Source organism: Pecten maximus, chromosome 1, assembly GCF_902652985.1.
Source record: "Pecten maximus chromosome 1, xPecMax1.1, whole genome shotgun sequence".
NCBI classification, from domain to species: Eukaryota; Metazoa; Mollusca; class Bivalvia; order Pectinida; family Pectinidae; genus Pecten; species Pecten maximus.
In genome coordinates this window covers 40,706,399-40,778,487 of record NC_047015.1, presented here as the reverse complement: position 1 = coordinate 40,778,487, position 72,089 = coordinate 40,706,399, and the positions used below count along the sequence as shown (strand labels likewise).

General features: G+C 36.0%; 1 protein-coding gene across 1 annotated transcript; it reads left to right on the top strand.

Annotated features, from left to right (window-relative positions):
- Positions 1–35,833: 35,833 nt before the first annotated feature.
- LOC117333810 (heparan sulfate glucosamine 3-O-sulfotransferase 3B1-like) lies at positions 35,834–67,601 on the top strand. Its single transcript, XM_033893224.1, has 2 exons — positions 35,834–37,351; positions 66,442–67,601. The coding sequence occupies exons 1-2, from the start codon at positions 36,690–36,692 to the stop codon at positions 67,055–67,057; spliced, it is 1,278 nt and encodes a 425-aa protein (XP_033749115.1). The 5' UTR covers positions 35,834–36,689; the 3' UTR covers positions 67,058–67,601.
- The last annotated feature ends 4,488 nt before the right edge of the window (positions 67,602–72,089 follow it).

The following is a 72,089-nucleotide window of genomic DNA, read 5'->3' as shown; positions in this document are numbered from 1 at the left end:
TGCCATATCCCAATTAATAGTGTCAGTTGGATGCGTACTCAATAGGTAATAAGACTAGTAACAGTTAAACAACAATTTGAAATCATAATAAAATCATTTCCGGTAAAACTAATTTGACAAAATTTCATGAAACTATTATTAACACTCGTCAATCTCTTCCTACCTACATATTTTAAGAAATACGAACATACAGGTTTTGAAGTAAAGGGGAAATGAAATTTTCACTAATCAAGTGATTAATCCAATCACTGTTTGAACAGCTGGGCCCAGGTTATGAAATCCAGAGTGATAACACTATAAAATTACCTTTGAGTGGTCAAGCATCTACGGATAGCATCTATCAAACCTCCAAACGAACAAAAAAGATATTTGTTTATTAGCGGTTATTGGGACAAGTGACGTGTCATAGGTCAATAACGAATTTATGGTAAAACTTATGGAATATCAATAAAAAGTGTGTCAGAATGAATGTGGTGAGAGTGAAAACGTGAAGAGCGACGAATGTCAGCCTTCCTGTGAGAGGACACAGATTGTAACTTAACATTGATTGAATAATTCCTTTTTTCCTAAAAAGCAAGAAGATATTTCCCATATTTCTCATGAGACGTATCAAAATAAATATAACTGTAATATGGAAAAATGCTTGATTTTCCTCGGGCTTCCATAGTTTCAATTATGATGTAACAACTTCATGGTATCAGTGACTATTAATTTCATTGTAAGGTCATAACAAATGACTTGAAGGAAAACTATCGATTTTATAGGGGGTTTTTTTATTCCAAAAAACATTTTTGTGGTGTGATAAATTCTCTTTATTTAATCAGATTTGTTAAAATTGAAACTTTTCCCATTTACTCCCCGAGATGGTCACGAAAATTATATTCAAAGTGATGACTCACATGGGGGAAACTTTAAACTTACTATTGGTTTATATCTGATTGGATTCACATATATATACTATCTAATATACACAAAATACAATGTGTTTAAACATCGACTTTCTATAAGTATTTTAGGGAATTAGGGAATAACTTCAAAACCATTAACCTAAATCATTACTTTTTTAAATCAATTTTAATCCTCCTCCTCCTGACTGAAAGAGCTATTATAGCGTCTAGTTTAGTCTTTAGTATGCTGTAATACACAATCATCGCCTCTTAGTTATAATATAGTCAACTACAGAACCGATACCATACAAGAGTACAGAAGTTTTTAGCCACCTCCGACCTATCTGTCGACGGAAGATTTGCCATAGCTATAAATCCGGTATAATCTAGTTAATATGGGATATGATGTCTATGTCTTAGATTTGTTTGTTCCGACACTTTGTTGCATGTGTATACATGTAATCTAGACATGCCTTATACGGATATAAGATCGCTACTGAATTTTGAATCAATCTCCCGAATCTTGAACTTTTAACAGCTATCTGTTTTTATTTCCAATATTGTTTGCCGCTATTGCAATGAGCTACAGAAGTTGTCTGTTGAAGTATAAAAAATCAGAAAGAGTCATGAAAATCCGAAATAGTACCACAGGCCGACAGGGATACTGAAACAGGAAAGTAAGATTCCCGGGTTTGAAAGGAGGGGCGTCTCCTGGACCATACAGAGGAGGGGCGTCTCCTAGATCGTACAGAGGAGGGACATTTCCTGGATCTGGACCATACAGCGGAGGGACGTCTCCTGGATCATACAGAGAAAGGGGGTGTCTCCTGGATTATACAGAGAAGGGGTGTCTCCTGGACCATACAGAGGAGGGACGTCTCCTGGATCATACAGAGGAGGGACATCTCCTGGATCGTACAGAGGAGGGGTGTCGCCTGGATCATACAGAGGAGGGACGTCTACTGGATCATACAGAGGAGAGGCGTATCCTGGATGATACAGAGAAGGGGCGTCTCCTGGATCATACAGAGGAGAGGCGTATCCTGGATCATACAGAGAAGGGGCGTCTACTGGATCATACAGAGGAGAGGCGTATCCTGGATGATACAGAGGAGGGACATCTCCTGGATCTGGATCATACAGAGAAGGGACGTCTCCTGGATCATACAAAGAAGGGGTGTCGCCTGGATCATACAGAGAAGGGACGTCTCCTGGATCATACAGAGGAGGGACGTCTACTGGATCATACAGAGGAGAGGCGTATCCTGGATGATACAGAGAAGGGGCGTCTCCTGGATGATACAGAGGAGAGGCGTATCCTGGATGATACAGAGAAGGGGCGTCTCCTGGATCACACAGAGAAGGGGCGTCTGGATCATACAGAGGAGGGGCATCTGAACCATACAGAGAAGGGGTGTCTCCTGGATCATACAGAGAAGGGGCGTCTCCTGGATCATACAGAGAAGGGGCGTCTCCTGGATCAAACAGAAGAGGGACGTCTACTGGATCATACAGATGAGGGGCGTCTCCTGGATCAAACAGAAGAGGGACGTCTACTGGATCATACAGAGGAGGGACATCTCCTGGATCGTACAGAGGAGAGGCGTCTGGATCATACAGAGGAGGGGCACCTAACCATACAGAGAAGGGATATCTGAACCATACAGAGAAGGGGCGTCTCCTGGATCATACAGAGGAGGGCCGTCTCCTGGATCATACAGAGGAGGGGCGTCTCCTGGATCGTACAGAGGAGGGACGTCTCCTGGATCATACAGAGGAGGGGCGTCTCCTGGATCATACAGAGAAGGGGCGTCTCCTGGATCATACAAAGGAGGTCGTATCCTGGACCATATGTAGAGGAGGGGCATCTCCTGGATCATACAGAGTAGGGGCGTCTCCTGGACCATACAGAGAAGGGGCGTCTCCTGGATCATATAGAGGAGCGATGTCTCCTCGATCATACAGAGGAGGGGCGTCTCCTGGACCATATAGAGGAGCAATGTCTCCTGGATCATACAAAGGAGGTCGTATACTGGACCATATGTAGAGGAGGGGCATCTCCTGGATCATACAGAGTAGGGGCGTCTCCTGGATAATTAATTAATAATTAATTGATATTTTGGTACATCGAGTACATAGCGCACGTATGCACGTTGGTGAGTAACTTGGCTGTAAAATGATTATTGCATATTGTATTCGAATTTGGTGGTGGCGACCAACAACGAACAGTGGACGGCCTTACATAAGTATCCAATATGATTAAGCTTACTAACCCTGGTATTTATGTCACACGCTTAATGTGCCTTTTCACACAGGTAATATGAAAAATATAACAGATGCAGTCGTTGCGTAGTATATAATATACCATTATTGACTTTTGTTGAGGTGTACACGAGACTATACGAGCCTGGTCAAGAGTTTGTTCATCGAGGCCGCAGGTCTCGTATAGTCTCGTGTTCACAGAACACAAAACAAAATAACTGTTTTGTCATATGGCCAGCTAAAAAAACGAATAAAAATCCCAAAGGCTCCTGTCCAAATCATGTTGGCTAAAGTTTTCAAAGTCGACATGTTGACTGACCTTTGGCACTTAAATATTGCCGGAATAATCTTTGGTGTTCAACAAGTCTTTTTTCTTCAAAACATCTTGAAAATCTTCTTCGTTTATTGTAGCGAAACGTTGTTGGGGTATCTCGTCTTCTATATTGTAAACAAAGAGATGCGAACAATCATTTGTTTCCAGCATTCTGATTGGCTGTTGTCCAAAGTAACGCGTTGCGTGGTTGGCGCCTGGCGGCGAAACAATTATCTCGGTTCTAAAAATAGCACGAACATATCCGCATTACCTGGGGGAATTTCCCAGCTGAGTTATTTTTAGCACGAACAGGTCTACTCATTAATAGGTCCTTTTGAGGAAAACAGGAAACTGGCCAATGAAAATTAAGCAAACACTCCCACTGGCTCCAGCCATATTACAATAAACAATATTAGATAGGTAATGTTATCAAAAAGATCAGGTAAATTATACATAAACATGTTTTAATTTTGAAAATAAATTTCAAAAATTAATTTTTAAGCGATGCTGTCAATAATGTTTTAGTTTTATAGGGGTATGGAAAAAAATGTTTGCAAGCTTTTGTAACGCAGATTCATACACAATCTTTTATCATACCCTAATGAAACTACAAAAAATGACATGAATGCTTAAGCATAATTAAAGAAAACAACAACAAACAAGCTATTTTGAAAATACAAACAAACTATGCACTGACATGTCAAATACCACGCAAAAAAGAAGAAGTTAAAATGGGGAAAATACACTACTGGATTCGAACCCATAACAGTGTCACCAAAACTTTGGTAACGTACTAATTAGCCCACACGACTGATTTGTCTATGTGGACAGTCTTGTACATCATTTAAAACTGTTGCATATATACACATATGTAAAGCACGTATTTCCCTATATGATTATCGACTAGTCTTTAATCAATATGCTAATCAAAGTTCAAACGACAGGTCATGCTGATCGGACTCTACTTATTTCATTGGTATACAATGTATGTTTCATTTCTTGTTTCAATGAGTCTAAGCCAATCAGATTTACGGTTACGTCTGCGATTGCTGCATGTTAAGTTTTGCACTAAGAAATTGTTAATCATACCTGGTACGTTTAATCATATGCCATATTAAGTTGGTGTTATTTATGTATATGTTAAATATCAAATGAATAACTAGTGCTGATATAGGAATTAAGGATTGTGTATCTACACCAGAGTATGATAATGTTAAGTTTTCTGCTCTATCTAAATATATGTATATATCAAATTTCTACATAAAATGCTGCCATGTATTTACCATTGTATAATAGTTTATGAAAGAGGACGTTACTAAGTTGTATAACTTGTGTCCAATTTCATTTGAATTTTTCAATAAAATATGTTTAAACTAAGTACGTTTTCTTAATAATATACATGTATACAACAAACTGATTACATGAAGATCAAGGAATTTCAGTTTGGTTCAAATACAAGTAACTGTTATTATATCATTAACGTAGTGTTTCCACGCGATAACTTTATAAAGAATAGAAGGAAAAAGGGAACTATATTAACACAAAATGACAAAACAGTTTACAGCCACGGATTACGTCATACATGAACAGGGCCTCATTAACACATGTGAAATACTGCCAGGTGAGTCATTTAGGTTTCTGCCCTTTGAATGAGGTGCTCGCTTGTTTTCGCTTACTTAGATTCGTAAGCTAAAAAAATCCAGCCTTCTTGTAAAACTGACTTTAGGAATATAAAACGCTATAAACTCGCTCCCACTGACCAGGATAGATGGTTTATAGAAGACGCTACACTTTAACTAAGAAACCTATTGTTTTATGTTTGCTATTAGCTGTCTACAATAGTGATGCCTTGCATCTGGTACAGAGGCTGGGAGGTACAGGGTTCGTCCTCGGCCACATCTTACTGCTATATGTACAGTCGGATCCGACAATTGATGTTTTAGTATGTTTTTCCATGATTGATGTTGGTGTTTTATTTATGGTTTTATTTATATCAGAACTCTTCATATTGTGTTTATATAATATATATATACACAGTGTATATATCAAATTAAAATTTAATAGGAATATAACATGTTGAAAAAGACTCTCCACAAAGAATGAAATAGAAATTAGATATTATTTATCAACCCTGTAAAGATCAGCTGTATCATTACAACAAGGAACAGGTGTGGACGTTACCTGATAGTGTTTCCGTTTTAGTCGTTGTTTGTAGTTTGAATCATTGAAGTTGTGTCATACCATGAGATAATGGAATTCTATATGTTGTGACATATTTTCACTTGAAGTAACGACATTTAAGGCGCTTTTGTTACAAGTAAGATACAGGTCATGTTGTTAGTAATCACGCAATATAAAATTCCATTTTCATCCTTCCAATGAATGTAACATTAACAAATTTACTAGTAAACCGCTTACGTAATGGATTACCAATCTACTGCTTGTCATAGTAAACTTAATAACCACAAAGAATACCAATATAACAACGAAAGCATGATTCTTACTCAAAATCGATAAAATGGGAGTAAGATATCAACACTCATATGGATTTACATACAGTACAATGATAAGACCCCGTGTTCCGGGAGAGCAAGCGTCTTTACTTCATCGGCTGCAACAGTTATTAAAGAACGAATATATATATTTGATAAATATTTATCAGGAGAGGGTCAGTAATAATTCACAAGAACTTTTCCCTATGATACCGCGCAATGGCTTTGGCTTTTTGTCAATAGAATGAACTATTGACATACACATTATTATATAACAGAAGGAATAGAAAAATTGTTGTGGAATTCGGAATTACTCTCCGTCGACCGACTCCGTCCATAAGACAGCGCCACCCGACTTCCGCCTGTGTGAGTTTCAGGAAACCTTCGGCCAGAGCGGACGTCTTTGCAACGCCGGCGGACAACTGGAGCCTCCAAGGACTATCCTGTCCCCAGCAGGATAAGCCCACGTCACCTTACTACTAAGGTAAATACTGAACCCACAACAATATCAGTTTTTTCATCAATTTAACATTTTGGAGAAAAAACAGTTATTATTCATTCGGAACAAATCTTCATTGGAAGGGAATTGCAACAATACTATAAGATAAGAACAATGGCACATTTCAAGTGCTCTGTGTTTTAATTTTACAACATTTCTTTAAACCCCTAATGCCGCTGTATTCAGCATTTATATCTAAACGTTTGGTAGTTTAAAAACATTAAAAACAACAGCATTGCAATTTAAATGCACTCAATTTGTGTTCTCAAAAAGTTATCTCTCTAAGGGTACCATAGTTCTGCGAGAATTATTTCAGGGTCTCAGAAATAATTCGGCGTTCCAAGAGAAAGCTCATATAAAGTTCACGAAATTTAAGACCAATTATTCTACATTAAACGTATAATGTGTTTGTACATATTTTTCCTGTATTTCACCATTTCCCCTTCGGGAACTTAACTGTCTCTTTAAATAAGAATGATATCTTGATTGATTTCCGTTTGGTACACAGTACGTTCCATTTTATGCACATTACGTCTAATTTCTAATCAAAAGTTGCACAAAATCTTTCAAAATTTTCCAATATCCAAAACACTAAAATCGATTGAAGTATGGTGTTTGTACACCTCCCTATCTGTTTGTTTCCCATTGAATTACGACGAGGGCGGTTATATTGATGTCTGGATTTTCAAACTTAACGACCACAGAGTTACAGAAAAGTCTCGGCGAACAAGAATTGGTGAAGTATTCAGTTCTATATATATCCCCTATATCTGAAATTATAACCATGACCCAGGCGCCTTTTGTACTATCATGAGTTATTGCTGGTCGGTATGTTCGTACATGCGGACTTCTCTGTAAAAGGTTGTATATAAGACAATCGACTCAGTGAAACATTTAACGGCAAAAAATATTCCACGTAATTCAGTCATTCATATGATACTGATTTTTTTCATAAAATTGCACAATCGCACCTGCGTATGCTGTTATGGAAACTAACGACTCTGTTTGCCATACACTATTTGAATTGTAGAAGTTTTATACAGATCGAGCCAGATCGATTTACGAACGTTTGCGCTGTTCTGATTGCACTGTCCTGATCGCGCTGTCCTGATTGCGCCAAAGCAGGTTTGTATGCAGTATAAGCCAAATGATGAATATTGAACTTCACCATATAGCTGTTTCATCCATCCCCAAAGGTTGCTGTTTCTAAGTATACATTGTTTTTTTCTGTGTATAGAGGTACCGGTTCAGAATAGACACTTATATGATATTCTTTTTAAAATGCTCTATGCATTGTATGTAAAAGTACCAAAAATAATTAAACGTGCAAATGCATTTTTCTATTTGTGTATTTACTAAGGTCGCTTTCGCTTTCTTACCGATAGTTTTGACTCTAGTATCACAGAGGGACTGAATTCATATTCAAACGTGTTATCACTTTTTTTTTATGTTGTTGTTTTATACAAACCATATAACATATAATAAAAAGCATCGGGAAAACAAATCGAGGACTGCCACACTCAGAATGATGTGACGTTTACGGTAATAAAATTCATACTAGATATCCTCAACCTCGCCTTACTTACTGTCTGATAACAATGGAACTGCAACTTGTTTGACGTGTTTTATCGGTCTATCATGAAAACATTTTATTTTTGAACTCAAAATATTAGAATATCCAAAACTTAAATAAGGAATCTTAAAGATAAATTGTGATATTGCTCTGCATTTGTTGTGTCTGCAATTTTGTTTCATTTGTAATGACATTACAAAACATCGGTAATACTCTTTATTAGACAGCTGTGCAACGAGAAAGCAATGAACATAAAAAAACCCAACAGAAATTGACATGTAAAATACGTAATCCAAACATAACATTAAAAATCAATTATAGTACCATGATCGTGGAAATGTGATCTAAAACATAATACAGATACACTGATGTTGCAATAGCTCATTGCATTCTCACCTTATATACCGATATTTGAAAACAAATATATAAATATAAAACCAGACGTTCCGGAAGAGTAAACGTCTTCCGCTCCATCAGCGATATTTGTCGTGTTAATCTGCGTCCTTTCCAATATCACGTTATCAAAATCAGTTATCTACTATTCATTAGAAATCATTTTGACGATGATAAAAACTTTTTATGAAGTAAACGGGAGATTATTTGATGTCTATCACATACATCGTGATATTGTGAACGTCAATATAAAATCAGCCGCCATATGAACATGTCATAATTTAGGAAATATCGGTGTCACTATCAAGAAATGGAAAGTTCAGTATAGGAAAATTGTAATTTGTATATATTGTTCCTTTCGGTGAAGTTAGCACTGTGAATGATATCGTCTTTGTTTTCAATTTCAATCACCTTAAGTATACTATTTCAGTTTGATATTCAAGTGAAGAGAAACATCAAGGTAGTTAAGTGGAAAAACCGTAACATATACTCCGAGTGCTCAGTTTTATATAATCATGCAGAAATATATCAGAAAAAGAAATGATTTAAATAATACCAATTAATGTATTAAGCTGAATACAATGCTATGTACGGCCCTTAACATTGTCTAAAATGGTGATGTAAAGTTGTAGGAGGCTGGATATTGCGTTTAATGGCGATAGTATAGTCTACCAAGGAATTTCTATGTTTTAAAACAAATATCATCCAAGTATATTACTGTCAGTAAACACCAAAAAAATGATTTAATCGTTAATCGACTTATTAAGGAATCATGGCAAACTGAAATTAAGTTGCAATAAACATTATGTTTTTCTATTGATACATGTTTCGTGATTAGTTTGTGCAAAATTGCCAAAACATATCCTTTGGTTACTGTATACAGTTAATAACCAAATGTTTACCGGATCCTAAACTATCGTCAGATTTCAAGAGGATGTGAGTCGGCTACGTTTTTAAAACAGTAAAATAGTTTAAAGAATTAAAAGAAAAGCAAACTCATCAGAGTAAGTGTGTTACTCGTATTGAAATAAAAAATAAGGTCAAATTACAAAGTTGAATAGATAGAACAAGTATTTATGATCCAGACCAAGACAGTTGCCAAAAATAGATTTGCCATCCGATAAATTCGCAGGTTGATATGATGTTTAACCGCATACCGTGACCACCTGAAAAGGTTCTAGTTTGTGATACAGGTATGTCTTACTCCTCCTACATAAGGTAGGATGTTAAACCAACATCAGAGAAGGTATCAAAACTGTCTTACCTTCTGTTTGTAAAGGTCACGTTACACGGAGGAAGAGATAAAGCGAAGAGGTAAAGTGTCACCCAATCTGTAAGGAAAACATGTATATCTCAGGTAAAGATAAGCGTAATACGTACACGAGTAGAAAATAGTTGACATTGTCATAAAGAACTCGTTGCAACCAAACCGTTGACCTTAAAAGTAGCATGCGTTCACTTAAAGGTCAAGACAAGAACATTTATATCAATACTAATTCTATACTATTGATCATTTTTATTATAAATATTGTTATTTGAGCCCAGTAGATATGTCAAGTTTTCTCCAATTAAAATGACAGCTACAATTTATACTTCTACATAAACAACGTATGTGTGTCGAAATACTGTTTAGACATTATGGTCGCTTAAAACAGTAAGAGATCAGATACTCGACCAAAGACATTTTTGAAAGAAAATAGTTATCACAATATTTAGCTGAAACATTCAAATATTGACCCAGATTGCCGTGCTGAAGTATTCATAGCTGACGTAAATCCGATAAAACTTCTTTAAGAAAACAATTTGAAGAGTTCCCCAGAGATCGCCGCCCTTTCCGTCAATATTCGTGACACTATATAGCCGATAATCTACTTCACTCTACTCCAAGCTTCCGACCGAGGATACCCAACAAGTGCTGTCTGTGTAGAACGAGATGTTTGTCACCCCCTGGGGGTACTTCACAAGCAATATTTATTTAAAGGTCAACGACTTCCCCCACCAACGACAAAAACGCCATTGTTGCAATGGTGTAAAGTGGTACATCAAATAGCCTGAGGTGTACATTATGATGTAACTAAAACAAATTGTGTTATCACGAGTCTGGAGTTTAGGGTGTAGATGGCTATGTAACTAAAACACATTATCATTTAAGCATTAACTTACCATATTTTTATATAATGAAGATTTAGCACAAAAAAAGGAGTTCAATCTAAATAAACCACGCAACGGTTTATAATGATAATACACTCAGTTTATTTTGTGTTATACAGCCCCATTACATAAAAAACATATTCTATATAATCCTAATGATTTAATATACTACATGCATTTCCTGTGCTAAACCACTTTTAAAATATTACACCGCTGTATCAGCCAATCAGCGACATTACAAACGGCGACGTCATTTGTGACGGTATTGGCTGATAACAGACATTTTTATGCCAATTGAAATGCTTGTTACAAACAAGATTAAATCCATATTAGAATAACTAGAACGTTCTACTATGTAATACGGCCAGACATACATAACAGAGGACACATGTGTAATAACACTGCTGTGACATAATTAATGATTTATGACGTCACAATAAATATATGACGTCACACGATTCCTCTGTATAGAATAACAACAATGACGAAGACAACGACGACGATAGTGAATCGAAACATATCAAAGAAAACAAAAAAAGCTTCTTCTTCATTAGCTGATGTTCCGAAAAAAATGATCATTTAAAGAAGCAATATCTAATAGCAAAATATCTATATCATTGTTTCTTTATCTTAATTCTCTCAACACATGGTTTTCGCACCGTTTGCTCCCACTTTAAATTGAAATTGATGTTAGTACTAAGAACACATTTAAGTCCAATAACAGGGATCACAAAAGCCGCTGGTATGGTTGTAGATATATTTGTCGTGTCAAATTTAACGGGGTAATATTTAAACATATTGATATAGCTGTTTCTTACAAGGTTAATTCTATTTCAATTTATTTTGTTAAAAGAGCATGGAATGGACACTTTGTCATCGTTATGTCATCATTCATAGCCTTTTTTATCAGAAACGGTCGATATCTTACCCTCAATACTAGAGGGAAGCTAAACCTGTGGTCTCATAAAAAACGTCGCATTTCAAGTTCAATCATAACCGCATATTCGTAAACATTCCTGTAATGTCAGAAGTTTAAACTGGATTGAATATCCGAAATCATTCTCTCTCTTGTCAGTTGACTTAGCTATGGTTCCTTATGTTTTTTTAGACTCCCTATTTCAGAGGAGACAATTTTATGTTAAAAAACATCAGACATGTTTGCTGTAATCAGATTAAATCTGTTGTGCATATGTCGTTTTTGTAACGAGTAAGACTAGTTACAGGGATGATATACGCATACCAACTAACCATATTATATATACATCTCATATTTCTGTAACATATGTTGACAGCTGAAAGAACTTATACACACTGGTTTTAGACTGGTATAATGATGAGAAACACGGGGGAAATTTCGCCGACATCTTGTTCTCATTTTGAAATATTCTATTTTTGTGCAATATTGAAACCTACCATGGACTTGCCTCATTTTGAGAACGTGATGTCACCTGGAGTTGACGTAGATGTCTATGGCGGTGTCTTCAATTTGACCTTGATTTGCATGTCGGGTGTCTTTAATTTGACCTTGATTTGCATGGCGGGTGTCTTCAATTTGACCTTGATTTGCATGGCGGGTGTCTTCAATTTGACCTTGATTTGTATGGCAGGTGTCTTCAATTTGACCTTGATTTGCATGTCGGGTGTCTTCAATTTGACCTTGATTTGTATGGCAGGTGTTTTTGTTTTGACCTTTATTTGCATGTCGGGTCTTCGATTTGACCTTGATTTGCATGTCGGGTCTTCGATTTGACCCTGAATTGCATGGCGGGTGTCTTTAATTTGACACTGAATTGCATGGCGGGTGTGTTCGATAAAGCAAAAGATTATATTTATTGTATTGATATTGTTCGCTAGTTTTATCGATTTGAAGTTAGCATAAACAATAAATCTTATATATTCGTAGTTGTTCATTGAATGTTGATTTTAAATGAAAGTTAATCTATGTATCGGTATATCGTGTTTAAAAACAGGGTGTTAGAATATGCATTTTTTGAAGCTGGTATGAAAGAAAAAATGGTATTGCATTATAAATGAAAGCGAAACAGACAGCAGATTCTGTACACACAGCATTGCTTGGTATTGTAGTGTTACAAAGTGGTACAGGTTTTCATCGTATGTACTCTTTAACAGAAATATTCTGGATGACAACTGTCTAGAGGATCAACAAACACAGTTAGTCTGGATATTGTCACATGGTATGTGGGTTAAAAACCATTAAATTGGTTTCAATTGATATAGAGTGTGTTTAAAAGGTTAATATAATCCATCACTCATATATCCGTACTAGTCTCGACAAGCATTGTCCCGATACCAAAATATACCCTTCAAATTATTAAATGAACATAATTCAAATTCAAAAAGGTTTTGAAGTGTTCCGCATTGTCGATTTATGTCAAACAACATCAATAGAACGTCTGCATTTCTAACACAACGCCATATAAAATTAAAACATGTATTCATGCGAGGTTTGTAGGATGTGAAAGACTGTCAAATGACATTGATTTGAGTATTTTGTAGTGCTGGAGGTATTGCTGGATAAGTGACTCTTGTCAGATGTAAAAGTGTCAACAATTCTTGAATGTCTTGTCGTGAATACCGGTGGGTCTCCTGCAGTACTCGGCCATACACGTCACGGCCTTGTTACCGTCTCTGTAAGAACTCTACATGTCACATAGACTGACTGTCACACAGATAAAAGAACATGCTGAATAATACCTCCGAGACACTACAAGGGGTCGCACAGTTTTGGAATAAGACTGTCATTGTGCATCTTTCTGTATAGCTTCTTAAAAAATAAAGATAAAAAGATATACACATATAACGTATTAGAACAGGCTTTGGGTCAGTGACCGTGCATTTATTCTAAGGCTGTATACTATTCTCACTGCCATATTGATGAAGTACAGGTATACAGTTACCAGAAGTGTTAGAATTTACGTGAGAATCAAGGCTTCCAAGGGATCTGACATTTATCTAATTGGAGGTACAATTTCCCTAATCGTATCCATTTAGATAATGATTCTATCCCAAGTTATAGTATAAAATGTTGTTAAAACATGTCGATTATAAAATATATTGCACCACCTCAAAATGATAATGACTGGGTTCAGTGTCTGCTTCGGTATATTTTTTGCACAAAGTGATATGATTAGATAACAAAAATAACTATATGTCGAACCAAACAATGCTAAATAACAAGTTCATGCCTTTTGGTACCTGTACCTTCATATTAACATTAATAAATAGTTATGGCATTATATATTCTACAATTATATAATATAGACATTATTAATAATAACAGTTTTCGTTATACTAATTGATTAGCACATTCTATGACAAGTTATCACACACTGTTTTTATGTCCGGGCAAAAAATGTCGAGAATTACTGCCCTTCTGTGTGACAAAAGGGTTGTTTATCGAGAGTCACCAGCTGGGTTATCATTACATACATATGTGCCACACACGACACATCCACACTAGATATACAGATCTGGACTGTTTAATTGTTTTTTTTTTTACTTTTTACCATCAAACGCAGCCTGTCATTTGAAGGCATGGCCATAATGACATCATCCACTAATACTAATAACATCTGTTCAGGCGTGTTGTATTCCAGTTCTTTATTACAGCGTTATTTGTAGGATTACATTGGTCCACGTGCTTTCCATTAGTAGTTACGAAATTCGTAATGTTTGACACTTTCCTTGTCTGTTTATTCGATGTTCTCCAATACTTGAAATTCTATTTATTTTATCCAATTTCTTACAGTTTTTATTTAGAAAATTATAAACATCATAATGAAAAAAAGAATACTGTATTCGATTCCATAATGAACCAACCGTCCTGCTGTATGTGTAGAACACTACCTAATCCCGAATTCCTCAATATCCTGAATCGGAAAACTTTGCGATGACCTTTGATCAGAGACAATGACGTATGTGACATTTGACCTTTATTATGGATTTCCAGACAAAGCACGTCCAAAGTGCATCCGACGTTTAAAGAAAACGAGTTTCCGATAATTCAGATCTATAAGGTCATTGGTTATGTGTAGTAAGTAAATCCTCCGGATTTGGTTGTCAAGACGATAGAATTCCTTAAAACGTCAGACAGACCCGGAAAAAAACTTCTCCTGGTACGTATATATACTTATAATGGGATTATACAGAAGCCTAAGAGGTCCCCCTTAAAAGGCCCAGAGAGTAGTTTTAGTCTTGTTTTTTAATAGACGATTCTCGTTCCGGATTTCACACATCTGTCTTCAATTGTTAAAGATTAATCGTGCACTGTTCCTTCATGCACACAGTTAACGCGAGGTTCATCGCTGTTAAAAACTTGCACTGAGCAATTTCCTATACATTGTATGTTAAGATTCCATTCTAGAAAGATAACCATGGTAAACATGCTTCTGTAAACATTCATATTTTACCCAACTTCTATGTAAACTTAATTAATGTTTTTAACAATGGGGTAATAAGTGATGCCAACTTATATGTATCGTTCTTGTTGGCCCAGATGGAAGCGTGCAAGGGGTCTTACTGTGGGAGGAAGCTGGAGTCCCCGGGGGAAAAACTCGTGTGTTCGGGCTGGTGACCCCATACCTATCAACATCCAATGGACTGTACCACCCTACCACCCATACAGCTTCTGCAAACAAATTTAAGAATAAATGAATTATTTCTGTAAATGTTGTCATTAATTTTGTTAATAGTTTTCAACACAGTCATGCTATTCATAGTTTCTGTTAAAATTCTTATTGAACCTATTTGTTTTAATGGTAGCATTCCTGCCGTGTTCATAAACACTTCCCTAGTATTCTTTTATTTGTTGACAATTTTTGACATATTAAACAATTGACATATATGACGAAGGCAAAATCATACAGACACATACTCTCACACATCTTCATCATCATCGTCGTCGTCGTAGTCATGCATTAGTATTATACATGTATTGTTATAGCATCTATTGTTTGTCAACATTCATGTGTTAAATGGTTCGTGGGTCAATGCTATTTCTGGTTAGACATGAATTAGATATGGGGAGTAGTATAAATGTAATTTATTGGAATTAACATATTATTTTAAATGCATCCTTCCTCAAACAAGTGGAACCATATTGAATAAACATTTCCTCCTGTTATATCTGATGTCTACATTACATCTATGAATTATGTACAGGATATCTTGGCCATCAGCTGGCCTCAATATCGAACTAATTATGTGACTCATCATCTACACCAGTAGATCAAATTAACAGAACGGCACCGGCCCCTGTGAGGATCGCCAAAGTTCAAATATCGGCTACCACGAAACTCATGAAATATGCAGAAGGCTAATTTTGTTCCTCATGGAGGTTGTCCATCATCTTGGTCAGACGGCTAACCTCTGTGACCTGGAATACGTGTAAAACGTTAATAGAAACTGTACGAAACGTTGGGAAATGTGATTATGTTGTTGAGTAGATACGTTGCTGCAGTTGGTAGAGCGAAAATCGGAAGTTCGAACGGTCTTATGTTCGAACCACACACTCCGAGTCTCTCCGTTATTACAGCCTTCAACAGGATATGGTGCTACAGTATATAAGGCCGTTCAAATAACTACCAATAAAGTGGAAAGAAGCAATATGTTACAGTACGGTCGCCCATGCAGAAGGGCGGGGAGGGATAGACATCGGCTGACATTGTTGAAACATGAAAACACTATCAATATTAAAAGTAACTTTTTAGCTTCAAAATCGTATACTGATATAAACTATTCATGACAAGCTCTCGATTCAGAAGGTCGATAACCGTTACAGTGGAAAACATTGCAGATAGTAAAACATTACTGGAAAGGTAATGTGGTCATGATAAAAGGCCAAAATAGAGTAACGCGATAGGATTGAACCCTTCCATACTATTGGCGTTGATCACTGAAGATACTTCTATGCTTCATCTTTGAATACCACAACAAAGAAACAATGGACATATCCGCATTACTTTGTTACTTCTGCTTAGGGAGGACGGCATACCAGAATATGATAATGGTGAATCAAAAATGTGAAAGAAGTTTTCATATTAAAAAATTCAGGTGTCACAACCTACATTTGGAAGCGTTTAAGGTGTTAGAAGTATGATTAATTGGGGAGAGAGGGAACAAATAAACGGGAATTTAAAACTACACCGCAATCGAAACTCAAAATCGACAACATAGGTGCAAAAGACGACCAAATATAGATTTTTACGATAACCGCAAAAAGAACAAGACCAGATGATCCGGAAGGGTAAGAGTCTTTCATTATTCGATGATATCCACCAAGTCAGTTCAGTCTTAGAAAAATCTAGTAATTGTCAAGTTCTCAAAATGGGATCTAGATTGTAGTCAAGGGAATCACTAGGCATATCATTGAGAGTTTTCATCGCATAAAAAACATCATTTCTAAAGAAAAAAATTCTGAAAGTTTACAGTATACATATTTACCTCGGGAACAAGCTGATAGATATAATAGTGTATATGACAAAATACGTAAAGTTGGGAAAGCAAAAATGTAAGAAATATGAAACTGAAATTTGTTCAGCCCAGGTGGCCGAAGTATTTCAACAACGTATTAAGTCGATTCCATCCGGTGTTAATTTCATAAATCAACCATCATATACATATTGACAAGTTTTACATTGCTCTGGTTCTTCATGTATTACCCTTGGCAGTGTGATTGGTAGCAAATGTGTTTATGGGATAATTCATCTATTTTGCTTCAGGTGCCTGGTCAGGTAGTCTCTGAAGGTCAGGCGGTATTCCTCAGTAAATTGCACTACACTTAACACGTCAGCAGGACGTGACTGAGTTCATTATGGACACATATGAGCCCATCGATTCTCCATCGAACTGTCTGTTCCGTTTTTCCTGATCGGGGTGATCGTAACGTCGCTCTAAGGTAGTTTAAATACCAATATACGAAACTAACCATTTGCCAATAATGTATAATTCAGGAAGTCGGGGATGGGAGACATATGTCCAGGGCAATAAACCAGCCTTAATGGAACAGATATCCCACGTCGAGAACAAGACGTGGGTTTTTAAGAGTCTCTCAGTGCCAAATAAAGAAAATATGTTCGAAGTGATTAGTATACACAAATTAACTAACCGCCTCATGCTACAATGAAAACAAAATCTGCCTCCAAACGATACCGTGGTTGTTTACGTATGACTTATGTTTTATCACATAGAGATGCTATATATGTCTGAAGAAACATCAACAAAGTTTTGTTTTTCATCGCTAACGTAAGCTTCTAAAAATGTATCAATACATTTCGACTCGTTTTCAGTCTTTTAATACAGAGAACAGTTTGTATGGTATTGCGGTGTAGAATGGTGTAATACAGATCATAATTCATAACCTAAATGTATAATAAATGAATAAATATAAATAAATAAAATAAATATAATAGATAAGCAAATAAAATACTGACTTTACCAGCAATGACGAATCATCTGTTGTTATGGATGAAATAAGGATATAAGCTAAACTTATGGGTACCAGGACAATATATATGTTGTAGAAAAGATCCTTCACGACAATTCAAATACAAATCATCACTATTCTCAAACTTGAGAAGCGAGGGTACTAATAGTAACAATATAGGAGGCCTAGATAACGTAGAGGAAACTGATATATTGAACACCAAGATTCACACCCAGACTGTCGGGTACGAACTGCTGTAGAATATATTGGATTCATGGGTGTAATGAAGCAAGATCGCTTACAAACATTCATTCCATCGGTAGGAAAGCAGAAGGCCTTTTGTAAATATCTAAAACAATTAGTTTTGGATCTTGTAGCCTTTATCTTACACATAAAGAGCGTAGAAGAAAGTATGTTTTGTTATCCCACAGCATCGTGGTGCGTAGTTTACAATCAGTGAAAAACACTTGGGGAGAGTCCGCTTTCACCTCATCTTATAAGTCCCCTACTGATGAAACTTGGGGACTCTCCGTCCGTCTTGTACGTATGAACGTAACGCCATAGGTTGTCAGAGCTCTAGCGGCTTCATTCCTTGTGGGATTTTGATTTAACTTCACACAATGATAAAGAGCCATAATATCTTGGACAAGTTTTATAGCTTTTTCGGTCAGGGTCACTGTTACTATTTTTAGCTGAGCCGGTAGGGGACATGTATTCCTTTAGCAATACCCAGTACGCTTACATTAATGTATGTATCAATGGAGTATTTAGAACGTGTGCCCCATACACACGTTTCCTTAACGTGTAGTCCCAAACACTTGAAAGGATGTATCGACCACATCTTGGCATGTCTCTTGAATGGTGAGTTAAAAACATCATCTCGTGTATTCTGGGGTGATTCCAAAGTTACTTTCGTAACACTAACGTAATCCCAGCGAGTGTGAAAAAAAAATCCATCTTAATGTTCATTAGTACAGCTGAAAACAGCTAAATCTTCGAAAGTGTAAAATACAAATCTTAATGTTCAATTGTACATTTTGAAAACAGTTTAATTTTCGCTAGTGTAAAATACAAACGGCTTAATGGTCCCGAGAACAGATAAAAAGAGCTTAATCTCCGCCGGTGTAAAAGTACAAACATCTGAATGTTTACTTATACATCTTAACTTACAGCCACGTGGAATCTGCCATCCAGGGCGATACTCAACCGTTTTCCAAACATGGTCAATGCTGGTCCTCTCGTTACAATAGTAAAATTACCTTCATTTACAGCTTTAATACTCTCTGCCCTTACTAAAACAGTGACAGTTTTCACCTTGTTTGTATTCTTCAATGCTAGGCTAACCTTCTGCTGCACCATGCGGTTCTAAATATAGATTAATCTGTGTATCCAAAACGCTTCCTTCTCTATTTTGTAAACATGTTGTAAAGGGAGGTAACCAAACTTTATTTACTATGCGGTATCTGTAGATTCGTGCCGTGTTAGTTGCGTGCCATGTTTGTTTAGCTTCATTGATATTATCATTATTACAATTATTGATGCTATTATACTATTTATGTATGCAGTCCATTATACCACCGAAGAGAGAGGGCTTATATAGGCTTTTGCCTGTTGCCCAATACTCATTGAATTCAATTCAATAAAATCTTTGTGAAAAAAACTCATACATCTAAAAAGAGCTAATCTTCACTAGTGTAAAATACAAATGTCTTTATGTCCACTTGTACGGCTGATAACAGCGTAGTCCTTTTGAATATTTTATTATGTAGAGTTAAAATAGTATTGTTATTTTCCCCCGCCCCTATTGTTAGTTTGTCCAAACCTGTCGCTTTTATTTTTGTCTGAACACGTCAGCATTGTTTACATGGACGTTTTGCCATGGCAATTTATAGTTGTTTTAACACCATGTAATAAGACTTTTGCAGGTTGTTATCTAATTAATGTAACGCACGCAAGTTCAATTACAATAAAGTCAGATTTATAGCTTAATCTTACTTTTTACTCATGTACATTACGTCGACAAACAGAAGGGCGATGCAGTAAACTATATATACACTTTATTAATCACTTATGTTCGACGGTATTAAGCCGCGAAGAGATTAATTTGGTAACTGCTGAGTTTATTTCTGCTATGGATCCAAGCATGTATGGTCATGTAACTGCACTAGTATCTCCATTAATGTGTTGTGTTCTCTTCGAGTCTCTATCCAGACCGTGGTCATGTCGTACAAAGCTCACGAGCCGTGCGCTCTTTGTGCAGATAATTAATATATAGGGCGCATTTATCTTTAACGACATCAAGAGCACATCACCAGCTAGCTCTTCATCTCCTTCTATCTCTGTCACGAGATCCAGCCTCCCTTGGGAGTTCCTGTGTGATCAGGATCGCGGATGGTCGCGCGACGGTGTTCTACAAATGTAGTGTCATTGTAAGTTATCTATGTGTGGCAGACTCCTTATGACATATCACGGTTTTGCTAATACATAGAAATCGACTATTAATATACAGTGCGCATTTATCTTTAATGACACATCACCGCTGACTCTTCATCTCCTAGTATCCCAATTGGTGAAACGCATTGTTTTCCTAGAACCATTTCACCTCAATTACAACAATGGCAATGTCACTTCTGTAAACACAGAACTTGTACTTCATATAACTTTTATCAAAGGACAAACTTCATTATTAGAGGTCCTGGGCAGTTGGTAACATTCGCGGGGGAATCAATTTCGCTACCTTCGCGCGAAAATAAATACCTGTAGAATATCTATATATAAATGTACAGTCAAACCTGTTATAAAGGACACTTCTATATGAATGACACTTGTCTATAAAGGAAAGATTCATCAGATCCACTCCTTCCAATTCACTTTATAGTTAAACTCTGTATAAAGGACACCTGTCTATAAAGGACAGACTCATCAGACCCACTCCATAGTTAACCTCTGTATAAAGGCCACCTATCTATTAAGGACAGACTCATCAGACCCACTCCATAGTTAACCTCTGTATAAAGGCCACCTGTCTATAAAGGACACTCATCAGACCCACTCCTTTCCATTTACTTTATAGTTAAACTCTGTATAAAGGACACCTGTCTATAAAGGACATTTTTTTATCTGTCCCTTGGGTGTCCTTTATAGACAGGTTTGACGGTACAAGCAAATATATAGAAGTTGAACGTTACTGGTTGAATGTCTATAAGGCGTGATTGCACGACATCTATACCAACTATGTCTTATTTCTACTATAGTAAGATAAAGTTATATTCCTTTTAGTCCTACTATGTGACAACAGAGCTGCCTACAGTTTTGCTATAAAACGAAAGACGAGTTTAATTGAAATGATAAAGCAATTAACGTAGATTGTTACCATGGTGATTACAGCTACGATATAAATAGTTCTTCCTAGTTCTTTCTACTGATCTCATGGCGATCTAATCTGATGAGTGAAATGGCTGTGATTACATTTGTCTCCATTCTGAGTGCGATTCATTGTTCCTTTTCCTTAATGTGGTGTTTCACTTATCTTTTCATGTATTCTTTTTACATAGAATGTTTTATTTTGCATTGGTAGTATGATAAGCGTTTCTTTCTCGACTCAACATAAAGAATATTCCATTTCTAAGAATGTTTCATTTATTTCCACTGATAAATCTGAGGTAAACTTGATGGTATCCTGTTTGACTTTTTGTATCGTTTGAGTATGTTTAATATTTGGCGATTCCATACCGAGTATTAATAGGTTAGATCCGTGAGGTTTCGCTCAATGTTGTCTTTGTTTTTGCCGTCGTCGTCGTCATCATCGGTGATGTTCTGATTATGACCTGTTGTAGTTGAGACAGTTGTCTGTACACAGTATTCAGTGTTAAAGACTGTTCACTGATTAGGTATGAAACAAATGTTTTGTTACCTGAATAATTCACAAGATTTTACATATAGGCTAATTTATTAGGCTGAGGAACGCGTACAATGTCTTCAGTAAACTGTAAATTCCGGTTTGGTGCATTTTCCAACTCCAATGTTGACGTTTCTTTAGCCTCGCAGTACGCTGTAATAATCCATACAGATCCCTTTTATGACATTTCATATGGTAGCCGAATCCCTTTTTTTCAATCAGATACAACAAACCCCGATTGGAGATTTCTTCGAACCTTTCTGACTTCGGATCTAGGTATGGCTAGAGATACTGTTAACAAATCACGATAAGAAAGACGATTCATCGTAATTAGTTGGGTGTTTGATCGCGTGCGGATGTTCCTCGCCAGTTAAAAGTAAAAATATTGACCGGTCAACAGCCGAAACTACTTAATTTACATTTGCATAGAGTCTGACAACGATCATGAATGTTGTTGCAGTATTGGCTGTTGTTGGTATATAGTTATGACTGTTGCTGGAGTATAGGACTGTTGTCGGTACAAAGTTATGACTGTTGCTGGAGTATAGGACTGTTGTTGGTATATAGTTATGACTGTTGCTTGAGTATAGGACTGTTGTCGGTATATAATTATGACTGTTGCTGGAGTATAGGACTGTTGTCGGTACAAAGTTATGACTGTTGCTGGAGTATAGGACTGTTGTCGGTATATAGTTATGACTGTTGCTGGAGTATAGGAATGTTGTCGGTACAAAGTTATGACTGTTGCTGGAGTATAGGACTGTTGTCGGTACATAGTTATGACTGTTTCTTGAGTATAGGACTGTTGTCGGTATATAGTTATGACTGTTGCTGGAGTATAGGACTGTTGTTGGTATATAGTTATGACTGTTGCTGGAGTATAGGACTGTTGTCGGTACATAGTTATGACTGTTGCTTGAGTATAGGACTGTTGTCGGTATATAGTTATGACTGTTGCTGGAGTATAGGACTGTTGTTGGTACATAGTTATGACTGTTGCTGGAGTATAGGACTGTTGTCGGTACATAGTTATGACTGTTGCTGGAGTATAGGACTGTTGTCGGTACATAGTTATGACTGTTGCTGGAGTATAGGACTGTTGTCGGTATATAGTTATGACTGTTGCTGGAGTATAGGACTGTTGTCGGTACATAGTTATGACTGTTGCTGGAGTATAGGACTGTTGTCGGTATGTAGTTATGACTGTTGCTGGAGTATAGGAGTATAGGACTGTTGTCGGTACATAGTTATGACTGTTGCTGGAGTATAGGACTGTTGTCGGTACATAGTTATGACTGTTGCTAGAGTATAGGACTGTTGTCGGTACATAGTTATGACTGTTGCTGGAGTATAGGACTGTTGTCGGTACATAGTTATGACTGTTGCTGGAGTATAGGGCTGTTGTCGGTACAAAGTTATGACTGTTGCTGGGGTATAGGACTGTTGTCGGTATGTAGTTATGACTGTTGCTGGAGTATAGGACTGTTGTCGGTACATAGTTATGACTGTTGTTGAAGTCGAAACTGCTGGTACATATTTATGGCTCTTGTTGAAGGTATGACTTTTTGTTAGAGCTAACGTGGCGATGATATTTTATGATGATAACTGCTTTTGTCACAGTTAGGACAGTGTCAGATTTAAGCATTATCAGCAGTCTTACGATGAAAGATCAGGCCACTGGTCTGCAAAACGTCATAGCAGATAGTATATATATAACGATGTTTACTAGGTTCATACGTAACATATACAGATAATACGATCATTAGGCACGGCACTAAATATAGATGATCCTAAACGAGTGTTCATGCAATAGCACAATGATATAAGGATATGTTTAAAGATTCCTTTAATGAATTTTGATGGGGGTTATTTCTGCAACACATAACATGGGTAGGTGTTTACATATACAATGTATCATTGTGGCGGGCCTTCGACCGCCATCTCAGACTTTTTGGAAATAAATTGTAACTAATGAAGATATTTTCTGAAGGAGCTGTCGTTTAATATAATAAACGGTCATTTTCAATTCAAATTGACTCTCTCTGTTATTATTAGTTTTGCTTGTAGAAATCTTACAAGCTTGCCATGGTGGTTGTCCTGTATAAATCCTAATTAAAACTTGTTTTAATGTTATTTCTGCAGGCAGACTACTTATGTATTTTTCTTATAAATTGAAATAAACATTGTATTAATTATGGTAGGAGGCATGTTCGAGGAATGAGTGAGGCGGTGATTTGTCGCTATATTTAGACCACTATAAATAGTTATTGCGCGGTTGGTCTAACTCAGACGCTGAAGGCAACACACATGGCGGAATAAGATTCGTATGGTCAAGGCCAACTTCTTTAATTGTGCTATTGCATTGATTATCTAAAATGTAGTTTACAATTTTGACTTTGCCCACCAATCAGTAATTTGTGAACACGAGTTTTAATTTCTATTTATTACATGACTCTAGAAACATTATGAAAAATAACTTTCCTTCTATATGTGGCGAGGGTTGACGAAAAACATGTTTGCCTATCGAGGCAATATTGCCTGACGTCATTTATAGATGGCTCCACACTAGCCTTTTTACGGTGTCATCGGACTTATTTCTATCTTCATTGTAACTCTGCTTTACCGTTTGTATTTCACGACAAATGTATTTATTTCTCTTGTTTAATAAATAATGATTAATTCCTTCCCTTTAAATAACAAAAATATGTCACGTGTACATACAATATACATGTATTTGGATAAGACTACAGAGACTGGTGATGTCTTTTACAGTATAAATATATCTGGATCAGGCGGGAGAGACCGGTGATGTCTTTTAAATGGTACTGCCTCTCTTTCTCCTTCTTCCATTCTGTGTCTTAGCTAACATCTTCATAAGTTGACGCTATGACACATGAATATCAAATGTCATTTACCTTACAACTGAGAAGAGGAATTATACATTCAACATTATAACATTTAATTTAGTGATTTCCTCTCACTCAGTTTTATCTTCTCAAGTGTCGACGTTTATGTCGAATTAAGCTACCTGATCGCTGGAGCGACGTTACCATAGTGACATTTATCAACGTAAGTATTCTTTAGGGAACCATATGTTATACAGGTTCGAACCAATTTATCATGGTGAACGTGTCCTTAAATCTCGTTCAGCAAATGATGATATAGGATGGTAAATGTATATTAGAGTTATTGTCAAACACCAATGTTAATAAACTAGACACGCCATTTCTTCTTCTCTAGAGGCTTGTGAATGTTTTAATTACAACAAAGTGAAATTGATCCCCTCACACTTACCTAATATAACTATACTGTAAGCTAACACCACACTGTAAGTACCATCACTCCACCATACAAGTACATTATACACTGTCATCCATAAGTTTCTCCATGTATATATTTTGAAGACAATATTTTGAAATTCAGTAAATATGATTTTGTCAGATAACTGCCTTTTTAAGGCTTTTATAGTCTACGAATTATCAATACGGATATCGATGGATTACAAATGCTCCAAATGCAATATTTTTGCAATCGTTTTCCTTTTTCAATTTTGTTCAGATGAGAGCAATTTTCACAAGAACATTTTTTTTAAAGAAATAATTCATAGACTGTACTGTTATAACGCATCTTTAAAAACAATTTCTTTGCATTTTTGGTATATCTAACAAAATTGGTCACTCCAATAACTTCCCTGAAACTTAATCGAGATGTTGTTTTTTTTCATTAAAAATGCCATTGTGACTGATGAATTAATAATCTTCAAGAAATGTCAAATGAAAAGTTTGTGATGCACTAATAATATTTCAAGAGGTCAAAAGAGTGTGTAGAGCGTTTTATGGATGGCTTTGTACCTAAAATTAAGCATGCAAGATGTTTCTTAAAAACATGTTGGTGACATCTTGTTAGGACAAAGAGATCAAAGAGGGATATGGGACCCACTTTTAAATAATCTTTACAGGTTCTATATAACTGATTTTTCTCTTCATTAATGGTTTGATAAAAGCAGAAATTACATATAAAATATAAGCGATATCTAAAAACCTTTTTGTGAATTAGCAATAGCAATGCAGAACTTCAACTTTCAGCCATTTTGTTTTCTGGTCATATGAAAAATCAAATGGGCACAGCTTCGGACCAAGTGGAACCTACATATCAAGTTTGAGAAAAAGACTTGTAGTGCTTCTCAAGAAATAGCGTTAACAAACTACTTCAACTGTCAAAGTCAAAGATGGCCGTCTGGCGGCCATTTTTCCCGAATCAGACTAAAATTCAAATGGGTACAACTAGGGACCAAGTGAAACTAACATATGAAGTTTAGATAAATCCTTCCGGTACCTCTCAAGAAAAAGCAATGCCAACGATTGTTTAAGGACAGCGATTTGAATAACCCACAATCATAATAGAAAAAATAACTTCTTACAGCTCGAAAGTTTTACATTTATTGGTATAACATAAACTACCAAACCATTTTTTTTGCCTTAACATTCAAATCCATTTATACAGTAAATAAATCAAAGCCCTGTGACATTGCAGTATAATTGAGTAATAGATCCCGATGGGGCCATATATAATTTGAATAGATCATATGTGTGGAATGTCAGCTGCTTCCAGTTCTTTGTGTTAATTGTATTTAAATTTCCATAAAACGAGGACAAAATATCGTAATGCTTTTAATAGCTTACTTTAAATTAGAGCAATATTAGTTTTCAATAAATCTATATTAATATATACTGTCGTTTAAGGAAAGAAAAAAGCCTTTTTCGGTTTTTTTATGGCTCATAAAATAGTGTTTGCGTGCTTGAAATATAATTATACGGCTTGAAGTTCTAACATTGTGATGCGAGGTGAATAAACATCAAATAGACATGTCTAACGATAGCAATTTAACATATTTTTATATCAAATTTCAGTCTAGTAATTAGACGAAGGGTCACAGCTGTTCCAATGTCCTACTGGTATTAGTTTAGGTTTCGAACCTCCCTCTGTGGTATAGGTGGCGCCGCTGCCTTATGTTAGACTCATACAACTAAGGGGTTTCTTGAAATCATTAATAATATCTTACGTTCATCAGGAATTAATATTAAATTAATGTTTTATGTTTCAATTTGACAATTTTAATTGATTAGCATGTGCTTCATTATTAAACATATGTCACAATTACAATTATAATATACATGGATGATCGTTTTGAAATCAACAATATTAAATATTTTCCCTCTGTATCATCATATATATTGGTAATGTACATCTGTCGTATCGCCGCAGTACAACTTTAATAAAACCGTGTATTACAAGGATTACGTAAAATAGTATACATAAAAGAGTGTATTACAAGGTAAGAATTACGTAAACAGTGTACATAAAACATGTATTACAAGGTAAGAATAACGTAAAATAGTATAATATAAATATTAGCGCTAAAATCATTGCGCTAAATTATGATTGTACAATTGTTGAGCATGTGCATGCAAGTTCGTATTTCCATAAATCTGTTGGTAAAATTTGGTAATCAGATAAGATTTCAGTGCGCAAAAATATGTACGTTGAATAAATAGCTATGAAATGCTGGCTACCATATGACTGGTGTAAACAGTAAAATGTCTTATCCTAGTTTTATCAATACATGTTATGTCTAATCCACTCAATGAAATGGAACGGTCAATTAAACCTAACTTATATAGTGTTATTATTTGCACAAATGTTGTTGAAAGCTTTAGTAGAAGCTGAACCGGAAGGAGAACTACCGCATGAATAACTCCGGACGAAATGGGCAAACAAATAACGATTGGCCTAAAACTGATGGTACTGTAGTGTTGCCTAATTGGCGTTAAGATTGGCGCTGAAGATAGCATGCCGCTCATTACATGTGCTCGTTGGTTATCAGCCAGCGATCAGTGTTGGAAGTGTCAACACTTCACCAGTGAATTTACCATCATAAATCCTACTTGTATGTAAGTGACTCAGAACAATTATTTAGATGAAAACCTATAACAAATAGCTTTAATTATACAAAACTTATTGTCCAGATTTAATCAGCGAAATGATTGATTGTCACCATTGACAGAGAGCGAGCGTTACAGGGGCCCCGCTCCTTCCAATTATCGTTAGTAGTATTTGAATGTTGAGATATATCGATAAAACAATAGTTAATAATAGTGACGTACAAAAGGTCCACTCAGCCTGCCATGTTCACCTCCCGCGTGGACAGAGAGTTCAAAAACGTGTTTGTGGACATATCGCACGTGGATGTTTATATTGTAATGTACAGTCATTCATAGTCATTTCACCAATAATGTTGGTGATATCGAGCCACTATTCAGATATCTCTAGAGGATATGTTAATATGCGTGCTTTTCAGAAAAGGTTCAACCAGGTACAATCTGAACGACCCTAAATTGTTTACAAATTGATGCAATTATAATACTTTTCATGTTTGCTTCGATTTCATCTGAGAGTCATGATTCTTGTTGATTCAGCTTGTGGTAATCAAGGTATTGTATTGTGTTACTAAGGCATTATAAAGGTTATATTATTGAGGAAAGCAACAATTTAATATGCTTAATTTCCTTGTCGCATTTAAATCGGTTTAAAACATTTTTTTATTGGTATGTTACACATGTCTAATATAATATGTTTTTTAATATTTAATCTGAAATATGCTGGATAGAATAGAATTTTAACTAGATAATCTCAAATATGCTGGATAGAATAGGATTTTTACTATATAATCTGAAATATGTTGGGTATAATAGGGTTTTTACAAGATCATCTGGAACGAGCTGGGTATAATGTGTTTTTTTACTATATGATCTCAAAAAGCAGGATAGAATACGGTTTTTACTAGACGATCTGAAGCATTTGACTGGCCACCATTTATCAAAAAATTTTCAGCTGAATTTGAATGCTAGATTATCTCCCCATAGTACGAAACATAGAATCAGATTTATATTCTTGAGAGCAAAATTGATAAGGTCATGTTTTTGATAATTTTAATATTCTAGAGACAGGGGTCTGTCAATATGAATATTTAAAGTAAGTTTCGTTGAACATTTCGACGTCATCAGAGTCACGAGACAGGAAAGAGTTTATTTAATTTATATTCACAATTCCTGACTCATTAGATTTATATCAAGAATTAATGTCGTTTAAAAGATTTTAATGAAGTTGATATCTGAGATACCATAACAAAAATCTGCTAACCTATGATATGAACTAATGAATCAAAATCGTATGCAGTGGTAGTAATTTAAATGATTTTAATATGCAAGTTGATTTCGATACAAATTCTAAGAAAATAATGAATTGTTCAATTAAATTTTTGCTTGTTTGTCACCCCTAAATACACGACTTTACATTTGACCTGGGCCATCCCCCCAAAGTCGAACGTAAATATACGGTTGACTAACTATTAGAATCCTAATGATGGTATTGTATTATAATGGTAATGATTGTAGTGTTTTGGAATCATAATGTTTAATTGTATTGGAATTATTAAGATTGCATTGTATTTCAATTATAATAACTGTATTATATTGTTGTATATGGATATTCAGTAATGATTTAAATGAATGTAAATATAATAACACCGATGGATACGAAAATGTTGAAAATCGTCACGTTCATTCATAAAATAGGCAAGCTATCCCTTTTTACTGCATCAGTAATAACAATGTATGTACAGTACTGGACTGACAATGACAATGGTACAGCAGGTGGTTTTTCAATAACTTACAATGAGGTACCGATATTATGGTTAGAAAATATTGGTAATTGCGATAATTCAAATAATAACAATTTGAACTTACATCAAACACAATAGACGACAAATAAGAACAATAGCGATTAACGTATATGATATTCCTCTATGTTATATATAATTTAGATTTATTTCTAATAAAGTTAACTAGACTTTGTTGTAACCATAAAATGCGTTTTTATCCGGGTCAACAAAAGTCATGAACATAAAATGATATAACTTGTTTCACAATGGTCGTAAAATAAATACAGTTTACATCTTGAACCTTGTTTGACGTTTACAAAAATGACCTATGACTGATAAGTTTGTTATTCCTAATACTAAAAAGCGTCTCTGTATCAAACTGACCCTGACTGTTCACAAGGTGATGTTCAGTGATGGGGTCACTATCTACTGCAAGGAGGCTCGCTCTCAAACCGTCGGCTCTATCTGTCCAAAGGATGACAATCCCAGCACACATTCAAAGGCCGGACTGCATTGCGTCTATATAATATATTTTAATGATTTTTGATAAACAGCCAATATTATTCACCTTATGTATTCGACTGTATTACCATTACCAAAAACGTGTCAGGAATATTAAACGTATTTAAATTTTATTGAATTTGTTTTTATACGTCCACAAAATTAATTCCTCCGCGTCAACAAATAATTATCTGCAAATTGATCAGATGATGTGTGCGTAACATGCAATACATAATGCACAATTTCAGGCAAGAGCACAATCGGTTATCTGATTAGGGGCTCAATCGGTTATCTGATTAGGGGCTCCAGATTACGTGGAAATAAATTGATGTCAAGGTACTCTGTCTAGCCGATGGTATATCTATATTTAGTAACACGTGGGCAATCAATAATGTTTGCCTCATGCTTTGAATTTTATACTTTAAATATCGACACTTTGGTTTGAAAGCGAGAAAAGATAAAGTGATGAAGTTAGTGTTTAACGGATTAGTATAATTTATTTGTACAGATTAACGGGGTTCTGATGTGTGAATTAATTCGAATCAGCTGCGGATTCAAAATTTTAATTACATGAACTAAACAATAAAAAGGCAATCGATTTATTAATTTAAGAGATTTAAGTAATATCTGTACTATCTGAAACGAAGTATAGAAAGCAAGAGCAGAAGCTGGAGTTTAAGTAATACCATTGATGGTATTGGTATGTTGATATATAAACTGGTGATGGATTACCACTATTTAATGTGTGATCAATATAATGTCGCCATCACGTGTATTGGCATATGGTCAAATTAAGTCGGTTAATGGATTTCAAACATAGCCGACGGACATCATGAAATATTTATTGACCTCTTCATATTTTATAAGGTTAAATATAATAATTTTCTCATCTGTCAAGTATGTTAATATGACTGTAAATATATTGAGTCAACAGGGAAAAAATAGCGTTTGGTATTTATTGAAAAACACGAAGAAATTATAATCAAAATAAAGAAATGATTAAATCAACACATCATTGTAATGTTAGAACACGTGATTAAAGTTGTCTGCCATCGGTAAAAAGGCAATATAGGAATTTATCAAAACTACGGTGGCTGATTTGTGCCATTTCGTTATTTCGTCTTTTCGACCCGAAAAGACGACAAGTCATACACGAAAAGACGAAATTAATGCACGCTAATTAGCGACCTTAATTCTCGTCTTTTCGGGTTTAAAAATCTCGTCTTTTCGTCTTTTCGCTCCGAAAACACGAAATTTAACAAACCTTTATTATCGTCTTTTCGCCCCGAAAAGACGAAAATTAACAAACCTTAATTCTCGTCTTTTCGTCTTTTCGCCCCGAAAAAACGAAAAGACGAAAATTAAGGTTTGTTAAATTTCGTCTTTTCGGGGCGTAAAGACGAGAATTAAGGTTTGTTAAATTTCGTGTTTTCGGGGCGAAAAGACGAGAATTAAGGTTTGTTAAATTTCGTGTTTTTTGGGCGAAAAGACGAAATAACGAGAATTTAGATATTTCATTTTCGTCTTTTTGGGGCGAAAAGACGAAATAACGAAATGGCACAAATCAGCCACCGTACAAAACAGAAGAATTTTCGTTTAACTTAATTCATGTTCGCTCTCTCATACAAAGAGTTGATTCACGCTAGGAAGGAAAGAGGGCGCGGTTCTGAGTGTGTGAGTAACACAGAGCATGTTGATGAATGTCATTTATTGGTATAATTAAATGTGCACGTATAACGTTTTTTAATGGCCTAACTACAACCTACTTCACGCTCCCTTTTCGTGATGGGTAGTTACATTTGGTTGCCATCAATGCGACCATAAAGCAGTTTATATATACTTATAAAGTTGTTTCCTACACAATCTAAAATATTTTTTATTGCTTCAATCTTCATTCTTCACCCATAAACAAATCGTTATGAAAATGATTTTATTCTTTTAATGAGAGAATCGGGAATTCAAGTTTATCATATTTTATACCAGTTCACAACAGACATGCTCTTTTGTTTGTTTCCTTTCCGTGAATCCGATTAACGCTACCTTTATCATTGGAGTGATAATTATCAAGACAATAGGAGTCCTATAGAACCTAGAGACACAATGGGTGTCTGCTGTATACTAGTAATTACAAAGGTTAATGATTATCCATTCGCATGAGGTTTCGATATAGTAATATCGACGTTAAATCACCAAATGACAATAATATATGAACTGTATAATAAGGTTTTGTACAGTATAAGTAGGATAACTTGATAACGTACATGAAGTTTGTAATACACACCTACATGATTATAAACACCCCGACTGTAACGTACACCTTTATTGTCAGGTAAACAACACCTGTCTCGTACACCTTTATTGTCAGGTAAACAACACCTGTCTAGGACTGTTTACGATGGGTCAGGCTAGTAGTTACGTTTATTGTATCCAACCAGAACTGGAATAATTGATATATTCACATCCTTGACACCTTTTGTACACCTGTCACATTGGGTCACACTTTACAGATCATTCTCACTACATAGACATTTTATAAAGGAAGAGTAATAGTAGGTGACAGTATTTTGAAATGCATACAACTTTAGTGTAATTTTGTTCTCTTAGTTAATGCCATACCAACCCTTAGTATTAATATAAGCTATCGTTGATAAACACCGAAGTACCTACATACTAGAACTTATTTAACGTTTATGCGCATACTTAATGGGGACACAAAACACACTTAATGGGGGCACAGCACACAGTATAAATAACAACTTTGCTACAGTATAATTTAATATTCTGTTTGTTGTTGTTTTGTTGTTGCTCTTTTCCTTTTAGTTTTTGCTTATCGTATTTCCATCGTCTCAGTACAAATGTGAGTGCGCACCTCGTATAAACAAATAATAACGTTATATATAACAGAGAGGATCTTTCATGTTTTTTTTTGTGGTTGCATGGTGTATATTACGAAAATTAGATAAAATGGATTAAGGCTCTACAGGTTTTTAAATACGTTTAATTAATTATATAGATATCTGTGTTATAAATCTCCGATGATGGTACAAGGTTGAGACGAGTAGAAATCGTCCCCCGAGATCCTAATGTTGTCCTGCTGGTATCGGTATGGCGGTATACAACTGTAAGTATTGGTGCCGGCTCGATCAGGGTCCAAGCACTCTACCCTACGTGTATGAAAACAAAGTACACGGCGCGTCCGTATAATGAACAAGACAAGAGGCGTTATTTAAGACAGAACTAAAAGAATGAATATATCTAAATTTTATTTCGACATTTTCCATAATTATAACGGAGATGAAGTTCGTATACGAGCTCAATTTATCCTTAACATACAACACGTTTTAAGTTAGATGTTTTTCTCCTAATAGATATTTGCGTTATATACGCATGGGTGGTAGGGAGGCGCAGAGGTAACGCACTTGTCTTTTACCTAGGTGGCCGGGGTTCGATTCTCCGGTCGGACGTGAAAAGGTTTGGGGTGTCAGCTGCAGGACCACGTGGGTTTCCCTGAATACTCCGGTTTCCTCCCACAGTAAGACCCCTCGCGTGCTTCCATCCGGGTCAACATTGATAAATAAAAGTTGGTATAGCTCGTTTTGAGATTGTTGTAAAATGAAGACACTTTATTTTTATCCACAAGTTTATTTAGGTTGATAAGTCCCATTTAAATAGTACCTACAGATGTCTATAATAGTTTCCTTCATAACAAAATGACTTATATGGAGTATATCACGCATTTTAAATATCAATAGAAATGAACTGGATTAACAGAGGATATAATTAATAAAAACAAACAGACTTAAGACTATCTACTGTATCGTGTGAAGGTGTAGGCTAGTTAGGAACCCGAACAGACCCCCTGTCTTCTGTATGGTGTGAAAACGTAAACGGCTGTATTGACTGGATATCAACATAGTATTGTATTACAGGACAACATTGTGCATTACTGCAAAGCATGTCTTATGTCATAACGTCCGTCCGGGTCACAGTTCATGAACAAAGATGACGAAACAATATGAAACCTTTTCTACGACTGATGACAGACAAATTGGAAATACGTTTTACACATAAAACATTGCCGTATATGATACGCTCACGATAGATACGCATCATCAGTTTAGTGTATAGAAGTAATCATAATAAAAGTAGCGTGTACGGTCTTATTTCAACCGGTTTATATACACAACTATCATATATTGTTATTGGCAGAATGACACATTCTGTTAAACTCTCTTGAGTGATATCCTCAGCCGATAGAGTAGATAGAGGGTCTATTCGGATTCCCTAAACCAACTTACGTTTTCACACAATTTAGTAAATAGAGTTTCTGTTCGGATTCCCTTACCAACTTACGTTTCCTCACAATACAGTAGATAGAGGGTCCATTCGGATTCCCTTACCAACCTACGCTTTCACCCAATAAAGTAGGGTCTACTTCGAACGACAACTATTGTGACTATGATTTAACTATAGTAGAAGCGAACTCACTTTCGTTTTATGTTATACGCATGTGTAGAGAAACAATAAGTTACGATGCGCATGTCCAGTCGACTTCGGCTCAACCACCATTTCCCTGCGGTCTGACGACGCAACTAGTCTTTATTTGCGCATGCGTCACAATTCGGAAGCACGACAGTTATTGTTTGTTGTTTATATAATCAGATTAGACGGAACAGCCTAACTATTGTAGATAGTTGACGCTCGAAGTAGGCCAAGATGTAGGGTCCGTTCGGATGCCCTTACCAACCAACGTGTTTACACCATACAATAGATAGGGCTGTTCGGATTCCCTTACCAACCTACGTTTTCACACCATACTGTAGATATAGTTTGTTCGGATTCCCTTGCCAACCTACGTTTTTACATAATACATTAGATAGAAGGTCTGTTCGGATTCCCTTACCAACCTACGTTTTCACACCATACTGTAGATATAAAGTCTGTTCGGATTCCCTTACCAACCTACGTTTTCACACCATACTGTAGATAGAAGGTCTGTTCGGATTCCCTTACCAACCTACGTTTTCACACCATACTGTAGATAGAAGGACTGTTCGGATTCCCTTACCAACCTACGTTTTCACACCATACTGTAGATAGAAGGTCTGTTCGGATTCCCTTATCAACCTACGTTTTCACACCATACTGTACTTTACACGATAATTTTGTGATGTGTGACATTTTATACTTGCCAAGGGTTGAATGTCTGTCGGACCATTAGAGAAAACAATCGAATTCATTTTAATGGTAGCATAATTTCCAGTTGAGCGGATATTACTCAGTCTCTCGTCTCCTGCGATAAACGCCATATGTTCGCTTGGCTACGCTCGCCAAAAGGTCTAGCTGCTTGATGTGTACTTCGACATTATAATACCTATATATTCACACTATATTTATCAGTCCGTTAAGGGAGACTTATCAACATTGACAGATTTTCTTCTAACATTCCCTTTATCTTTCAAAACTAAAGTAATATTCAGTTATAATTGCTTTACATCATAAAGATAGTTTCTGTTCACTTCGTAATATTTTTTTTCATTGATGAGTTTGACAATACCTATCAATCGCTCTTATCCAATCAGATATCTCGATACATGCCGGGTCGGCCTTATACGCTCGATCAATAGCAGGGCTCTCACACTACCTTGTTGTGTGTACATTAAGGCCCGTAGCTTGTTATGTTTCTCGCATTGTGTGACAAGTAACCGCCCGGTACACGTCGGTCGGACTAGGTACACAAAGTTATAGTTACAGAGAGGTATTCCAATAGCTATTCAGGACGGCCGGCTATGTATTACACTCGTAAGCCAGGGTGAGATGCTGTTCTGTTCTCAACTACACCCACTTTAATGATAGCGAGGGTCTGGCGACGAAGGAGAAAATAATCATACAAGAGGATATACATTCTAAAATTGATGCGGAAGCTGTGAAATCATTTAGGAATTTACGTGAGCTTCTTTTACACCTTTATTCATATACTGAAAAGTACTTCAGGAAGTGCATTCTTCTAATTGTGTATTATTGCTTGAAACTCTAGATACAACATCCAAAGTGCTGATGTATAATGGAGCAATTATATATATTTTAAAGGGAGTTGTTCCCTTGGGATGATCTTGAATTTAAGAAGCGCAGGACAACAACACACACAAAAATAAAATCAATTTCACTTCAGGTTACAATCCTGTAAGTACTCAGGCAAGTTTCTTGTTACTATCAATCACATATTTGGTAAATTCAAATTCGTCCCTCTTGGATTTGCGAAGATTTAATGTTGCTGTACAGGATTTTATTGGATTACAATTCGAATTTCCGTTGTGAGTTATAAAAAAGAGGCCTTATAACCTAGTCTATTAGTGTATGCTGAAAGTGCATCGTTAGCAAAACATACGACTGAGAAGAATTTACAACTTTGTAGCATGTCAAACGGATAATATATACACATTATGAACAGCATGTTGGAACATGAGGGATGCTTACTGGAAAGTTAGATAATTAGTGGTGTAGGTGGAAAGTTTATTTTTTATTATAAAAGGGGATACACAGTTTTGGCCATGACATGAGGAAGGTTTACCCTCGCGGACCTCTGAGCTATTTCAGAAGAAGTAAACTTTGCTCCATACTGCTCTCTCTTAGTTTCATATTGTTCTGCTTTTTATTCGTTATATACGAAAATGGCAATGTCGTTGACATGTCATCATATGAAAGTCCGGAAAACCACGAAAAATACAAAGATAATGATTTAAGTTATAAGAAATTACCCTCAGAAATAAATGCCTTGGATTTCTTCGGTTCTCGTCGACATAACAGAAATTTACAGCATTTATATTCTAAGGATTTATTTGATGAAAAGAGAAATAAGGACTTAACCAAAATGATTTATAAAAAGAGGAAAATTGTCTCCAAATCGCGACAACGTGGATTTTTCAATGTGCCAAAGAAGACAATGAGCGAGAAGGTTAAAGACACGCCCTCCAGTCGGGACGTAACGGATTACTACAACTTCGAGGGCTATCGAACTACAAGTAGTGATGAAAGCATGGAGTCCGAACCATTAGACGGGCCAAGTAAGAAATTACCGAAAGTGATTATCATCGGAGTGAAGAAATGTGGTACGAGAGCCTTACTGGAATTCTTAAGGATACACCCAGAGGTCAAGGCCACTGGTCCTGAACCCCATTTCTTTGACCGTTACTACGACTACGGTTTGGACTGGTACAGGTAAATTTAATTATGGTCTACCTCTAGATGATTAATTATTTACAAAGGCGGACTAGGACTCGAAATAACGTTTTCAGGCTAAGCAGGGCCGATATTCTTTCTTCCAAATAATTAATCTTAAAATCAGTCCAGTTTTCCAGCTTACAGAGTGTTTTTTCTTCCACCCAAATAATTGAATTTAAATCTTCCCAGTTTTCCAGGTTACATGAGGGTATTTTATTCCTTACTCAGAGCTAGTCTTAAAATCAATGGCTGAGTAGTATAATTGAACATGTAATTTGCAACACTCTGATTTCGCAATACGATAACGTATTTAAAGTTAAACTCTGCTCATTTAAATCCATATCAAAGAGACAAAATCTAGTAAAAAACATTCAGTGTCAGTGACTAGCGTACACACTAACTAACTTAATTATCTGATAATACGCAGATCGGTGACATGTGTTTGGAGATCACGATATGATGATATGATATACAAAAGTGTCACACTCCACAGCCCAATACGGAATACTACCGAGGCTGTCACAGTAGGGGCCTATCTATTGTACGTATCTCCAACATAACCAGATCTCATAGATAGGGTCAAAATGTATTAACTCAATTCAAACACGTGATTGAAAGTTGATAAGCATAGTGTCTAATATATATCATTTATTTAAAAACGACAGTATATTTCAATTTATAACTTATCGTTTTTAAACGTTTTATGCATATGATATTCTCTTTGTGCTCCAATGTTTTAGAAAATAATGGTTTGTTAGATGTCTACTTAATAAAATATTTATTTTCTATCCTGCGACACTTCCGCAATATAAAGCATCGGTAACCATTAAAGACTCATATACATGTCCCGTTTCAAGTTTTAATTAAGTTCCTTCTATTTGATTGGTTAGCACCTGGTACATTTAAACCTAAGTTTGTATATTGAGTAGAACTGTCGGTGTGACACCTGTCAAATCGTATCCGAGGCAAAAATTTCCAATGGGACAAATTTCCACGTTACACCGGTCAGAGCAGAAAGCGTGAAACATTTTTGTTTAAATTCCAATAATTAAACTCTATCATTTTACGGATAGATCCTTGCCAAAACAGAATGGAAAGATACATTCATGCACGAGTATTTCACAGGCAATTCTGCAAACTGTGTGTGAGCTTTTCTCCTCAAATCTAGAAAATTTGGACGAATTTCCTACTTATGGGTATATTAAATGAAATACCTGAGATTAAAAGTATTATATTCACATATTTGTCCATACAATGGTGAACATGTGTACTGTGTTGTTACATGCCACACTGTGACCTGTAACTGTGTTGTTACACGCCACACTGTGACCTGTAACTGTGTTGTTACACGCCACACTGTGACCTGTAACAGTGTTGTTACATGCCACACTGTGACCCGTAACTGTGTTGTTACATGCCACACCGTGACCCGTAACGGTGTTGTTACATGCCACACTGTGACCTGTAACTGTGTTGTTACACGCCACACCGTGACCTGTAACTGTGTTGTTACATGCCACACCGTGACCTGTAACTGTGTTGTTACACGCCACACTGTGACCTGTAACGATGTTGTTACATGCCACACTGTGACCTGTAACTGTGTTGTTACATGCCACACCGTGACCTGTAACTGTGTTGTTACATGCCACACTGTGACCTGTAACTGTGTTGTTACATGCCACACCGTGACCTGTAACTGTGTTGTTACACGCCACACTGTGACCTGTAACGATGTTGTTACATGCCACACTGTGACCTGTAACTGTGTTGTTACATGCCACACCGTGACCTGTAACTGTGTTGTTACATGCCACACTGTGACCTGTAACAGTGATGTTACACGCCACACCGTGACCTGTAACTGTGTTGTTACATGCCACACTGTGACCTGTAACTGTGTTGTTACATGCCACACTGTGACCTGTAACTGTGTTGTTACATGCCACACTGTGACCTGTAACTGTGGTGTTACATCCACACTGTGACCTGTAACTGTGTTGTTACATGCCATACTGTGACCTGTAACAGTGTTGTTACATGCCATACTGTGACCTGTAACTGTGTTGTTACATGCCACACTGTGACCTGTAACAGTGTTGTTACATGCCACACTGTGACCTGTAACTGTGTTGTTACATGCCACACTGTGACCTGTAACTGTGTTGTTACATGCCACACTGTGACCTGTAACTGTGTTGTTACACGCCACACTGTGACCTGTAACTGTGTTGTTACATGCCACACTGTGACCTGTAACTGTGTTGTTACACGCCACACTGTGACCTGTAACAGTGTTAGATGTGCCGTTATCACTACGGAGCATTGTGTAGCACTCTACCTATCACAGATATAATGTTACAAAACACGGTACAGATTTACTAATGTCAAACAGTTGTCCCCTGTCAATATAGTTTTGTAAGCATATGAGACCATAATCTTCCTGTAGTGAAATGATTGTTATGCAAACTAATTACCTTATACCCTTCTCGATTTCATAATGTTTGGTCGCTGGCATTACTGACCTTGAGTCCTAAAAGGACGAAAATGCTGTATGGTGCAGATTTAACTCTTTAATCTTATTTTAATGTAATTTTCGCTTGTTTCTTACGCAATGCATGATACATTGAAATATGATATACAATATCAGATATCGGTTAATGAAAACCTCGAGTAACATAACCTAACCATGCTTAGGTGTTAAGGTAGGATCGATATCAAGATTTACACAAGTACATTAGTCATTTGACAACATCACTATCTACTGTATTACTCAAATATACACAGAGTTGTGTGACCGAAAGAGCGACAATAACAATTCTTCGCTATTTGTTGAAGCATTCAGTATTCAAACACATTGATAATATACTACGTGTAATGACTAAGTTTCCGTGTTGTCTAATATCGGGTTCCACGTTACATATCTGGCGTTTAGATGGCTGTAATTATTGTTTTATTTAATTGCCAATGCATACTTTAATTTTCCATATTTGGTACTAAGTAACTAACGTTCAGTTCTTCCGCATCGTTTCCCATACACTCCATGTAACATGTTCTGCTTCGTTCCTTCTGTTTGTCACTACCTATTCAGAATTAATAAGTCAATGTTTAAGCATTTTTATTCATAGACTTTTCCTCCGTCATACCAACTGAGGAAGCGTGGTATGGGTATTGGAGGCCGCCTTATCGAATGCTATGTATCTAACCAATTATTGTCTGGACGTCTTTAATACTTGTAATGCATTTTTCTATTGTTTCCTCTCCGTATTCATGGTATGTGGTAATGACGTGTATGCTATCCATACATTCCGTGGTCCGGTATATATATGTTCGCCTCCTCGTAATGCACATCTTTATCAGTTTCTGTCAGATGAGACGTTTCGCACCTATATAGACTCGTATACAACATCAAAGCTGTGTTCCTCCAGCACATGAAGACGCTTGATAGAAATACGTAAGCATCATAGTCCATAGACGTGCACTAGCGTTACATAAATGCTTGCTGCACGCGATCTTCTCTGGAGAGTTTGCCGTCATGTAACACTGGTACATCTGAGGGCAAACATGATATACGCATTAAAGTATTTGTTTTTTATGCTTTGCATCTAAAACGTCTGCTATGACCTTCAGACGTTACGGGCAATAATCATGGAATCAAGTGTTACATATCACACCAAGATCACGTATCCGTCTTACATGTACAATCTTTATAAACATTAATAAAAAATAAAACGTTCTATCTTTGAAATAAGGCAATTCAAATATAATTTATACAAACATGTTATACACTATATAAGTACTTAGTTCAGCCCAGAGGTCATTAAATATTTATATATATATACCTAACAATTAATTATATTTACCGATCAAAATGAATTTCATTTTTTCATATCCATATAAACAAAGCATTTATTGAAATCAAAGTATTTATATGTTATATTAGATAATATATACATGTAAGTATATTTTTTTCTCATTTTGGCTTAGAGAAATAATGTCAGACTATTGATATGATCTTAATAACAATGACGACACTGAGTGAATACTTACCTTTATATATAACATAATATTGGACAAGTTGGTGATAATAGTTTGGAAATGTTTGATATGTGGTAAGGAAGTTATATCCCCAATTAATTAATCCGCAAAAATATCATGTCATTAACGTCCGTTTGATGCTAGACTTTAGATACTACATTTTTGCACCTTCTTGTAGTTACGAGACAGTTTTTTTTTAGTTTTGTTGTTTTAACAAGTTGTGGAGAAAAGGCTAGGATATCACAAACCCGTAAATGTATATATTGATTTGTAACCGACTGGATATATCTACTATCATGGTTTGATACTGACATTCCATACGCACGATTCATAATCTTTAAAATCAAAAATTAAAAAAAAACTAGCAAAATATATCATTTTAGCTCAGCATCATTCCTTACTCATAATTTTGTCGTCTTATATGAAGTTGCGTGATTCTCTATCCCTTTAAAATCCGAATCAATTGATAGTTTCCGACTGTTTTATTTTGTTTAATGGTTTAACAACAGTCGCCTACAGTGTATGATGCCATTGCCATGTTTAAATATCTGTGTGTCAAGTACCAGACACAGCCACTAAAAACAAAACACGAAATCGAATAAAACAGACAAAGGTAATGTTAGAGATCCTGAGATGGGAAGTGTTTATACCAACAATCAATTCTCTAAGAATGATATATCAAAATTCATTTTATTTCAGTTTGAGTTAACCGTGAATCTATTTGATTAGGATTTATCAAACATAGAAACACAAATGACAAAGGAAGACAAATTTTGACTCCAGTCCTGACCGTAACTTTAACACACCAACTACGAAATCAAATGGCATAGCCAGAAATGTTTATAGCTGCTACCACTAAACCAGTCTAAATCTTTAAAAAGAGATGGTTTGGTGGCCTAATGATAAACAATAACAAAAGTCTAAATCTTTAAAAGGAGATGGTTTTGTATCCTAGTGATTAACAATAATACCAGTCGACATCTTTAAAAGGAGATGGTTTGATGCCCTAATGATAACAAATCTGACACCCTGACATGATCACATTGACGGCCTATTAGAATATAAAGACATGTTAATTTTAATATCGAAATAGACATATATATAAAGAAAGCCACTTGGATAGACCTCAAACGGTGAAGCATAGCCCTTTCGTTACAGTAATATAAAAAGATGGTTATTGTCAATTGCATTATTCCAAAACCACAATATTCTTTTGTAAAGGCAAAGCTATTGTGTTCATATATGCAGACACTAATATTTGGTAATTGTTTTCTCCAGGGGGTACATATCTTTGTTTTCAACTGAAGTCATAAGTCAGTTAAGTTTTACAAAACTAATATACAGCGTCAACATACCCCTATTAGTACCTATCTCATTTAAACCGAGACAATGGCTGTATGCCTGTATACACGCTAACTATGACGGATTCATTGGCGTGCACAGTAGCTATTTCACAACAGGTGTGACTGAAGCCTAATTTCGTCCAATGTATTCCCAGACCTTAATACAGCTCACTTTGAGGGGGTATATATTTTCCCATTGTCGTAACAACGCGTAGAGGAATGTTTATTATGTTTTTGTTTGAACTGCAGGGTAGTGTTTCGCATGAAATAAACTTTACGTAAGAATGATAGGATGTTAAACAAAACACGTTATTTTTATATGACGGAAATAGTTGTTTATGGGTATTTGTACCAGCTGTGTATACACTGTATGTAACGGGTATAAAGATATAACAGAAGCAAGGTTTTTAGAAACGCTTACCCATCCGGAACGCTATGGAATTCCAGCTGTTTTCTATTGTCTACAGTTTTTATTATGAAGTTCTCCAAGTCGGAGTGATGTTCGTTTTGTTGTCCCCTCGGTTGCTCTGTTGCCAGGTTTGTTTATGAGTTCACGATTTCCTTGTTGATTTTGTTTTATTATTCTATTTCCGTTGTGCTGTCCTGTTTTGTTTATATCTCCTTAGTGGTTGGTTTTCATTTTGTTTTGATGTTTCCTCAGTTTCATTTGTTTTCGTTCGTTTTGATGTCTCATCAGTTCTTGTTGTGTTGTCTTTTGTTTAGTTTTGATGTCTCATCAGTTCTCATTGTGTTGTCTTCTGTTTTGATTTCTCATCAGTTCTCGTTGTGTTTTGGTCTGTTTTGTTTTCATGTCTCATAAATTCTCATTGTGTTGTCATCTTGTTCGTTTTTATGTCTCATCAGTTCTCGCTGTGTTGTCGTCTGTTTAGTTTTGATGTCTCATCAGTTCTCGTTGTGTTGTCGTCTGTTTTATCTTAATGTCTCATCAGTTCTCATTATGATGTCGTCTTGTTTGTTTTCATGTCTCATCAGTTCTCGTTGTGTTTTGGTCTGTTTAGTTTTGATGTTTCATCAGTTCTCGTTGTGTTGTTGTCTTGTTTAGTTTTGATGTCTCATCAGTTCTCGTTGTGTTTCGGTCTGCTTAGTTTTGATGTCTCAACAATTCTCGTTGTGTTGCCTTCTGTTTAGTTTTGCTGTCTCATCAGTTCTCATTATGTTGTATTCTGTTCTTGATGTCTCATCAGTTTCTGCTGTGTTGTCTTCTGTTTAGTTTTGATGTCTCATCAGTTCTTGTTGTGTTGTCTTCTGTTTAGTTTTGATGTCTCATCAGTTCTCATTGTGATGTCGTCTGTTTCGTTTTGATGTCTCAACAGTTCTCGTTGTGTTGCCTTCTGTTTAGTTTTGATGTCTCAACAGTTCTCGTTGTGTTGTCTTCTGTTTAGTTTTGATGTCTCAACAGTTCTCGTTGTGCTGTCTTCTTTTTGTTATGATATGTCCCCTGAAAGTTCCCGTCAACGTCTCCTCGGTTCCCGTTGTTGTCCTATTGGTTTGATATCTCCTCTGACAGTACCCGTCAACGTCTCCTCGGTTCCCACCCTCGGTTCCCACTATGTTGTCTTATTGGTTTGATATCTCCTCTGACAGTACCCGCCAATGTCTCCTCGGTTCCCACTGTATTGTCTTATTGGTTTGATATCTCCTCTGACAGTACCCGTCAATGTCTCCTCGGTTCCCGTTGTTGTCTTCCCTTTTCTTTTGCCGTCTCCTATGTTACTGTGGCAATGTTTCTTTTTTGTGTTGATATCTCCCGAATTTCTATTGCTATCTTTCATTTTGCTTTCATCTCAGTTCATTCCCTGTGTATAATATATTTATCTCTCTATATATATATAATTGAACTGTCCAGGAAATCATGCCGTAGATCCATCTAGCCATGGAGGCCAGTGTATTCGTTAAAGCTACAACATTTTTCAAAAAGGGAAGAAAAAAGTGGTTCCGGTAATTTCGTAACTTGAAACTCGACAATTAGTTCCTTGTGTCACGAACACATTTTTTTTATTAAACGACCTTATTAAGGATAGTTAGGATTCCCTTTTCAACTTTATTCTAAGTTAAGAGAAGTGCATGAAAGAAAGCGGATATCATGACATGCATATTTAAAATGAATTACACCAGATAATTTATCATAATGTGCAATGTCATTTCCATTTAACTGTAGTTTTTTTTTTTTAAATTTTGTGTTTCTTTCATCAGGAGTGTAATGAATACTTGTTTACTATACACACACTTACTTAGAAACCCATACATTCTTTGATAAGATATACTATTTCACACACTTTCCCCCAAAACAGTATTCATACCTTATAAACACTGGTCATATAAGTACGTCTTATAAAAGCAAAGTCACAATTTTTTTCATGACAATTAATATCCTCTCACAATTTGACTTATAGAAGACAAATGCCAAATGAAAAAGACCTGGCAATGATATTTTATCCCTAGCTGTAGGTTCATAAATAGGTCCAAAGCCAGTACAATGTCATTGAAGCGATTCAACGATTACTATCTCAAAACCTCTAGAACCAACAAATATTCTTCATAATGATGTCGAAATCAACTTAAAGCAACATTGGTATAACAGAGTTGTAACGATAGGATATTGTTTTAAAAAGTCCTGGTATAAATATTGGTTCATATATGAAAAGTAATTGTTTTGAAAGTCTAACGTTTGAGTGTAAAGACGGAAGCCATGAATTCGTTGTATATACAGATATATATATGTGTAACTCTCAATTGTCATCTATGTGTTCTTTAACAATCTGTTACACAATTAGATATCGGTACAGTTGATTAAAAAGCAAGCAAACAGAACAGAAGTTTAAATTTATTGATTTGAGGTGACGTAGTACATATAGACTTCATAAACTGGGAGCGTAATCAGAAGTGTAATCCCTCCGTGTCGCGGCTCATTGTATAGGACAATAATTTGATGGAAGTGGGATACGTGACACACGAAATTTTACAGAATCAACAAACATTTTGATTAAACTGATCGCTGACGTCATTGATCACAATCTTTTTTCTTTTTATTACTTCATCCTTCACAGGCTTTAATACCGTAAACAGCACAAAAACCTTCCCACACTGTAATACCGTAAACAACACTTAAAACATCCTACACTTTAATACCGTAAATAACACAAAAACCTTCCCACGTCGTTATACTGTAAACTACACAAAAACCTTCCCACGCTGTAATACCGTAAACTACACAAACACCTTCCCACGCCGTGATACCGTAAACTGCACAAAAAACTTCCCACGCTGTAATACCGTAAACTACACAAAAACTTCCCACGCTGTGATACCGTAAACTACACAAAAATCTTCCCACGCTGTAATACCGTTAACTACACAAAAATCGTCCCACGCTGTAATACCGTAAACTACACAAACATCGTCCCACGCCGTGATACCGTAAACTGCACAAAAATCTTCCCACGCTGTAATACCGTAAACTACACAAAAACTTCCCACGCCGTGATACCGTAAACTACACAAAAACCTTCCCACGCCGTGATACCGTAAACTACACAAACACCTTCCCACGCCGTGATAACGTAAATAACACAAAACCTCTCGGTGTATCATAAGCTATATTGTAACAATATCTCATCCTGTGATACATTTACATATAATAAACAAGCTACATGTAAAATACCCCCATTAGGTATGACAGTTACCGTTAACAATATATAAACAATCTAACGCTGTGATTATACCGTAAACTATACAAAAAATATTCCCGCGATAAGACAGTGGCTGTAAGTCATATATATATATCAATCTTTCCAAGTATTGACACATACTGTAAACAATATAAAGGTCTTCCCTATTCTATTAAAGATACTGTAAACTATTCAATGACAGTTAACTTGTTTTGCCGATGCATGTACTTTCATTTTCTTTCACTTGAAGAAATGGCGTGACTTATCGTGGTATTTGAGCTTTACTGCCACAACGTCAATTATTTTACTAGAGGAAATACGGTAAGAGTCAACATATATGAATATCATTAATTTGTTGAGTTTTCTCATGGTTTGAAATAAATTGACTACTTGAGTCAACATATATTTTACACATCCTCTTTGGTGTTATTTGGAGATTTGTTTAAAGACCGCTGTCAACAAACAGTATTATTAGTTAAGGAGCCAAAGTCAACAGTATAATTAGATCTATTTATGCTAACAAGGGATCTTCTGACGCGGCAGGACTAGATGAAAGAAATTCCTGACAGTATCAGCTATCTCTTTCGGAGAGGAAAGTATGTTTAAAATAAACCGATATCCTTTACGGCTCACTATAATGGGAAATCCTATATGTAAAATTAAAACAGTACGTTGGTATTTAATGGGGAGTTATACATTAGCCAAAATATCATATCTTCTTACTGACTGCATTAATTGTGTTATGTACGTTCCGTAAGATAATATTGGTTTGTATTAATATTTCTCAAAGTTATAAATCATATTTAATCACGCGTTTTATGTCCACTTTATATTAACTATCTTTGACTGCAGCATTAATTCATAACCTTAATGGACGAATAATGGGATCCATGAAAACAGGTTTTAGTTTGCCAAAACCACTGATGACTTGTATATGTATATAAGAATTTTACAAACACTATCAGCGACAACAGAACATGACAATGACACTTGTAGTATGCTTCTGGACTCAACGAAATTATACATAATCAGTTACATTATATCTACGAACAATATTGTAGATTACTGTTTGTATTAATGAACTTTCAGTGGATAATTAGTCCGCCGAAGGCTTTCTATTATTAATTAGAAAAGTATATATATATAATGTTTCTCTTGTTGCCATATGAGAATTGTACCCGATATAGCTAAATTGTTATTCGACCGTTTAGACAAAATTTGTTAAAGCAAATAGGTATTTTATAACATGCTGTGACATTCTTACGTATAACTGTAACGCGGTGATTTTGTGCATTAAAATATTAGCGGATAACACTTCGAGCGCTGTGATAAATTAGCCCACACAAAGTGCTTGTTGTAGAAAACAAACATGTAAAGAAAGTGTAATTAACGTAATCATAATTAAGAGGAATGCTTTCAGCACAAAAATCAGTAAATTGAGTAAAATCTGAAATACTGTATTCACAGTATGTTACCGGTGAAACCTGAAAATGTGACCTCAGGTGAAATCGTACCTCTGGTCACAATTCCCATAGAGGTAACATTTCCATGTTACACCGTTTGGATTCTGAAGTTATGATTTCCGTTATACATATGCGTAACTGGTCATACATCAGACCTTGGTCAATATTACCATGATTATTTCTTTGATTTTACTATATAAGCAATTAAGGTGCGTAGCTTGCTGTTCATCGTTGATTGCATCACAGAACCAGCTGCCGAACACAATCGACGACCAATCGACTATCTATCTAATGACAACGGTAATGATGTGTATGATATCAAATTTCGTCTAATCGTTTCCTTCCCTGGTTACGAGCTGGTCAAATATGACGTAATGTAATTAGACCAAGGTTCGTCAATCACTCGAGCATCCCGCTGTGTTTGTAATAACGCCGGTGCGTTCACATGACAGAGAATACTTATTAGAATCCGGAACACGTAGGCCCTAACTCTCTTGGCCTCATCTAACATGCTGATGATCAACTTGTATAAAATAATATCGGTACTTCCCTCTCGGTGTATGTGTCCTTTTATGAAATTTCCGCAAGTTCAACGCAGCTTGTAAACTTAATCATTTTCCGAATATCTAATTTATAAAAAGCTCAACATCTAAGGCGATATGTACTTCGCGCGTGTACCAAATACAATAAAGATCTCCATATATCTGGTGGTTGCTGGGGCTGTCGCTATCCCCTTTAAACTTAATGCACCAGTATTTGATGCAGGGAACGGAGTATTGAGCAATAAGAAAGTTGTATATTTTAACATGATTCATGCTCAACAATGAACAAATCATATGCTTCAGATTAATAATGTCTTGCAAACAACTGCGAATTCAGAACTTAGATAAATCCCAATTAATCTCCGAATCATACCGAAGCCATACGGTGGTTGCATCAATATCACAAAAGTATTATTTTACAAATCAAAGGACATCAATATAATAGGTTGAGTTTAAAATCCCAATCCACTTCGACCAGAGATGGTACTCTTATGTTTCTGATGTGGCCATGCTATCAAGCGCGCACATTCACATCACAAAGATACGACTCATCCAAGGAGAAAATTATGTAGGGAAGCCATCATAACCAAAGCTCTCGGGTTTTTAACCGGATTTACCGTTTCTTTCTTAAACCTTATACATGGTGGTCAATATATGGCATAAGGCGTACTTCAAAATAGTTCGATTAAATCATGTATTTGATTACTTAACATGGAAACATCAAACTGAAATTAAGTTCAATCTTTAAATTAGTTTTCTTTCTCCCGTAACAGGACCAAATCGTAACTATACAGAAACTAGTCTGGAATCCAGGCGAAGAAAGTACATTTACTAGAATCTGTAAGAATGGTGAAATAAATCACTTTTGAAAACAGAACAAATAAAGAAAACTTTTAACAAGTCGAGTCCACAACCAACGAACAGAGAACGAAAGTGGATCGACGTGGACATTGTGAGTAAGTCATTAGACACAATGTAACAATGTTATAACAGTTCCACAACAGGTTGTTATGGTAATTCTCTCACATGTTTATCATATAACGTCTGTTTTATCATAGTAAGTTAATGACACAGACCTAATTTACCGCGCATTTTGACGAGAAATTCTTAACAAATGCCAATGTATGAGGTTTGGTCTTGTAGAATTATGCGCAAGAGACATCGTCCATTGTACTTGGTTGCCACGTAGTTCTCTGAGAGTCGTATAGTAGACCCATCAAAACCCGGGACACTTTCTTACGTCTCCCACTTTTCTTTGATCAATTCGGCATAATGTCTCTAAACCAAAGACTACAGATTGTAATGTCCGGGGTTATGATAGAATAAACGCCCGACAGATAATTACACAAAACTATATAAACACTGGCTGAATGTCAAGTGGCGCTGTTAGTCATCGACGAATTGAGGAACTTTCTACTAACGCAAGCAGTTTGCATCATGAGGCGGCAGGAAGGCAATGCCGGTAATATCATGTGATATTATTAACAAAACAAAACGATTTATATAAAACGCTTGCGCTGTTGTATGAGAGGTTACATACCCTCGTACCACGTGCTTCCACTAGTTCCATTCGAACACAGGAAATGACGTCATGGACTAGTCATCTTTGTTAAATTAGCCTGATTATACCTGGTCAAGCATATCGTTATGTAATAACGAGTGAATACAATATCAAATGGTGGGGTGGATAGCATTTGTTTACATGAAATCACTGTTAAACTAGGAAACACATAGAGTCTTTTGACGCTGTGGTGTATATTGTCCTGGTGTTTAACGATAGTTGACTTTTTGTTACACTGAAAACAAACCATTGGACTTATTACACTGAAAACAAACCATTGGACTTATTACACTGAAAACAAACCATTGACCAAAATAAAAAGATATATCTTTGTAATTATTAAAAATAATCGTATTGCCTTGAGGGTTTCAGAAAAGGGATAGTTTACCTACTTTTCCATTTAAGAGTCCTTAATAACAAGACTCCTTTATGTTTATGAAATGTCGATTAATATTATTTCATTCAACCTTTTTTTATTCTGTTGAAATGAAACCTTATTTAAGGGTTGCTTCCCAGTGTGTAGTTAAACACGAACGTTACCTTCACCTCCTTCGGATCGGTGTCACTATAGGGTTGGTATGTATCCCCTTTACTCACCCAAGAACAGGTGTCAGTGTATTGTGCTAAACAACACAGGAAACTATCAAAAGAGAATACCAACGTGCACATCAAATCACAATTATATCTCAAACTGCATAAAATATCGGAAAGAATATGAACAATGAAAAATAGTCGATAATAAGACCAGGTGTTTCGAAAGAGTATTTGTCTACTGTTTTATCGACACACTTGCCAAGTCAAATGTAATATGCTAGGAAGTCTGTATATATAAAGCTCCAGATCAGAATTATCGCCTGTTCAGAGATTTTGGCTGCAGAATGAATTTGACTGTAGTGCACACCATGCTTATCGGACAGTCCGTTGAATTTGACTTCAAGCAACACCCCTAAAGTCTAAGCTGATTATTATCTGTCCACACGAACGCGTTTCAACAAAAAGACATGGAAGCACGAATTCGAATATTAGCTTTTTAATTAAGTTCAAACGTGGCTAATAAGAACCGGTTGTTTCTTTATAAAACGAAGTTTTGGCGTTAAATGTTTTTAACTTGGCATAAGACTACACTGATGGGGAATTGAACATGTTTACAAGAAATCATGCGAGAAATTAATTCCATAGCCCTCAGCTGTTCGCACTGGCGTTGTTACCAGGTATTGGGTTATTTGGCATCACATCTCGGTGTACGTGAAAGCCTTGTCAACTCTGCGTCTTTAAAGATACAAATGTAGCACGTCTGACAGGATAGTTAACCGACACGAGAAAACAGTCTTCGTTTACAGTAATATTACCTATCTACAGCATTGATAGGGCGATTATATAGCACGCTCCATTTCTAATTATCAAATAATTGTATAAAAGACACAAGATATTAGGACCTTTAAAACCAATCGAGAATAAGATACAGTAAAGTAATGAAGAATAAAACACAGCTGTGTTGTCCTTCTGGGACTTGTCAGTGACGATAAGGACCTGAACTCATCTGAGGTCATCATACGTACAGATTTGAAGCTTATTATACGATTGGTATTTGGTTTTGTGTTTTTAATAAAATCAGTTTGAAACTAACCATGCTTTGGAATAATAACTCATGCATTTCTCGTGCATGTTAGCGGCAGCGACAACTGACGTTTGCGGACGTACACACAATTAAACTCGTGATAAACACACTGAATATAAGAAGGTCTTCATTAACATTATTGGAATAACTTGCACCTATTGACCAACTCGTCTTGAATCAAATACCAATCGCTCATTGTCTTGTGAGAATGTTTAGAATTAAATAAACACATGTTTTGAACATATTGAAGGCCAAAACGGTCATATAGCGTCGGCGTGGAACACTGTATGAGAGATATCGTCAATTAAAGCTCGGCAAACTGATCCCATATGACCTGTGTACAATTAGAGAGGGAGTCTTTCGCCACAGGCGCTTAACTGGTGTTTTACGAGGATCATTGGCTAATTATTTGGTGAAACATCTGTTAGTACGCATAAAAGGCACGGCCGTAATACAGTTGGTAAAAAATAAAGCTTCCTATCAAGACTGGATTTGTATCTAGCTATCTTGAAACTCATTTGATATATTTAATATACATTTGTATTTGAACCAGGTAGAAAGTGTGTTGTTTCGACATAAGTAGCTTGACATGACTTCCCATTGCAGAATATTTTGTATTTAAAGACTTGTGTCAGAACTTGGAAACATCTGAACCATTTCATCTGAATCAGTTCAGATATACATTATCATTATTTAGTTGACGTCAAAAGACGGAAACGTCAATACATAGCCCGAAGTCAACTTTTCCTAATAGTTTGCTTTTGTGTCTTTCCTTTCCTCAGAGTTAGTTTTGGTGTTTTTCCTTTCCTTAAAGTTTGGTATTTCGTCTTTCCATGTCTTAAAGTTTGTTTTCATATCTTTACTCTACTGTTGTTTCGTTGTGGTGTCTTTCTGTTCCTGTTGTTTCGTTGTGGTGTCTTTCTGTTCCTGTTGTTTCGTTGTGGTGTCTTTATTTTCCTGTTGTTTCGTTGTGGTGTCTTTATTTTCCTGTTGTTTCGTTGTGGTGTCTTTCTTTTCCTGTTGTTTCGTTGTGGTGTCTTTCTTTTACTGTTGTTTCGTTGTGGTGTCTTTCTTTTCCTGTTGTTTCGTTGTGGTATCTTTCTTTTCCTGTTGTTTCGTTGTGGTGTCTTTATTTTCCTGTTGTTTAGTTGTGGTGTCTTTATTTTCCTGTTGTTTCGTTGTGGTGTCTTTATTTTCCTGTTGTTTCGTTGTGGTGTCTTTCCTTTCTTGTTATTTTATTATGGCGTCTTTCCTTTCCTGTTGTTTCGTTATGGTATCTTTCTTGTTGTTTTGTTATGTTATGTCTCGTTTGTTAGTTTTTTTTTACTGTCAAGGACTTTTAGTTTTGCTTTTATTCCCAGTGTGTTTGAATATGGTGTTTTGCGATGTCTCCATGATATTTGATAATCCAAAAACTCAGCCTGTCGAATCCCACTGCTGATCAGAAGACTGCAAATAACGGCTTCTAGTCCACGTCTTCATGTGGACACGGAAGAAAATTGATCCGCAGCTCCCATTGCAACCCGTTAGGAACTTTTTTTTCCATTTCTTTTCTTTTCTGGCTATCTCGTTGGTGACTGTTCTGATAAAAAGCCTAGCTGTTGTGAGGATGTTACACAACATGTAAATTATGGCGTTAAGTTGAAGTGTTGACGTCCTTGTATACGTATGTCAAAATCAAATGACCGTTTATATATTCATGTTTATTCTAAATAACGGTTGATGATTTATATTATAAAATTGAGTAATTATAATTTACGCCCTACACATACTAGAAATAGGTTTATTTGAAGCAATTTGATAGTTATACACGAATTTCAATTAATCTTAGACTTCAATTCAAACAGTTTAGAAAATATGTGTACAGTAATATTGAAATTAACGATATCGAAAGCAACTGCATTATTGGATTCGAATTTACTGATAAGTTATTTTTTGTAAAGTACAGTCGAACTATTTGTTCATTGTGAATGCCCTGGTGGATACAACATGTTTTATTCTGATGTAATAATGCCTGCGGTTGTTGGTTTGTACACTAGCCCATCCACCCTCTTCAAACTGTCACATACATCGCGTGTAACGTTACGGTAACAATTACATCTACTGAAGTAGATTTGTTGTAAATTTCCCTCGCAAACAATACAATAAAGAGATGGGGCTATTACATATAGACTGATTACAGTGTTTGATGGATCTGGTATATGGCAAAGAGGAAGAGATAAATTTTGACATTTTACAGAGGTATATTTAACTATAAAAACATATTTTGGTATTACTTACCTAGACAAAGTATATATTTACTATATATAAGTATATTTTAAATGACCTCTTAATAATACATTATGTATTTAAAGACATGTGAACCGCTTGATTCCAGTATGATAGAAGTACATTTAGAATAAAACATCATAAAAAAATAAATCGAATACAACTTCAAATAATATGGTAATAAGGTGTTACGTAGCTTAATTATTACGATAATGAAAATTTACGTCTATTATTGTTTTTTCAATTGAGCCTTGTAGCAACCATGGTTCTTTCCTGAAAGCATGACATCACCTGATTTCAACCTACATTAGCATGACACGTGTCGTCAATGAAGCAAAAGGTGTGTACCCTGCCGGAATTACCCCCCCCCCCCCCCCCCCCCCCCCCCCCCCCCCCCCCCGTCCTGTCCTCCTTAAAGTCGAAAGTCACCATATAAATCTGTTTTCGTCATATGGTACTTTTTAACGCTTTCAAGATCTTCGAAAACTCCAACTGCGTTATAGTAAATTCAGATTAATAGAGGATCGATTTATTCAAATCCATCAGATTCAGTGGATATGGTCAGATACGTGTACAAACCACGGCAGGTATGATTAGCTTCCTGATCCCGTGTTAGCCCAGATAGCGGCTAGAGAACTAATTAAAGCAGAAGAAGGATTACTTTGAGGACACCAGGATTGACCTAGCCAGTACGTTATATCTTGTCAACAATCGATAAGTCGCTAATACTTCATCATGAACGGTTTACTTCATTGATTCTCGATCTTAATGTTGTAGATCTCATCACCGGTCATTATACACATCCCGTACCTAGTGTAGGTCTATTAACAGTGGACGAAAACAGAGTATCGCTTCTGATACGTTTGTCCTCTGTACCTTGCTTCCAAAGCCACTGTGTCGTTGGTGATGCGTCGGCTCTCTGTACTTGCTTCCAAAGCCAGCGGATCATCGCTAAGTCGTGGAATCCCTCTTTGTCTAACCTTCTTAAGAGGATTACCTTGTCTTGTCTTCAACTCCCACAAGAGGATTATCGTGCCTTATTCGTGAATCCTTGTCTTCTCTTACTTCTTAAACTCCCCAAAACAAAAATGTCGTTTCTGGTTTATATGTTTTCTTCTCTTTAAATACTTAAAGTCTCAGAACGGAAGAATCGCTTCTGATTCGTGTGCTTTTGCCTTCTCTGACCAAACAGAAGTATCGTGTAAGTAATCGAGGAAACGTTTTCAGTCGACAGTTGTGCTTTTTATCTTTCCACTATAGAAGAATATCGTTTCTTATTAATTTGGTCTTGCCTTCCCTTACCTCATAAATTTACTAAAGAACAGTATCGTTTCTGATTCGTGTCATCCTGCTTTCTCTGACCTTTCTATGAATTACACTAGATTCTGAATCGTAAACTCTTTTCCTTCAAACACTACGTGAAGCAGGATTATGTCGGATATGATGCGAGGTCTCGCTTCTTCCATGCAACCATTAAACAAAGGTTGTGTTCAGTCCTCTAATCTCTAAGCTACTGGAGGTTATTAAACCTCAAATTAAAACCGTCAATATTCAGTTATTACAGAAGTACATCCTCTGTTGTGTTGCATCTTGGGTGTTTTTTTCCAGTTTCACATTGTCATTATTTTTTTTTTGTTTCTGACAGATTTAGGTTGAAGTGTGCTATAAAAATAAAACACACCAAGCTTCGATGTGTCGTTTTGGTTACCATCCTGCATTGGCATTTCGTTCACTGGAGTGTTATGCCACATGCAGTGACATTTAGCCCTGAATTATTATAAATTAAATGCGAATAGTTGCTTTCCTTGACAGGTATAATGATATTTGTCAATTAGTGTCAACAAATACATTTACGTTTTTATTTGATACTTCTTGTCACGTGTCAATTTCGTAATCACCTTGGTGTAATCGTTTCATGTTGTGGGCTTTTGATTTTTATTAATTGTTCAGAAATAAATTTAAGTTTTGGGTTGAGAGTTTGCAAACATGATTAATTAAGCGATCTGGCATTCACATTTTCTTCCAACTTTCAATGTTTTCATTGAATTTCGATTTTGCATGTAGACCGTTGATATTATCATCCAGAGATGAAATTCTCCGACTTTTTCTGCTTTGTCAAATATTGACGACATTTGGATAGACAATGTAACTGAACAATCGGAACGCTTGAGAAAACAATATTGCCAGTATTGACATATGCAAATTCTGTTCTCAGGAATGTTTTTGAAGTTTTCAAACAAACGTGATACGCATAATATCTTAGTTTGTATTGTGAAAATGTTCCCTTCGCCGGAAAACATGCATGGTGGACGCCATTTGCATAAATGTCCTCGAGCACCTTTTTCTTGGTCCATTTTCGACGAAACTGAATCATACCGCTATAGTGGTTATTTAGGGGATAAAAAGAACTTGTCGTATGCTCCGTATAAAAAAGTGAGAAATCTTCATTCAAGGTTGCGGAATATCGAAGATGATGGAAAAATTGAATTATTTTCCCTTCCATCCTGGCTTCCGGTAAAAGGAAGCAAATATTTGGAGCCGCCATCGCAGACATATGAAAAGGAATTAATTGAATTTTCTGCTGACATATGTTGTGGGTCGTACCACTCATATCTGGCGTGAAATGAAGCAAGGCCTCGTCTGTCTGGTTGGTACCGGAAGCCCCAAGGAAAACACACGCCTCGACCATATTTGGTAGTGTCAGAAAACCTGTAACCATGACCTTGGCTGTTTATTCGCGCGTGTTAACGGCATGTTATTTTATTCGTTTTTTCTCAGAGGATTGTTGTTTAATCTCATTTAATAGCAGTATGTTTATCCATTTTATTGAAAAATCCAAAGCGTTACTTGACCCCGATTTAAAATATGTCAAGGTGGGATACCATTAATTAAACTGGTGTCAAAAGACAACTGCTTTATTACTTCTTTTAATTGATGCCATTAAACCATTCTGCATTGATTTTACGATTCGTGCAACAAATGAATGGTTTAAGACGCAAAGAAAACCTGTTTCATGCTGTCGTATACAAAATGACATTTGCCAATCGTATTCATCATCACCAAATCCAGAAAGAAAAGATTGGATAAGTAAATACCGGTCCATAAACATCTCCGAAAATCATGTTTACCAAATCCTGTTGAATGATTCACAATGTGTCTACGTCATTGATTTGGTATTGATCTACATATATAAATCATTTTTTCACATTTCCTTCCCTGTGTGCAAACCCTTTCACCCATTATCGCTAGTTTCTACTGCCGACTCCATTACCGTTCCAATATATTCTTACACAGTGTTGTTAAAAGATCTGTATATAAACATCAGGTACGCTTAACCTAGCATTAAGTAATATTCGTTCTCGAGTATATGATTCTGTCCTTTTTAACCGCCAAGCCGTACAATTTATGTGTATCTAATGAACTTACCCTGCCCCTTAATAAGCCCGCGCGTGGATAGGCGACCTAACCAATCGCCCGATAGCACACTCAACTACAAGGCCACGGCACGCATTGCAAGCTTGAAACATAAAATTCCTTATTTTATACTTATTTGTATTGGTGTCACCTAATGAAATATGGAACTTCCCTATAAGGATCATTGCCATTCGGAAAATAATATTAACATATATAATGAACAATAATTATTTTAGATGCTTTTCCCATTAAATGATGAATTTTTGCCATACGAAGTTGAACGTGCTGTGAGTTTAGTTTAACGTAGTATTGACACTTTTTATAGTATTAAATGGAATATGCATGTGGTGTTGTATTCAGCAAGTTAGCATGACGACATTCATTCAAAGGTGTGCAGATTTTCAATACGTACCTGTTGTGGCAGGTGGTGTATATTGATACTATCAGCCACATGTAACATGTCTATAGCATGTATCAATGGAACAACTTTCCATTTCTAGGCTCGGTGACAATTACCTAACACTTTCGATATCGATTAACAGAATACAAGTGGCGCCCTATACCCATAATTCATACAAATATAGTTCAAAAGATCGCGTTGAGTGTAATGTTATATCTATCAATTCACCATCTCATTATACGTATTATTAAAATTTTGATGTATTATTCATCTAAGGAAAAGAGTAAAAACTCGTTGAGATGACTCAGTAATAAGCTGAGATTCAAACCTCTGTTGATTAATTCAGTAAGTCGTTAAGAAGACAGTGTCTATTTACTCAGTATGTAGAGGATCTATTGAGTCAGTAAGGCGATATAGTTTGTTGATATATATTGAGATGACAGTGTGTAGAGGGTCTATTTAGTCAGCAAGTAAACAGAGTTTGTTATTGGGAAGACGATGTATGTTTAGTGAGGGAGAAGAGATTCGATTGACCAATAAGGAGATAGCTTTGTTGAGTCACTGAGAAGACAGCGTCTGTTTAGTCAGTAAGAAGAGAATATATTGAGTCAGTAAGGAGATAGATTTTGTTGAGTTATTGAGAAGACAGATGTTTCTATTGAGTCAGTAAGGAGATATATTTTATTGAGTTATTAAGAAAACAGAGATGTTTAGTCATTAACAGGAGAATCTATTGAGTTAGTAAGGAGATAGAGTTTGTTGAGTTATTGAGAAGACAGAGATGTTTAGTCATTAACAGGAGAATCTATTGAGTCAGTAAGGAGATAGAGTTTGTTGAGTTGTTGAGAAGACAGAGATGTTTAGTTAGTAAGAGGACAGAATATATCTAATCAGTAAGGATGCCTGTCGGAATCAATATTTTCCACCAGCCTGATTTAGACACTGTATGACAACTAATATCTAAATTCGGCATACCGAGTTTATCAAACCTAAGTCATATATCTAATAACTATAAACATTTATATGTACATCTTTGTACATGCATAAATTATAAAAGTGATCGTACAAATATTGTATATGAAAGGTTATTTGAAATCATGTGCTATAAGATATCGAGATTCTAATGACTTTCATTGCTCAAAGTATCAAAATGCTCATGCAATGTTTGCAAACTGTTGTTATTGGATCACGTCCATTATTTATTACCAGAAAGAATAAAAATAGCCCTAAGGTTTCTCATAAAACCGGTAATTATCCTTTAAAACCCTGACGTTTCATCTCAGGGTTTAATCCTACACAGAGTGCAGCGAACGAGATGCTCCAATCACGGTTACTTGTTTATTAGCATCACACACGTAATCTTTGAAACTATGTTATGCAACACATGGTAATGGGCAATGTTTGGAAGCGAGGATCGTGAATCGTTTAAATCAGGTCTTTGATATCGAGGGAAATAGCGAGAAATTCCATGACTCTTATTCTCAGTTAGGTGCTTCTAATAAATAAAGCCTGATCCGGAAATTTGCCCGTGTTTGTTCCTACGATAAGCATGGTGACATTTCCTTGCAAATTCAAATGTCTATTGTGTACCATTTATGAACCCGTGGTTACCAAACATTGCGTTGTTGTTGTGTTGGCATTTCTAGTAATGACCGGATTCTCTGCCGACCCTCGGTCTTTGAAAGTGTTGTTTATGACCTAAAAAAAACACTGAAATAAAAAAGGGTTAGAAGCATTGCGAAATGTATTGATTGTGATACTGTTTCAGAATCACCATTAAAGCATGGTTCGATAGTTTGTTCAAGTTGTTTTAGTGCAATTGTTTTTCTTTCGTTCTCTACAGTCTAATGTTTTATTCTGAAAATATGCTAAAGTTCATTGAACTTTCAAAAGCAAATGTAAACCAAAATATGGATTCGTTAAGCACTTTTAATCATGGAAATTCTACAACCGTAACTATCGTTTGTATTTTATTATAGATACTTGATACCGTTCTTTTATAATTATCAACAAAACCACATTTCATTAATTTTAATAATTTAACTTTTATCATAGCATTTAAATTAAATTCTTCTGAGTCATTAAACTACATGACGTAATTAAGCTTTCACCAATGGTAATTTCATTTTGGTGTTCGTTGAAATCAAACATTAATATTATAATATTCTATAAAACTGCAGACAACTCGAGAGCGTGAAAGAAAGAAAACTAATGACAAGCAATGTTTGTTTTATATAAAGGAACGGAAATTTTCAATTTATTTTCCATTAGAATAAAGCAAAAACACATAAAATGTACAGAATTAGGAGTATTCGAAAATGTTCAGGATGTATCGTGGTGCTGCAGAATGCTCGTCATTGCTTGCAATCTGTAACTTAATCGTTTTCCAGAAAATCATCATCTGTTTTCGAGTAATCTTATAAGATATTCTTAAAGGAAATTCTTGGAAGCGTGATGTCACCATTTGATGTTGCGTTGAAGCTTTATGAGATGCCGGGTCACACTAGTACACTTTTATTGCAGTGAAACAAAGACACCGGTGTGTGAATCATAAAACAACTCTGTCGTTTACCTCATTAAACCAAACCTCAGATCCACCAACGTAAATAATTTGTCTGCTGTAGATCTTTCTCTGTTAACTAACGAAGCTTAGTCCTCCAACACCAGTAATTCAACATGTAATTAGGAAAGACATTCTAAAAACTCTTGGAAAATCTTAAGATGATTGGATAAACCCGTTTGAGGAAGTTGTACTTGCCGACGATGACAATGTTCCTGACAATGCGGATAACGCAGCTGTCTGTATCTCGTGCATCATCAGCAACACCCTATTAGCGGGGAAAGTGTCCGTCTCAATGAAACATCACAGGTCGCGGAGTCTCGTGACCAAATTAGGGTTGTAATCACTGGTGGGATGAAGAATGTAGACTCATCCTTTCCGAGAATATCCTCGACTTTTATGGCGTCCTTAATTAAGCACTTTTGGGGATGTAATGTTTGCTAGTACATGTAGCATTATCACATTAACAGACCATGATTTTAACAGTGTAGGAATGAATGGCCACAGGCAGTCTTGTCTTTCCGAAACACGCCCTATAAAATTTGTTCCGCTGATAGATCACGGCTAGTTAAGGATGTAGGCGGCAAATACGTTTTTCAATCAAAGTGATACGTTACTGGCTCTAAAAGTTCTAAAACTGCATGCTATCTTAACCAATTCCCGAAAGGAAACCCTACATATTACAAATTAAAACTTTGAAAATGAAAAATTAGATCCATATTAATGTTAATACTAACAAAATAAATCAATTTGAATATCAGTATTGATAAAAAGACTATAGCACTACTAAAAACACAATGAGAATAAGACAATGTCTTCCAGAACCTTCTAACCATGTAAATCTAGGTCAAATCCAGGCATGTTCTAAAATTAAAGATAGGAGTGTCGTTCACCATATAATACGTCTAACTTCATAATTATCGAACAATATCAATACGACTCTTCACTAAAACTTGTCTTAATCATCCTCCATACTTTAGTGTCATTTTTTTCATCATTCGACATCTAAGCCGAAAAAGTGATATGGGAATATCTTTTGTTAGGAAAGCATGGATGTTACCATCTAGATATAAAAAATTAACAATTGTGAAATTGGAATCATCCTGTTAGTTGTAAAATGTCTTTGTGGGATAGCGTTTAATCTTCAAAGTAAAGATCGAGTAAAGCGGTGATATGGAAAGGTATTTTATTTAGTGTACCTAAAGGTACTTTATTTAGTAAACCTAAAGGTATTTTATTTAGTATACCTAAAGGTATTTTATTTAGTATACCCAAAGGTACATACAGGCATTTTATTTAGTATATCTAAAGGTATTTTATTTAGTATATCTAAAGGTATTTTATTTAGTATACCTAAAGGTACTTTATTTAGTATACCTAAAGGTATTTTATTTAGTATACCTAAAGATATTTTATTTAGTGTACCTACCTAAAGGTAACATTGAACGAATTGGCAAAGTCTTCATTTCCTGTTCTGATTAGTCCTTTGATGAAGTTAGCCTCATATGCTATCAAGAGAGGGACATAGTTGATGAATTCACCATAAAGTGACGAAATATATAACATATTTTCATTGATTAATTTAATGTCTGGAAAACTTATTCTTCTGGCACTGCCCCGGTTGTCACATTGAGGACGTTGCATGACTTGAATCAAATCCAGATTTACATGGAGGATGACATGATGAAACTTAATCTTATTCGCTTTGCACTAAACAACGGTCTCTTAGCAGGTATATCCATTGTTTAAATTTTACCATCATTTTCACGATATCCATTTGTTATAAAGGTTTCGCTTACCTGATTTTAAGATAAAGGTGTGATAAACCTATATATATATATATATATCAACTTGTTATTGTTTTAGGATATCCATACTAGCAGTAGGATCATTATTCCATATCAGAAATGCTGATAATGGCAATGTTTTGGGAAATTCTGAAAGTTTACAGCCCACAAATGATATAATGTTTCGTAATAAACATTGGAATCTATAGCATTATTCTTGTATATCCGTATATCCTTATGTCAGAAATACCATTATTACACAAAATTGTCTAGGTTAGTTTTGATACAAAAGGCGGAGGTGTCATATTATGACGAAGACTTATAAGGAGTTAGATGGAAGAAAGTAAACATCACGCTGCCGGATCAGTTCGATGATAAAATCTCGCGATATATCGGAAACAATATTTGAAAAAAAAACATGAAAATTTGGATTGTATACGATGTGGCAAATCAACCGAGAGGCTCATCAGTGGATTTAAACATACCGAGTCCTGTAATATTCAACAGGACAACGGTAGTATACTTATAAATCAACAATTGTATTGTTCTGTTTGGTTTGTCGACTCATATTCTAAGATTTAACAAACCGTTAATTATGAACAAGACCGTACTTCTGTTAACTTCAAGATTTCGATTTTTGCGATTTAAACATATTTAGCAAACTTAATAGAGCGTTTGTAATCAATCGGTTTAATCAGGGACATTCAGGTAATCCTTATTTTATGTAGAATAACCAGAATTAAGGTACTGCACGTTGTCAATCTGAACAATAGTGTATCTATACAATGCATCACTTTTATAAAGTACATGTTAAGATTTGCCCTATCATAAAATGACTGTTCCAGCGTTACTCTGTCTTGGGCGAGTTCTCCTGCCCTATACCAGTGGTTGTTGCCTGTTAGATCCGTCGACCCTCAGTAATAAATCACGTGATTCATCACATGACGGTGTACTGTAGATCACTCCGTCAATTTGTCTACCGACACTACTACTACCATGGAAACTATAACGCTAAAGCTGGCAACCCGATACATGGTATTAAAGACTACTTCTTTTGATGTGTTAATGACTTTATCAATTCATGCTCATAAGATAATTGAGTACACCGTTTTTGTTTTATTTTTTTTATTACGAGGCACGTGCGCTCCATGAAACTGTATTCGCTGATGAAGCATATCAAATATGGCATTCTGATTTCGTACCTTGATTGTGTGTTAAGGTTTTTTATGAATGAATGCTTTACTGTGAAGGAGAATTAGAGAAAAAAATCGATGGTTAATGTACAAACTGGGGAGAATAGGGTAGCGATCAATGTCAACGATTACTGCACCGACCCAATCACTCAAGCTGTCAGCAGATTAAGACAAATCTACACCAGAATAAAGTCCTAATTTGATTTTGAATAAATGCTCATGTCTCCGAGTCGATGATAAATCAAATTCAACCTGACGTGATTTAAATCTCCACCACCGAGCAAAACATTGGGTTGTTTCCTGACAGTATGCCGTTAGATGATAAAGTCACGTCGACCTACGGTGATTATAGGACATAGACTTGCCAAAGCCCCTAAACGACATTCGCAATTATCGAAAATTTGATCTGGATGCATTTGTCGGTAAGCCGTCCCATTGTCTTCTATGACATGCTCACTCTATAAATGGTGTATTCGTATATTGTAATAGTTCGGCATGTGGTAATGGTTTTGAGCTGAAGGCTTCCGTTTTGTATTCAAATATAGTGCAAAAAGTGAAAATAACCTTTCATGCATGATGTTTGTTATAACGAAAACCTGTAGCAAAATTATTCAAGTCGATGCAAATGTATCATATTTAGCGTCATAACGTGAAATAACCCCCAAGGAAACATAAGTATTTGTACTTAGTGGTGGAAACGAAATGTGAGGTACCAGTGGGGAACAAATCTATATAACCTGCTTATGACATTGTCACGAGATGCCATAAATTCCACGCGAGATTATCGCTTATTTCCGTTTCAGACACTATAAACAAATGTTACAAATAAGAATAGAATTTTATATTTGGTAATAAAACACAAAACTACTTAAAAGTAGACAGTTTATCAAATATTTACCAGTCAGGCTGAAAACGCATAAAACTTAAAACCTATTACAACATTTATATTGATTTATTTTTCAAAATTACGGCCATAAAAGAGATTCCCCGGCGGCTTTGATAATACCCTGATGCCGATTATTTAATGGAATTGTATGCTTCATATTGACGTGTAATATTAAAATGTTATCCCCACTCTCAGCAGATCAAAAGAGACTTCAGATACGACTTGATAAATGTCACACACAAAAAAAAAACACCCAAAAAACCAGCTGATATTTCTGGAGTGTCAATCACTGGTTCTAACTCTAATAGAACTGCGCATGCTATCGTGACATTTGTTTTTTTACAATACGAATTCAAAAGTGCAACTTTTAAGTGTAAACATATTTGTCAACTTCTCTTCTCGTATTCTCCTTAGCAGCTAATGTTTCATGTCCGTGATAAATTACGAATAAAAAGGGCAATGGTCATCGCTACTGTTATGCTGTCAGGGTTTGCACCCGGCTTTTCTGCTATAGAACGTAAGCTAGTTTTATTACGAACCTTATAACCCAATCGGTCCCTTAGACAACTAATATAGTTAGTATCTACTTATCATATGGCATTTTAATTCAATGATTCTAGTGTCTCGGATAGGGCTGTTCTAGTGATCTCAGCCAAATAATTCTGGAAACCAGTCAGCGCTCTATAGATCCGCCTATTATACCATGTATAATCTTATAGTTGGACAAGTCCAAAATCGGACAGTGTGAATTGGTCCTAGTGGGTTAGTAACGCTATTATTTAATCCTGCAATTGTGTCATCGCCGTAGATCCGACTGTTGTGTTATAATCCACCATTTCTAAATTCAGTCAGGGTGTTTAGTTCGGCTGTTCTACAATTTAACTAATGTATTGATTCAGGTTAATTTCGGTTGTGTTCTTGGTCTTGTTTTTTCCTAACATCTATCTTACAACATTTCCCTGTTCATCAATGTATCCTGTGTTTTCAAACTAGTCTAAAACCATAGACGTGACAGCGATAAGATATCCTTGGTAATGTATTGAGCAAGTTGTGAGTAATCGTTAACCTTTCAACATAGATGCTACCTCGGCAGACCACCCGGGTGTCATTCGATCATTCAAATAATCAGTGCTGGATATATATGGTCAGAATTGTATGTATTTGCTTACTATCGCCCACTTGCAAAAATAAAATGAATTTGCATATTCTAGCACTGCTACAAGTCTTGACTCTGGTCCTGAATGGCTACAAATAATGTATTGGCCCTAAAAGCTGAGTGCACATGTACTTGATATGACACTGAACGAACAGGTCACACTAAAAGAACCCAACAAGTTGATGGCCTGATTCTAATAATCAATTCCAATATCTTCTTTTCAAATTTCATCTGACTGGAAAACATTTTATAGGAGGTCCAATGATCCAAGACAGGTAGTACAACAAACCTTTGTTTATCGTTTCATTACAACCGTATCCCTTTTAAATTGTGCATAACAACCAAGTGTTGGTAGTATTGTTGGATCCTACTTGGGAGTACTGGGTTTATCACAGAAGTTAACCTGGACCTGGTTCAGGCGTTATCATCATAACCTCAGATTGCATTTTTACAGCGCATGATAAAGATCTCTTTAACATATTTTTACATTGAACCGAACACCTCAGAATCGAATATGCAATATTGAACTGATTTTTATTATCGTTTAACATCCACGTTTTCTATGTCTAAATTCCAAGGAGACAACCATGCTTTTTCAATTTCCAAAGCACAGTCCAGTCTCCAATACTTGTTCCTCACCCGCTGATTTAGATAAGGATTTTATTGGTATTTGAACAATTTGTTTAAGAAATAATACATTTTCTTTCCGGGGAAATTGTTTCAATTTTACTGGTACTGTCACAATTCATCATTCTCGAGTGTTCGCTTCACTTGAATCTTCTCTTTTTCAAGTTAGTATCGTTTCCTTTCCATCAGTTTTGTTGAAACATAAAATTGAAGTTGAAACATTCCACCAGCTAAACAGGATGCCATGATATCCTCCCGTGCCAATTTACCACGTAAGGTATCAGGACTCAACGGACGATACATCGATCATGATGTCTCGGTATCAACAAGTCGGTGTCCTGTTCTTAAAATAAACACAAAAGAGGATGGCGCATTGCGTCTTCATCAGAGCTTCACTTCATTCTATCACTCTACCCGACCAACATAATACATTTGTATACGATATTTTCATGCATGAAAATAAAAACAGCATTAAGTATAATACTGCTTTTTCGGTTTAAAAGTAAATATCCTTAAGATTTTATTTTCATCATATTTTTCAGGGATCTGATGCCCGAGACGAACGGCGAGCAAATGACAATTGAAAAGACACCTCGATACTTTGTGACGAAGGAAGTCCCCGGAAGAGTCTTCAATATGTCACGTGACGTTAAACTCGTTCTGATTGTAAGAGATCCCGTGACCCGAGCCATTTCAGACTACACACAGGTTGCCAGTAAACGTGCTTCCATGAAACCATTTGAACAAATGGCATTGTCAGACAATCACACGGGTCTTGTTGATACGTCATGGCCCGTCATCAAAATCGGTATCTATGCAAAACATTTAGAAGAATGGCTACGTTATTTTCCACTGGAACAGTTTCATTTTGTGAATGGAGAGAACATGGTGAAGCGTCCGAGTGAAGAAATGTTCAAACTTCAAGACTTTCTTGGATTGAGGAGATACATTAATGATAGTCATTTTTACATGAATGACACCCGAGGGTTTCCGTGTATACAAAAGACCGGAAGTAAATATCCACATTGTCTGGTTGGAACTAAAGGACGAAAACATCCGCGGGTTGATCCGAACGTGATCAGGCGATTACAAGACTTTTATAGACCCTTCAACAAGAAATTTTACCAAATGACCAACATCGATTTTGGATGGCCGTGAATGGTCAATTATAAGGAACATCATAATTGCTTTCATAAAATATTCATAAACGTTTTGATAGATTTGGTAATTACGGATGAAAAGTGGCACGTGCTTTGTCCTTTTATATCAATCATGGCCGAAATTACCCCCGATTCCAAGTGTATTCCACCGAAAGCAGATAATTAGCTTTTGGCATGGGGTAAAGGTCGAGAACGAAATGTGGTAAGATTCGAACAGTACAGAATTGTATATGGTGTGTAGAAAAAAAAATTACGCTTGTCCATACTTTCGGGGTACACGAGATTAAATCCAGTGTGAAGTTTGACGAATGAATATTAATGAAGATTTAAATTCTTATTTAAGATTACATAATCTAGTTTTTTATTCGTTGGGAGAAGCGAGAGCATACTAATATGCTATAACGCTGAGGTGTCGATGTGGTATTATATTTCATCAGATCATATTATATTTAAGGAAATAATTTTGTGTTTGTGTACGTTGATCATTTCCCATGTTAAACAATTTTTTTGTTGAAGTAAAATATTTTAATGACAAATTTTAATTTGAATGTCCTTTTCTGTGCCACTTAGTTATACCTCGTACTCGCGATTAATAACCATTTGTGTGCCGTCACATACTATACCATTCCTATTACTCAGTCAGCCTTCCTCTAAAAACGATAATTCAAAATATCACTTTTCACGGGATATTATAGCAAAAAAATCCAATGAAATACGTCAATGGTCGGTTGTATGAAGAATGGCCTACCTCGTTAAGGAACATGAAATCGACACCACATCCTCAGCACATCCGGTCTCGGTCGTCCCAAGGGGACACAACTCTTTTAATGATGGTGTTTAGACCATTCACGCATTGTGTCAGCGACATGTTGAAAACTAATTAACTTATGTATCCGACATCTCAACTATTCAGACTTATGTGAGATTTCTGTACTCCATTTACGGCCATTATGTCGATGAAATCCAAGCGTCATTTCTCAATTCTATTTAACCTTGGATAAAAAGTCAATTAGAAATGGCTGTGCTCCTTTAAATATTTAAGATGAATGCTCGACCTCTGTCTATTATATAGGATTTTCGCGTTATTTCTATCTTTTAATTGGATTACGGTATTTGTATGTAATTTCCGTGTTGTTTGTTCAAACAGTCACGTCAATTTCAAGGTTGTACTCGCTTGAATTATAAGGTAAAGCTAAAGCTTTATTAACGGCCGCACTGAGTCGTCTGTATTGGTTATCAGGGAAGATACTTCACACATTTACAGGCTCGTGTTAATGTGATGTTTCTCCTACATTCGATATTTATTGCGTAAACTTTCTGAAGGAAATTCCAACAATACCGAAAATTACAGTCTGCCTTGCCAAACCGTTTGAATTACAAATAAGATAACATCAATGTTAATACCTTGAAAATCCTTTTACAAAAGACACACCAGAGAATACTACCTTTAAACCTATATCAACTATTGACTCCAAAACTGGTGTTTGTAGTAGTTACGTCCTTTTCGGACTCCTCATTGATGCCATGAAAACGGTGGAATTTATTTGACAAAATTCTCGAGTTATACTTACTTATAAACCCTGAGTCTTACTGTGGAAGGAAAACGGAATATCTACAGAAATGCACGTGGTTGGGCAAGTGGTCGCCTAGGTAAGCGGCGAGTGCGCCAACGTGATGTTATGGACCACGAGTGTGTAGATCAAGAAGGGAAAACATGGACCTGAACAAACATTTACCACAAATCACGTGATCAAACAAATATAACATTTCCTCGCATAGGAAAGGTTTAAGATAACGCCTTCGACCGTTTTTCCTTTTAGCAATTTGACTCTTCAGATAAAAAACATATTTTGTCCGACATTGTTGCTCTTCAGACAATCACAAACGCATCACACAGTTAAACGTAAGCCTCGACTTGGACATCACGCATACGGAAGCATTACTTACTGTCAACAGTGTACTGAGTTCGCACTTAAAAGCCTATAAAATGTAGCGATAAAATTGATTTTTCCTTCAAGAAACATGTGCTTCATATCTGTTGATTTGATAAACGCCATACACATGAATTATATCTCAAGTAATTGTCCGGAACTCCTCAGTCGGTATCTGACAAGCAATTAGTCTGTCACTCTCCTGTCTGCTTCCGTTTACCTACTCTCGGCGAGACTAAAATTGAACTTTAGCATGCAAAGATCCGGAAACAGACGTCCCTAGGAATTTTTTGTAGATTTTTTTTCTCGTTATGTAATGCCTTCGTTCATATGTATCTGTAAACGGTTTCTGTTACAAATGAAGATTGATATACCCGATAGATTCATATCAGTGTGGTGACATTGATATAATTCCTCTGTAAGATAAATTGAGTCATTAAAAGGAAATGGTTATATATGGACCGCTTACTGAACGTTTACACCAGGACATTGGTTGTAACCGTATTACAATTCAATAACACCAATTAGAACTAACATGCCTATTTGTGGTTATGGGAATTACATCATGCCTGGTACTGCCGGAGTTTCAAAGAATAAACTGTGGAAGCCCATAGGGTAATGTGATTCATAGTTATCCTAATAAAAAAAAAAAAGTTAGCTAGCATTTTCATGATCTTTATTATACTACAGCCACTGCCTACTGCAGCAGAAAACATATGGAGTAAAATGAATCGCACACAGACGAATAGAAAATAACGTGGGATTTAGATTATGTTAATAAATATTCAAAATATGCTTTCTACTTCTCCATGTAAGACTGACCTTTTCTCTACTTTTCACTTATTTTATCTTAAAGGTTTGATAACAAGGAAAAATCGTCATATGAACTCTAAGAAAGATGTAAGAATAACTTTCTGAGAAATGTGATAAAAAAATCAACTCACAAAAACAACAATGACCAACTGTCAGCCATTGTGTTTTCACGATAAGACTCAAAACTGAATAGGCACAACTAGGGACCAAGGGAACCTACATGTGAAGTTTGAGAAATATCTTTCTATCATTCTCATTACGTTGAATATAACGTGAGAAATACTTTTACGGAGACACCGTGGTCTAGTGGTAGGACGCAGGGCTACGTCACCGAAGGATCGCTAGTTCGAGTCTCTGCACGGCCGCTGTTTTGTATCCATGAACAAGATATTTTACACATATTTACATATATATGTATGCTCCCCAGGGTGTTGAGAAAAACAATGGCTGGTTGCTAAGGGCCAATAACCACGGATACTATTTCGTGTACTTCTTTGAGACGGCAACTTTTAAGTGATATTGCGGTATGTAAACTCAAAATTATGATTATTAGATTAAATACATGTTTGTGTGTTATATCAGTATGTCATTATTATCGGGATAATGAGTTGGCTTAAAGCAGTATCTCACTATCGCCTTAATTGGGATTATGACAGTGGAAACAAAACAACGTAAGTTCATTTTTACGTTTCCTTCAAAACTAGACATACCTTATCATGAATATCGTAAGTCCTATGAGCATAAAAGAACATTGGATACGTGTGCCTTTTGGAATTGGTGGCGGGTTGTCATTTGAATTGAGAAGTGGCATGGAGAACAGACCTCCGAACCAAAAACAATATTTAGCTTACCCCTCGGCAATTATAAAAAGTTGTATATAATAAACACATGTAAATAGCTCCGAACGCTCTTAACCTGGTCATATAAAACATCGACTAAACTATAAAACCTTTATCATACAATTGTTGCCACTTCGATGATGCTGGGAATAGGTAGTGTGATAAACCAAGGGAAAGTTATGAATAAACAATAGTTTGCGACGCACATTCAGAAATACCAGGAAATATCAAGTTTCGGTATCCCTGATTTCAAAGTGATTGGTTCGATAAAATACAGCTCACAGTTAAACCAGTCTGCCGTTAGGTGTAGTTACAGGAAACACTTCTGTCTTTTCTATTTGTCCAATATTTTCCGAATCAATTATGTGAAAACATATCCTAGTATGTCTAAGTGATAAATCTCTGATAGCCTACTACTATCAGTTACGTTAAAATGTCGTAAAACTTCGGCTTATCACTCAAAACATGCCAAGTGGCACTTTCGCCACGATGTATGGGTTTTTATGTAAAATATTTCTTTATAAAATAAGATAAACACTACAGCTTCTTGCCAACAACCCAGTTTATTTCTTCCTGTAGAGATTATTATTTGCAGATTTCTAAAGGTTGGGTTTGAAAATGTGCATATCAAAACGGTTTTAAAAAAAAATCCGGTGCGTATTCAAATTAATCAATACACCAACAAAATCCTCATTGAATTTCTGACAGATGCCAAGCGCTTTCCTAGCCGCGTATCACATGACATCCATATGAAAACATTTGGATCTGGTTCATTTTCATTGAAAGTTCTGGGAGTGAGTAATTCAAAGCGTGTCTGATTGTATTTTTGGCATCACAAATGTACATTTAAATCTTCAGATAGATGAGGCATGGGTTGATATCTAATCTGATCTATGTCCAATAGGGTTTTATACACAAACACGATCTGCCAAGGAATATCGTCCTGGAAACTCTGGAGTGAAATATTGTCCGGGAAACGCTGGAGTGGAATATTGTCCGGGAAACTCTAGAGTGAAATATTGTCCGGGAAACGCTGGAGTGGAATATTGTCCGGGAAACTCTAGAGTGAAATATTGTCCGGGAAACTCTAGAGTGAAATATTGTCCGGGAAACTCTAGAGTGAAATATTGTCCGGGAAACGCTGGAGTGGAATATTGTCCGGGAAACGCTGGAGTGGAATATTGTCCGGGAAACTCTGGAGTGAAATATTGTCCGGGAAACGCTGGAGTGGAATATTGTCCGGGAAAGGCTGGAGTGGAACATTGTTCGGGAAACGCTGGAGTGGAATATTGTCCGGGAAACTCTGGAGTGGAATATTGTCCGGGAAACTCTTGAGTGGAATATTGGCCGGGAAACTCTGGTATGATATTTCATACGGGAAACTCTGAACTAGGACATCGCCCTGGAAACGCTGGAATACAATATCGTCAGGGAAATGGTGGAATAT

Coding starts and splice junctions, on each gene's coding strand:
- LOC117333810 (XM_033893224.1), top strand. CDS start 36,690: ATGAGGAAGGTTTACCCTCGCGGACCTCTGAGCTATTTCAGAAGAAGT. Junction 37,352..66,441: donor TACGGTTTGGACTGGTACAG/GTAAATTTAATT, acceptor CATATTTTTCAG/GGATCTGATGCCCGAGACGA.